Below are 72089 nucleotides of genomic sequence, written 5' to 3'. Positions count from 1 at the left end.
TGCCTCCCTCTGAGGCTAGTCCTCCCCAGCTGGCTAGGGCCTCATCCGCAACTGCCAGCTGGGGGGCAACTGGGCTCCTTGGGACTATGCAGCTTGCCCACGGCTGCACAGGAGGCAGGGCACATAACCCCTGAGCTACTCACTGTGGGGGTGATCTTTAGCTGCCCTTGACACCCAGGAGACAGGAGCGGGAATTTGAACTCACAGACTCTGGACTCCCAAGCCAAGTATATCCTTCTTTTAAGCAGGTGAGGAATGGAGTGGTCTGTCCTTCTGTAGCTTGATTTCCATGCTAGCTGTGGAAGTAGGCAGCCTGGTCACTTGCCTTTATGCAATTGCTAGTCACCTATGACTACCAGACAAATTGTTAATTCAAACTGTGTTAACCTCTCCAGCAGGGTTGCTGTGTTTATTTGTTTATTTTATTCCATTTCATTTATATCCTACCTTTCTTCCATCATGGAACACAAGGTGGCATATCGAGGGCTCCTCCTAGCCAGTTTTCTATTTAGGCATTGACCAGACTGAGACTGCGTACACACCACATATTTAAAGCACATTCAAAGCACACCCACCTGCCCAAGAATCCTGGGAACTGTAGTTTGTAAAGAGTGCTGTGAACTGTAGCTCTGTTGGGGGGTAAACTACAGTTCCCAGGATTTTTTTGGGGGGGGAAGTCATGTGCTTTACATGTATGGTATGTACACAGACAAAGACCTACTTAGTTTGAGGAAGGTGACTACAACATGCGGTGGCTGACCATGCCCTGAGACACAGTATGTGGCTTTTCTGAGATCATCCTTATAAAGCAGGGAAAGGCTACAGCTCAGCAAGAGAGCACATGACTTGCATAAAGAAGGCCCCAGGTCCAATCACTGACATTTCCCAGGTGGTGGGTTTTTTTTAAACCAGGTAACAAGTGATGAGGAAGACCTTTGCCCCAGACCCTGGAGAGCTGCTGGCAGTTACATAAGCCAATGCCGTGATAAATGACAAACAGGCTGAGTGAGACAGCAGCCTGTGTTCCTAAAGCCCTTCAAATGTTCTGAAATGCTGCATTTTTATGTAAACTACTTAGCGGTTTTAATGATGAAGCGGTATACAAATTCTGTTAAGAATCAAGTAAAAATGAAACATGTTCAATGACCACTCTGATGGGCAGGGAAAGGTTTGTGGTTGAGAGGTCCAGTCCTTTCTCCATCCCCACTAAATCTCCCCTGCCCCCATGCCCCTGGTGATCTCAGTGTAAGCAGTGGCAAAGAGACTCCTCCCATGTTCCACAATGTAGTCCATTCAATGGAATCCCATTGAGGATCAAGCTCCACCCCGTCTTTATAGCTCCACCCCACATGGCAATGTGATGGTATCTTGGGAAGACTGGGAAGAGTGTTTGCAACTAGTAGTAAGTAGATGGATAGAGGGACTAGCTAGACAGATAGGTAGATAGACAGATAGATAACTTTAACCCTCTGTGCTTTAGTTTATTTAGTTTATAGTTTATTTATACACCACTTTTTGGCCAAAAGGCCCCCAAAGTAGTGAACAACATATTAAAACAGATTACAAAAAAAAAATTACATAAGAAATAACCAGTAAAAAATATACAGTAAAAATACAATGAAACAAGAACAATGCAAATACAAGAACAATGCAACGAGAACAAAGTAAGAAATTTTTGCAACAAAAACAATGTTTTCTGTAGAAGACACTTCCTACCCTCTGCCCTGCTGAAAATGAATGAAAAGGCCCTCTGGGGTATTTCACCCACAGGTGAGGTCCAGAGACCCTCTACCCTCCCCTGCTTCCGCATCGGGGGTCCCTTCAATATCCAAGCCCTCCCCCCGAGTGTGCATAATAGTGGAAGGCATTTTGCTAGTTAATACATAAACTTCAGCTTCTTCCCTCTTTCATTCAGATGTTAGTTGTTTTGCTGGAGGGGAGTGCGCAGCTGGCGTTATCACAGCTCTCTTAAATCTCAGAAGGGAGCCAGTTCAAATGTGAAACTTTTATTGAGGGTGCATGTGGCAACGGTCAGGTAAATCCAGCTAGTCTGATGTCAGTGGATCTATTAGGATTTCACCCACGTGGGCTGCCTGACTGCAGAACTCTCTTTCCTTTCCCTGAACAGCAGGGGAGGTCTAGACAGGAGCTGCTGGCTTTATTTATTGTCTTGCCAGCTCCGCATAGAACAGCAGAGCAAGCTGTAGCCTTCCTTTTTCAGCTTGGGAGGCTGGTCGCTTTCCTCTGCATTGCAGAATGCTTTCCAACTCTGGCACTTTGGCTTTACTATGCAGAAAATATGAATGGTTTTATGCGCCTCATGTTGGGGAGAAAGGGATATATTACTGTAGAAAGAGTAGGCAAAGAGGAGGGGATCCTATGAAGCACTTTCTAGCTCCGTGGCAGAGCATCTGCTTGGCATGTAGAAGGTCCCAGGTTCAGTCTCCAGTATCTCCAGGTAGGGCTGGGAATGTTGCCTGTCTGAAACCCTGAAGAGCTGCTGCCAGTAGATAGTACTGAGTTAGATAGATGAAGGATCTGACTTGGGCTGCATTCAGACATGGGGTTTATTGTGGCATTTTTCCTGATTATACTTCTGTCCCCATTTCTAACGTTCCTTTCACGTTGCAGTACCTGTTGTTATGGAACTGTGCTTAAAAAAAAAAGCAGGTAACAGGTGATGGGAAAGAACTCTGGAACTGTGGCTTTTTGACCGCCATGCCATGCTAAATTTCATTCACATCTGTGGGTGTGGTATGACACAGCAGTGGATGTCATGGGACATGTTGGCCTTTCACCGTTTATACACATGCACTTCTCTATGCCAGAATACCGCCCCACCTTTCGTAATGTGAGCGATGGTGGCATGATCCCAAGAAAACTATTGGAAAAATAAAATGCTACACTTCGACACTTTTCTAGGTTAACAGGGCTGCAAACAGATTTTTTCTCTCGAAGCATTTGACATCAAAATGAGCACTAAACTTCCATTTGATTTCGCTAGATTTCCAGAAGTGGCTTTTACATCATGTGAAGGCTCACAGAAAACACAAAAAAACTAATAGGTAAGGAAACACCAGGAAAAACAAATAAAGCACTGTCTGAATGCAGCCTCAGTATAAAGCAGCCTCCTAGGTTCCTATGCTTAGTTTTAAGGAACAGGAAAGGAGCTATATTTTATTTTACTCGGACTTATTTTTAATAATAGAGCTAAGTGGAAAACCATATTTCTTCAGTATCTACGTATAGGTGTTTCTGTAGTTTGCTTTTTCAATGAACAGGTTTGCTTCTGTTAATAGATTAAAGACTGGCAAATGGCTTAGTCATCTATGTTTGATGGCAGCAAATTTTGGACAAATTTAAAGACAAAAATGAGTCCATACTATGTCATTCCTGAGGCCCTAACCTCACTGCCTCTTGCCAGAGAATGGGGGGGGGCACCTCTAGGACAGCATATTGCATGCACGCTTTCTATAAATGGGAAATGGACTGCCTTCAAGTCTATCCTGAGTGAGGGTGAGGGTGCTACCCCCTTCCATTTTTTTTAGACCAATCGAGAGGAGATTGGTAGTGGGGAGGGCATATGGTGCATGTATAGTTCCTATGCAGGGTGAGACCCTGTGCAGTGAACTGAATGATAGAAGAAAGTTGCCAGATGCCTTCAGAGTGAGAGTCTGCAACTGGCAGAAGGCTGGCCCTCCCTGGGTGTGAGACAGAGGGGGAGTAGATGTGCCCTGTGTGAAATATATTGATTGGTTCTGACTGTTCTCAATTTTCTCAGAGGCCTACTGAGATAACTGGTTCAGGCAGGTTTTGTTGGTGGGCTCTTGTTGGGTCCATATCAGGTATTTAGGAGAAGTCTTAGTAAGGAGGGACATGGGTGATGCCACCCCAATTTCAGTGATCACAGATAGAGGGAAGTATAGCCATGGGGGGTGAAATACCATAGAAGACAAGGGCAAGGCTATCTACGCGTTGTTCCTCCCTCCCACTCCTCTCATGGATGGGTTCCTCATTGCTCATCTGCTGTGCCCACTGGCCTGTGTGTGTTGTTGTTTAACACAATAAGACCACACTCATCCATTATTTGATCATGGATGAAAATGATGATTTGGTGTGCATTACCTGGTGTCAAGCCAATGAGATAGTAAACTAGGGTTGCTGCTGGTGTACCGTCCACACTGCTGCCTGGCAGCTTCTCTGACCGAGCTGGTGGAGGCCATCTCAGCTGTGGTATTGGAGGAGCCCAGAATGATAGTCCTGGGTGATTTCAATGTCTATGTTGAGGCTGCCTCTAGTGTTCTGGCTTGGGACCTCATGGCCTCCATGACGACCATGGGGATGTGTCAAGTTGTCACCAGCCTGACGCATAGGGCAGGACACACCCTTGACTTGGTTTTTGCTCCAGATGGAGGAAGGGGTAGTCTGGAGATGGGGTGGTGGTGGATGTTACCCCATTGTCATGGTCAGACCACTTCCTGGTGAACTTTAGACTTATGGCTCTGAACCTTGCCTGCAGGGGTGGTGGACAGATTAAGATGGTCCACCTCCAGAGACTAATGGAATCCACAGGATTCCTGAATGCTCTGGGGGATTTCCAGTAGATAGAACAGGTGACCCTGTTGAAGCTCTTGTCACGCTGTGGAACAGTGAGACGCATTGGGCTCTTGACATGGTTGCCCCCGATTGCGCTCCCTGGCACTGTGCAGCCTGGTTTGCATCTTGGTACACCAGTGAACTAAGGGCAATGAAACAGGCTGGATGACGGCTAGAGCGCAAGTGGCGAAAGATGTGCTGTGAGGCTGATTGGGCATGAGTAAAACATCATAACTGTGCCTACTGTGTGGCGCTGAAGGCAGCGAAGGAGGCCCACTTCTCTGCCACTGTCGCATCCTCAAGTAAAGTGGAGCTTTTCCATATTGGCAGGGATCTGTTGACATCAACTCCAGAATATGAAATTTTAGACGTTTTGGAAGCCCACTGTGAATTGTTTGCAAGTTACTCGCCTCTTAACAATCTTGAAGCTCCATCCACATCTACTGTAGTCCCCAGTTAGGGTTGCCATATTGCCCGGTTAGCCGGGTTTTACCCAGATTCTTTGTATTCCACCCGGCGCCCGGTTAGCCCCCCCCCCTTTTTTTTACAATAATTTTTATTCAAATTTTCATAAAACATACAAAACAAAATCATAAAACATTCAAAGACAAAAAACAAAACAAAACAAAAATGATTAAACAAAAAAATAAAATGTTGACTTCCCATTTGTCGCAGATCAAATCAGTTGTAGGTCTACAATATATAACAATCCTGTCTCTTAAATTATATTATAAAATCACTTTCCTCCAGTAGTTATCTTAATTAATCATCAAATCTCATAAACATTACTTTATTCTTTCCACAAAAAGTCAGAGAGGTTTCAATTCTTTAAGAAATATATCTATCAATTTTTCTCCAAATAAACATGTCGATTAATCCATCTCGTTAATAATAATAATAATCTTATTGTCATAACCATAGTCCAAATAAACATTTCGATTAATCCATCTCATCAAAATCTGTTAGGTCCAATAATTTCAATAGCCATTATTCCATTATCCATATTAATTCCATCTTCCATCTTCAATAGTCCTGTTAAGTCCAGTAATTTCAGTGTCCAATCTTCCATTATCAGTATTCCATAATAATCTTGCTGTCATAGCCATAGTCATATAATAAGAGTCTGATGGGAATTTCCTCTATCCCAAATATTTTCTTGCCATCAATTCTGAATAAGTTGCTGAAATATTGTTGTAAAGTCATATCTCTGTTCTTCTTTTTTACAAAATGCACTGGCTCATCTCTTGAGAGTTTTTCCATTGTCACATGGCTGCAGTTAATTCCATAGATTTTCTCTATATCAAGCTCCATCACGTCATTCCAGTCCAGAAGATTATCCAAGCCATTGATAACTTTATCTCTAATATCTTCATTAATTTCTTCAGAGATAACGTTAAATTCCAAACAGTAGATTTTATTTCTAATATCCATAAACTCCAGATCTTTTTCCAATTCCACATTTGTTCCAATCTCCAGGGCTTGTATCTTCCCTTTATTTTTTCTTTTCTCATCTCTGATCTCATTCTCCTCTCTCACAGGATCCCCTGTTTCTTTAAGCTCCTGCGTCATTTTGCTCAGTTCAATTTTCAGCTCCTTACTGCCCTGTCGCAGGGTTTGTTTCGTTATATCAATCTCATCCATTATTTTCTGAAACATAATTACTTCCAGATTCTCAGCCACTTTTTTGATTGCCATTTTTAAAACCACGAAAACAAAACAAAACAAAAATAAAGAACCACTTCTTATTTCAGCAACAATTGGGTTAATATTCCAGGCTTGATGACATCACAGTATAAACAGAGCAGCCTGCCTTATCTCTCTATGTTCAAGAACACAAAACAAATTTAGTTCCCAGCATCAAAACAGTTAGTGGCGTCGTGAAGAAGCAGATTCGTCAAAATAAAATAGACCAAAAAGAGAATAGTCCCAGACAATATAATGTTCCTCGGAATAGAAATCCCTCTTCTGTTTATATCTTTAGAATGCACTTCCAGGACAGCTTTTTGCAATAGAAACAGAGATAAGCTGTTAATTTCGTGAATAACAGAGAAGAGTTATAGCTCACCCAGAAGTTCTTTAAAGCTGATTCATTTGACAAATCTCTTTTTGCTGCAACAATTTAAACCAAGTAAAAAAAATAATAGAAAGAAGGGTGCTTGCCTGTTAGTCCGTTTTCTCTTTGAAGAAAAGATAAACGTATCGCATTAATCAGATAGAGCTTGTTCGGAAGTCCGTCCGGCATTGCTGGCTGGACCTTTTCTCATAAATTAATGAAATCCAGTCCTCCCAACAAAAACAGGCTTTTGAGGTTGATCTCTACGTTTCTCCCTGCCCGGGAGAAATTTCATCAGTCAAAAAAAAAATGTTCTGACTGATTTATATCTGAATAAGCTTCTTTTGAGGCGGGAGCCCGTCTCAAAAGCAGGCACAAGCGAAGTCACCCTTCCCGGAAGTCCGCGCCCGGTTAGCCCCTTAGGTGGCCCGGATTGCCAGCTTTAATTAAAAAAAAAAAAGTTTCTAGGTGGACCAGTTCTCGAGATATACATAAAAACGTCACCCACCCCCCGACTATTAAATCTTTCTTTAAACAGTACTGTATAGCACTTTGTAGCTTTAACCCCGCCCGTTCAGGATTGCAGCCAAACAGTGAAGCCAGGGTTGTGTTTCAGTTTGATTGACCTGAGGCAGTGTCTAGAAAATGTCATTGCAATGCCAGAAAATGGTGGTTCCCCCCCCCCGTTTATCTGAAAAGCTCATAAATTGGGTAAGTATATACATTTCAGTTTTTTTTCCTCTTGTGTGCAGGAGTCAGATCCTGGGCAGTGTTTTGAAAACCTTCCCAATACTTGCTTTTGTAAAAGCGATGTTAATCCCATATGCCCAGAGTAAATCCCATTGAATTCAACAGGACTTACTTTTGAGTAGACATGGTTATGAATGTGCTGAAAATCAATGGGACTTTGGAGTGAATGTAAAAAAGAATTGTGTTTATGTTCTAACTTTTTCTGTCCCCCCCTCCAGTCCTATTTTAAAGCAAGTAGGCAGGGCTTACTTAGGTATTACAATTTTTATTCTGTAGGAAACTAATACTGATTTTTTAAAAACTAATACTGATTTTTCTGCAATGACCAACTGGTTTGACAATAAACTATTATATGGGCTGTATGTATTTATACATCTGCAGTGTGTGCGTGTGCGTGTATGGAGTGTTTCCAACAACCCTGTGAGGTAGGGTTGGAAACCAAAGCAGCTCACAATAAAGCCATTTAAAATCCAGTAACCATAAAAACAAGTATAAACAGTTGCAAAACAACGTAAAGTGGCATGATTCGGAATTTTGGGTTGTGTGAATGAAGTTGCTTATCACTCGAGGTTGCATTTCTGTCCCTGTTTGAGTAAGCCCCACTGAACACACTGGGACTTGCTTCTGAATAAATAAACCTAGGATTGCACCATAAATATCTTTAAAGTTTGTGTAAATAATAAATATATTTGATAGTCATGCTTATATAAATATTTCTTCATTTATCATATCTTTGGTTTTTTGTTAGGAATCCTGACTGGTTGTGAGATGCTTAGTTTTCTGCCTTACTCATAGGAATCTTCTTGTGGTTGGTATGGTATTGCATTTAAGAAATCATGGGACGAAATGGCCTGAATCAGTATAAGGCAGATTCCTTTGTTCCTAAAAGTGGGAAGAGAGTCAAGGGCCACAGTGACTCCAACATTTATTTATGTATTTTTATTTACAACATTTATATACCGCTTTATTGTAAAAAATCGCAAAGCAGTTTACAGAAAGAATTAAAACAATAAAATTATTGGCAAAAGCGTTAAGGACAGATGCTTAAGAACATTCAAAGTAATAAAACCAACAATGAGTTAAAAACAGATTTAAAAACACAATAGCTTCCACATGCCTGGAGAGGCTTGCCTCAAGAAAACTGATTTTAGCAGGTGCTGAAAAGAGGCGTCTGCCTAATGTCAATAGGCAAGGAGTTCCAAAGCACAGGCATTCTGCATTAACTGCAGTCCCCAGGTCAGGTTGTGCTGCATGGGGATTTCTGTGACCTTGGCTGACTGGCTGCTAGGATTTTTTTAGTTTGGGTTTTTGGTTATGAATCCTGACTGGTTGTGGGATGCTGAGTTTTCTGCCTTACTCATAGGAATCTTGTTGTGGTTGATATTGTATTACATTTAGGAAAGTGTTACTGCCTTTTGTTTTGTTTTTTTCCTGTTTGCATTTCACTTATCTTTAACCTCACTCCGTTACAGCCATAGAAGCAACAACAGCATATGCAAGATAATTAACTCCCATTAGCGATAAGAGCAAGAATTTATAATTATTATTTTAATTAAAACAAGAGGCTTATCAGTACTTTGAAGAGGACCAGATATTTATTTTTTGTTTCTGAGCCCAGGACTGGGTCTTTCATGATGCCCGGTGGGAGGAGGGAGCAGGAGAGTAGTTGATAAGACAGACACCTTGGCATTGGTAATCTAATTAGCAAGGTATGTGTGGGGTTGTTGCACACTTCCAGGCCCAGTGGAACCTGTGTAGATGTGGTTGATCAAAGGGAGAAGAAATTTTGAGTTAAGCAAAGCTCTGCTTTTATAAAACCTAAGAAACATACAGATACTTTGAATGTCTGAGTGCCTGCACCAGTGGAATACTGGAGGAACTTGTAAAACTTGCTGCAACAGTATTTAGAACTGAGCATGTGGTGTGAAAGACTCCTTTTCCTAACATTTTGACTTCTTGTTTTTCTCCACCCACCACATCTCTGAAATATATAGTATATGTAATGGTTAACCGTACTGCTGCCCTGACTTTGTTTGTTGCTATTTTATGTTTTTATTTTGATTGTGTATTTTTATTGTTTTTATTATATTTGTAAGCTGTGCTGAGCTCTGTTTTTAACAGCAGAAGGGCAGGATATAAATCCTCTTAATCAATCAATAAATATTCCATAGTGGAAACTAGTCTAAGCATTTAAGGCTGAAAATGTTGCTTTTTTAAAAAAAGATTTCTCACATCTTTCCCAAGTTTTTTGGTGGTAATTCCTAGGCACAAAAGGAAAACAACTGGACAATCCAAATATTAATATGCAAATAATTTGCATAATATGCAAATAATATGCAAATTAGCCTGCCCAGATTTGTGGAACTGGAATATGGCAACCCTATCCCCAGTGAAGTGTCCAGTGCAACGTGTGCTGCATTTTATTGGGATCAGTTTCAGTTGATGCAGCCTGATGACATGGAAAAGGTGCTTGCAATGATACTACTAGTAAATGTGTCCTCTTGACCCTTGCCCTTTGTGGCTTATTAAAGCTTGCTGAGGGAGTTTGACCAAGTGGATCCACTCCCGGGAGGAAGTGGTTCCAGCTGCACTGAAAGAAACGGTGATCCTACTGCTCCTGAAAAAGCCCACCCTGGACCCATTGGTTTGCAAAATCTACTGACTGGTCGCAAATATCCCCTTCTTAGGGAAGGTGATTGAGAGGGGCAACAATTGCAAGTACTCTTGGATGAAACAGATTATCTTGACCCATTCCAGTCTGGGTTCAGGCCTGGTTATGGGACTGAATCGGCCTTGGTCACCCTGATGGATAACCTTTATTGGGAGAAGGACAGGGGGAGTGCAACCCTGTTATTCTTACTTGATCTCTTGGTGGCTTTTGATACAATTGACCATGGTATCCTTCTGAGCCAACTTGGTGAGATGTTTTACAGTTGTTCCGATCCTAGTATCTCCAGGGTCATTTTCAGAGAATAGCATTGGGTGATTGTCTTTCACCCCCCTGGCAGTTGTGCTGTGGGGAGCCACAGGGTACTATCTTGTCCCCTATGCTGTTTAACATCTATATGAAGCCCTTGGGAGCAGTCATCAGGAGATTTGGGGTGAGGTATCAGCAGTACGCTGATGATACCCAGCTCTATTTCTCTGTAACATCTGAATCGGGAGGGGCTGTGGTAAGCCCTGGACCGCTGCCTGGACTCGATGGTGGGCTTAATAAAGGCCAGTAAACTGAATCCTAGTATGATGGAGACACTGTGGGTTGGTGGTTCCTGAGTTTGGATGACTGGTCAGTTGCCTGCTTTGGATGGGATCGTACTCCCTCTGAAAGAGCAGGTCTGTAGTCTGGGGGTGCTCCTGGATCCATCTTTGTCACTAGAGGCCCAGGTGACCTCATTGACTAGGAGTGCCTTTTACCAGCTTTGGCTGGTAAGACAGCTGCAGCTGGACTGGGATAGCCTGCCCACTGTTATCCATGCACTGGTAACCTCCAGGCTGGATTACTGTAATGTGCTCTATGTGAGGCTACACTTGAAGTTGGTCTGGAAGTTGCAGCTGGTGCAAAATGAGAAATGGAGAAAAACTAGAATTGAACATTCGTCCATCCCCAACTGACCCCACTGAAAGTTCAGGCTGTAGTGTCAGGTTTAAAGTGGCCTTCTTGCCCATTGAAAGTCATTGTGTGATTATGCAGTCATTGACCAAAGAGCATGTAAAGAGATTGGAGGATTCTAAAAATTTTAAGCAGCTTTCAATCTAATTTAAATAAACAGAGAAGAACCAGCCAAGAGAGTTTTTAGTTACACACACAGACATGGGGTTTGTTTGGTAAATTCCCTATTAACAGGTTCCTAGATTCAGCAGTGGTACGGCAGGGAATTTTTTTGAGGGGTGGAAGGGGAGATTGGAGAGAATGTAGAGACAACATCACAAGACAGGGATGCCTTTGCAGGGACAACTTTTGTAAGATACTTTGTACTGAAATGGCCCTGATTTTTTCCCCCCGCATAAGTAACAACAATGCTGTCTGACAATATTCCATGTTTTATCATGCTTGATATAACTGCTGAAAATAACAAAATATGTTCTTTTCTTCTTTTTCTTCTTCATCTTATTCTTCATCTTTTTTTCCCTAAGAACAGCCTCAGAAGAAGGTAACAGCTCCCTTGTGGGAGTGCTGCACATCACAAATACATAGCTGTTATGTTCAGTTTTATTTTCAGCTTTTCTTTGAAAATAAGAAAAGAGTGGGGAGAGAATAATGGGGTGAGGTGAAGTGAGAGGAATGCACTAGAAATCAAAGCTAAAAAAAATGACAGGGAACAACACCTTTGCTAATCCTGGTCTTTCAGAATCTATGAATCAAGATGTATCCCAGTTTATTTGCCTTACAAAGAAACTGGGAAGGTAAAGAAGCCACAGAAGAACTTCTTTTACTATTAATTTCATTATTATTTATTATTTTATTTTATACTGCACATATGTATTAAGTCTAGATTATTTCTTTCTAATACTGAATTTATCCTATGTTTGTTTAATTGTTGATTTTGTCCTATTTGAATGTATGAACTGGGTCATTCCCCCCACCTCCATGTTTTGCATTTTGACAATAAGTGAATGTTTGCTGTAAGGAGCCTTGGGCACAGCTGACTGGAAAGATGGCCTAGAAACAAACTCAACTAGAATGGAATGATATCCTGATGTGGCAGTGTACGTGCACAACAGACTTCTGCTTCCACAAATGGGATTCCCCCTTCCTGTTCTTTCCTCTGCAATCCACCCTGTTCCCAAAAAATCTGCTCTGGAGGGCCCTTTCCCACTTCAGATGTTACAGAGAAATAGAGCTGGGTACAGGACCTTATACTAGTCTGTGTCTATGTTGAAAACGCTTTTTAATATGTTTTTAAGCTTTTTTAAAAAAGATGTTTTGTTTTAATATGTTTTTAATGATGTTTTGTTGTAATATATTTTAAGGTCTGTTTTTATGATGTTTTGGAGTAGAGTTGTCAGGTCTCCAGTTTTCACCTGGAGACTCCGGTTTTCACCTGGAGACTCTGGTTTTCGGGGGTCCTCTCTAGGTGAGTCACCTTAATCTCTGGATTCTTAGCTTTCATTTTCTAAAGATTATTTATAATAATGTGTGTAATGTACTGCCTTCAAGTCAATTCCGACTTATGGCGACCCTTTGAACAGGGTTTTCATGAGGCTGAGAGGCAGTGACTGGCCCAAGGTCACCCAGTGAGCTTCATGGCTGTGTGGGGATTCGAACCCTGGTCTCCCAGGTCATAGTCCAACACCTTAACCACTACACCGCACTGGCTCTCAAAGACTATTTATAAGCACGACTTATAGGAGATTTGTAGGGTTGCCAGGTCTCTGGTTTTGGCCCAGAAACTCCCATTTTTGGGGGTCGTCTCCAGGTGAGTCACCTTACATGGACACAATGCCATAGCTTTGATCTAAATGGGTGACTTGCAGGGTTGCCAGGTCTCTGGTTTTGGTCGTCTCCAGGTGTCCGGGTGAGTCACTTTAATCTCCAGACTCTTAGCTTTCATTTTTTTTGAAAAAAAGTAGGTTTCTAGGTGGTCTGGTTTAAAATATATAACCAAAAAGTCAACCGCCGCCCCTTCACAACTTCTGTTAGTACTGGCTACTCTAATCCCTGCCCTTTCAGGTTTTTAGCCAATAAGCGAAGTCAGGGTTGTGATTGACAAGATTTATTGAAACACCACCACCCCAGGCAATACCTAAGCCCCATTTCAAGTTCTGCAGAGACTTTCCTTTTTCTGCTTATCCCACATCAGGAATTCAGTAAATATTCACTAATACGTCAAAACCCTTGTGGTTTATGAACGTACCTATAGCCCACACATATTTTTTATCAAACTTTAAAAAGCAGGGAAATTGGGCAGTGACTATCTCAACTATATCAACTGTTTTAATAATGTTGCTTCCTCCCTGCTAAAACAAGATCAGCACAGCACATGTCTTCTTTCTATTATTTGGGCCGATTGCAGGTGTTGCCACCACTCACCATATGCTCAGAGGCACATGTTACCAAATTCTTCCAAGCTACACAGGAAGTGGACTGTGAAAGACCAACCTAAATTGTGTTTGCTTTTTGACCAATTTGTAGGGCAGTCCAATATCTCAAAGAGGAGGTCAGGTCTCCTGCTCCCCTGGTACATTCACTATAGCTGCCCAATTTCCCTGCTTTTTAAAGTTTGATAGAAATATCTGTGGGTTATAGGTATGTTCTTAAACCTCAAGGTTTTCTTTGTATTAGTTAATTTCTCTGCTTTTTAATCCGGGAGGTAAGAAATGAGATCTGTGCAAGCTTGCTGAGAATGGATTGATCATTTGCATGCTGATTGAGTTCAGTGGGATTGACTCCCCTGCAATCATGCTTAGAATAGGTGAAACTGACCACAGGGGAGGGGGGAGGGGGAGAGAAGGAGGATGAAGGGAGGGCAGAGGGAAGGAGGGGGAGGAGAGGAGGACAGGTTTGATTGTTTGCATGTTTATTGAGTTCAGTGGGATTTAGTCCTGTGTAATCGTGCTTCGGATAGGTAAAACTGACCGGCAGAGGGAGGGAGGGATGGTTGGAGTGGGCAAGGAAGGAGGAAGAATGAAGAGGGGAGGAGGAAGGGAGAGTAGAGGGGAAGGAGGGGAAAGCCAGGTCTGATTATTTGCATGCTTATTGACTTCATGAGTCCTATGTAATCATGGCTAGGATAGGTAAAACTGACCATGGGGGAGGAGCAGGGGGAAGGGAGAGGAGAGGGAAAGAGAAAGGGAGGGTAGAGGGCAGCAGAAGGAGGGGGAGGGGAAAGGAGATTGGAGGGGGAGGGGGAAAGGAAGGGGCAAGGGAGGACAGGTTTGATCATTTGCATGCTTATTTAGTTCAACGGTATTTACTCCCATGCAATCATGCTTAAGATAGGTAAAACTGACCATGGGGAGGGGAAAGGGGAGGGGGAGGGGAGGGAAGGAGCAAGAGGAAGGGGATAGGAGGGAGGAGAAGGGAGGGTGTGTTTGATCAGTTGCATACTTTTTGAGTTCAGTGGGATTTATTTCTGTGCAATCATGTTTGAAAATGGAAACGGACTGCCATCAAGTCGATCCCAACTTATGGCAACCCTATGAGTGGGGTTTTCATGGTAAACAATATACAGAAGTGGTTTTACCAATGCCTTCCTCTGAGGCTGAGAGGCAGTGACTGGCCCAGGGTCACCCAGTGAGCTTCATGGCTGTGTGGGGATTTGAACCGTGGTCTCCCAGGTCATAGTCCAACACTGTCCCAGGGGAGGGGGAGGGGAGGAGATTGGGTGGGTGGGCACTGGGCAGAGGGGAAGCCGCTTTCCTTTCCAAAAGGAAAACACTGTGAAGAGTATCACTGCTTTTCGGCATTTCTCCCACCTTTTTATTCTACAGCAGGCACATGTAGCCTACCACCCAAATTTAAACCAAAGCTGTCCCTGGTCACATCCACACTGTCGGAAGGCAGAGCTGGGGTCCCAATCCCGGGGAGCTGGATCCCGGAGAGTTGGGAGAAGAGTATTCGGATGGATGGCAGAGGGAAGGGGGAGGAACTTCCCCCCTTTGGAGCGAAGACGAAACAGAGGAACTGCCAGTGATAAGGTCGCTTAGCAACGGGGAGCCTGAGCCCTCCCTGGACATTCTCACGCCTCCCCCTCTTTCAGGCTCAGAGCAAGAGGGGAAAGAGGGAGGGCTGCTCACAGCCAAAAAGCGGGGAGGCAGTTTACCATCAGCCCCTCCCCTATCCCCCATCCTGGAATCGGAAACTTCAGAAGAGGAGGGGGTGATGCTTCCCCCCTCACCACGCACACGCAGACAGCTGAAAAGACAGGACAGAAGGGGGGAAGGCGGGCAGTACCTGAGGGGCAGTTAAGGAGGAGCGAAAGATTGCGCGCCCGTTTGGCCCCTTCTTAAAGAACAGGCGGGAAGAAGTCCCTTGCTCTGTCAACTTTCTCCCAATGCCGCAGGACCTGTATTGATTCATGAGAAAACGCAGTCTTTGTTTGGACATTACCCTAATAAAACACGAATTAACTACAATCATTGGTCTGGTTCCTGAGTCACATCCTGGGCCTGACACACACTAGGCCTTTATATCACTTTAGACAGTTATGGCTTCTCTCAAAGAATCCTGGGAAGTGTAGTTAGTGAAGGGTGCTGAGAGTTGCTAGGAGATGCCCTGTTCCCCTCACAGAGCTTCAATCAGAGTGGCTGCCTGTTAAACCACTCTGGCCACTGGACCTCTGTCAGGAGAAAAGCATTCTCTCAGCACACTTCAGGAACTACACTTCCCAGGATTCTCTGAGGGAAGCCTTGACTGTCTCACATGAAATCAAAGTCTGATGTGGGTGTGGCCCCCTGATTAAGCAAGCCAAGCAGCTTTGAGTCTGCCTTTTAGAACACTGACAGTTGGTTCTTACTGAGCATGCCCGACATTGTCATTGAGTTCCAGCCAAAATTTTGTAAATTAATTAAAAATCAGCCAGGCATTTTTTAAACTTTTAAACTGCAGAAGATGAAGGTCACAGTATGCGGCAAGGTCAGTATTAGGATTACAGTTACTCTGTGAACATGGCTGATATTTAATGAATTTCAACAGATTATGAGAACTCTGACAGAAAAAAGTCCAAAAGGGCTCTGGGTTTCTTTCTTCTCTTTTTACACTTTGAACTCTTGATTCTCTCTGACTGTTTTGTGTATCACCATGAAAATTTACAGGGTTGTTAAGCAAGCGTTTCTGAGTTCAGGACTATAAGTTTTGTAAGGTTTTGTTTTGAAATAAGTTTATGGGAAGCATCAGAATGGCATGAGGGGTATTTTCAATTTAACACTGTGGAATGTGAAAAATCTATGCTGGCTATAGTATACAGCCACTCTTGTGGCTGTATAATATAGCTTTCAGCGGCATAAAGAGTACTTTCTCTATACAGGATTGGGACTTGATTCTGCGCTAACATGCATAGGGTTGCACTACAACAGAAGATCATAGGAGGATCTTGATGGGCATACACAGTAAACAATTTTAGTTATAATTATAATAAAAGTGTGCATGTAGGTTTTTTTAATTTCTTCCCAAAGTGGCATATTATACATTTTATCTTTCAATTAATTTTTGAACAGAAGTTTTAAAAAGTGTACATGCTGCAGTGTTATACTTTTCTAATTAAGGTGTCAAGCAAGTTTAAATTTTACTGGACTTCAACAGTAGTTGAAGAGGGCAGCTTATTTGTCTTATTCATAACCTGTTTTGAAACCCTTCCTAATATGAAGCTTTTCTGGGAGTAAAGCTGCAATGCTAATTCCACATATCTTGGAGCTAACCCCATTGAATTCAGTAGGACTTACTTTTGAGTAGACATGGTTAGGACTGTGCAGACCATCAATGAGACTTTTGAGGGAACATAGAAAAGGTTTGTGTTGTAATTCTTTCTCTCCCCCTCCCATCCTTTTTTTTAAGCAGTTAGGCAGGGTTTACTTAGGTGTCCTTGCTTTTATTTGGCAGGAGACTAATACTTGCATTTAGGAAATCATCACTGTCTTGTTTTTCTTTTCCTGTTTGCATTTCATATACCTCTGACCTTACTGCCTTACATCCATAGAAGCAACAACATGTTTCCATGTGGTCAGCTCAACCCCCTTATACTCACCGATGACTCACCAAGTTATTTGCTTGATGGTTTGTTTCTTGCTCTATAGTGGTAAAGGTGAATTCACATACTGGGAAATATGGCTTCAATTGCTATTGTTCCCAAGCTACTGCCTGTGAAGGTGGACCAAACCATGTATGTTTTCTCTCTGTCAATTATTACCCACTGGAATTGGGTTAGCTGTCAAAGTGAGTTTATAGCAGCCCACTGAGTAGGCAGGAAAGAGTAGAAAATATTCTTAACTCTTACTCATTTTCAAACCTCTTCTGCAGTGAAGGTTTAAATGTGTAAAGACCTTTGGAGCAGCCACGTTAAAAGGCAGGCAGGTGGTTGCCAACCCTGCTTTAATATCGATATCTAAAACAGTGGGATGCTGAGGTATTTTTCTGTTCCACAGGTCCTTCCATATGGGTGTTTTTTGTGGGATGGTGCTCCTCATGCATAAAGAATTTTGGATTCTACCATCCCCAGATTTGCCTGCCTGCATTTCAGTTGTTTTACATTTTTTTCTTTTTATATATATATATATATATATATACTCACATTCTAAAAATATTCTGTTAAGGAAAGCTACTCAGAATAATACCTTTTCTTTCTTTTTCTTTCTTTCTTTCTTTCTTTCTTTCTTTCTTTCTTTCTTTCTTTCTTTCTTTCTTTCTTTCTTTCTTTCTTTCTTTCTTTCTTTCTTTCTTTCTTTCTTTCTATCTTTCTTTCTTTCTTTCTTTCTTAAGTTATGCCTTCTCCATGACATTTAGACTATTTGAGTCAGAAGTTACTGTGCTAGAAGCAGCTGCTATTGTGCTGATGAATCTTTGCCTTTCTATTTGGAGAGTGTATCAAAGTCCAACTTTCATAATGATGTGTGGAAACACATTCAGTGATAGAAGATACAGAAGTAAATATAGTAATTCCTTCACCACGCTGCTTCATAATGCAAAGAAAGACGTTCTTTCTTCCTCTTCCCCAATTGGTTTGTCTTTTCTTCACTCTGTGATTCACACCTTACAAAAAGCTGAAAACCTGAAGTCTAGGTGAATTTCCCCCACCCGATCTTCTGGATGTCACTGCAGTTTTTCTTGTCATGCTCTATATGGGAAGGTCATGAGTGAAGTGTGCAGGTTCAGCATGCATGGGGGATGTGGGGGTAGCATATGTGCTCCTTCTAGGAGGAAGGGCAGGATATAAATCTAATGAATAAATAAATATGTGGCCCGGGAACCCCCTGCAAACATTCCACATGGTTGGAAATAATGCCTGTACAAGGCCAATTTCTTATATTTTTCTTTACATTAAATTGGAGTCATTAGGTTGCATACAACTACACTTTTCTCATAGTAGAACCATTGTGATTGGCTAAGAGAGTACTGTTAATTTATTTCAGTTAGGAATGTTAGAAGGCAACAATTTTCTGTTCTGACAATCAACGCTGTTTCCATTCCGCTGCAGTTTAGTTTCTGCTAAATACTATGTTGTTTGTCTCACCTTCTACTATTTAATATAGTAATGGAGTCCCGCAGGGATCGGTACTGTCCCCCATGCTTTTCAACATCTACATGAAGCCGCTGGGTGCGGTCATCAGGAGTTTTGGGGTGCGTTGCCATCAGTACGCTGATGACACGCAGCTCTATTTCTCCTTTTCATCCTCTTCAGGTGAGGCTGTTAACGTGCTAAACTGCTGCCTGGCCGCGATAATGGACTGGATGGGAGCTAACAGACTGAGGCTCAATCCAGACAAGACCGAGACGCTGTTGGTGAGTGCCTTCTCTGCCCAGATGGAGGATGTTCATCCTGTTCTTGATGGGGTTACACTCCCCTTGAAGGAACAGGTGCGTAGTTTGGGGGTTCTTTTTGATCCTTCCTTGTCACTTGAGGCCCAGGTGGCCTCGGTGGCACGGAATGCTTTCTACCATCTTCGCCTGGTAGCCCAGCTACGTCCCTATCTGGACAGTGACGACCTCGCCTCAGTTGTTCATGCTCTGGTAACTTCTAGACTGGACTACTGCAATGCGCTCTACGTTGGGCTGCCCTTGAAGACTGTTCGGAAACTACAACTAGTCCAGAATGCAGCGGCCAGATTGCTGACGTGGACCAGAAGGTCCGCTCATATAACACCTGTTCTGGCCCATCTGCACTGGCTTCCTGTTTGTTTCCGGGCTAGATTCAAAGTGCTGGTTTTGACCTATAAAGCCCTACACGGCATGGGACCGCAATACCTGGTGGACCGCCTCTCCCAATATGAACCTACCCGGACACTGCGCTCAACATCTAAGGCCCTCCTCCGAGTGCCATCCCATCGAGAAGCTCGGAGGGTGGTGACTAGAACCAGGGCCTTTTCTGTGGTGGCCCCCGAACTGTGGAACAGCCTTCCCGATGAGGTGCGCCTGGCGCCGACACTACTATCTTTTCGGCACCAGGTGAAAACCTTTTTATACTCCCAGGCATTTTAAAGTGTGCTTTAATAGCATTTTCATCATTATTTGTATTATTGTTTGTTTGTTTTGTTTTCTTGATTTATTGTATTTATACATTGCTTGTTTTTTATCTTTTTGTACACCGCCCAGAGAGCCTTCGGGCTTAGGGCGGTATATAAATTAAATTAAATAAATAAATAATAAATAAATAAATAATATTATTTAGACAATTAAAAGACCATGATGCTCGGAAAAACAGAAGGGAGTAGAAAAAGAGGAAGGCCAAACAAGAGATGGATTGATTCCATAAAGGAAGCCACAGACCTGAACTTACAAGATCTGAACAGGGTGGCTCATGTCAGATGCTCTTGGAGGTCACTGATTCATAGGGTCGCCATAAGTCATAATCAACTTGAAGGCACATAACAACAACAAAGTAATTCACACAACTTACAAATTTAGTTTAATTAATGATGTAATTATTTTCATACCATTCATTGCAATGTAAAGGATATGTCCAATAATATATATAATAGATAGATAGATAGATAGATAGATAAAGTCATTAATTATGTATTGGTTGCAGGCTGTTGTTGTTTTTTTGTTAAGAAAAGAACATTTTGAGAATATTAGTTGTATTCATTGGACTGGTACTGATCATATTTGCTGGATTGATTTCCATTCTGGACCTGGGATGAAAAAGTGAGCAGCAGCAATTTCTGTTTCTGGCAGAATCTTCCAACGTCCCTGATTTCAATGGGTCTGACTATGAGTAACATTTGATAGAACCCATTGCTACATCCATGTGTGTGTTTGTTTAAATTATAACTTAATTCAGGTCTACTTATCCCCAATATCAGATTATTGAAATGCTTCTTACAAGCACCGAAGAATTAAAATGCAAAATCATTGCTCAGCCTCCAAATACATAGAAAGTATTGCCTTGAGATATTAATTATGCACAAACATTGCTATATTTTGAGCTGAAAACTTTTAGGAAGGGACAAACTCGTTTGAAATGTATGTTTGTCCTTTGCTTTGCAGTCATGAATCTGGAATAAGTACACAGCAGTGCACAGAGCTAGCTGGGAATTTAATGGGTTTAAGCAGTATCATGGAGTCTCTAGAATGTACTTTTTTACATTAGGAATTGGACACAGTTCCCTGTTGATTTACATCTGCAACTCTAATAAAACCATGAAATTTAACAGCTTGTCATGTCTGGTTGATATATGGAAAACACTCTTAAAAAGGGAGAAGAAAAGAGGAACCAAAAAGGGGGGTAGTGGAAGAGAGAAGTGGTTAAAAATGTGTTTTGCTCGGCTCTGAAATGCATGGCCGGCAAGAAACAGCTTTCACTTCAGCAGTGGCTTTTGAAATATGTACTGGCTCTTGTGTTTAACATAATCTTTCTTGTATAAACTATAGAAACAGACATAGCATCCAAAATTGCAATCTACTGTGAGGATGGAATGAAATTTTAATATGATTGTATTCAGATCACAGAAAAAGGAATGTACCTAAGCTAGGCTGAGGCTGTGGACGCAGCTTTTAAGAAAGTTTAAACGGGAATACTAGAGTCATTGCTTTTCATGGCATATATACAGAGATTCTTTTTGTTCCACTGCTTATTCTAGTGTCAGTTGTGGAAAGGGCATCACTCAATTAAAGGGGTAGAGAGGTTATTATGCTGCTGGTTCCACTTCCAATGTCTGCAGGGGGAAAGCCAGGGATGTAGTTGTGCAGGCTCTTAGACCGTTGACTTTTTTAGGAGCAGGGTCCCAGCAGGGTCCCAATGTCTCCAGCATGCTGCGAGCCAATCAGCATGAAAGGGGAGTCTGTTGGCCACCTAGAAGAGTCTTCTAACATGCTTCCTTGTCCTTTCCTGTGGATTGCAGCCAATCAGAGTGAGTCAGCCACTGAGAAGACTCTTCTCAGTAGCTAACACTCTCCCCTTCCATGCTTATTGGCTCCTAGGGATGTATGTTGTGGGAGAAGGCATTAACAAGAATCTCATTCTCAACTCAGCAGCAAAAAAGGGTGGTGGTGGCTGTGAGTGACACAAAGAGACCCTGCACTTCTGAACTTGCCACTACACTACTGGAAAAAGCCCACACGCAATTCTCACTCCCAAGGAAGCCTACATGCCTGCATACTTTTACATTTTCCTTTGCAGTCATTCGTGCCTAATGTGAGGACTCAGGATCCCGGCTGTCCCCTTAATTAATACCCCATCATATATATAATGCATAAAGGGGGCTTTAAACACCCCAAAAAGTGGGGTAAGCACCAATTTCTCTTTAGTTGAATGCACCTTCAGCTCTCTGAAGGGGGAAAAACAGTCTTGAATTAGTTTAACAGGCAATACCTGGTTCTTACCAAGGAACCTGTGAAGAGTCTGTTGGGGATTTCTTGGAAAGAATTCCAGGCATCCTCATCAAACTACAGTTCTTAGGATTTGTTGTGACGAGGGTGGGGAGAACACTGAAAAACTGATATGTTTGTATTATAGGTATGTCCTCAGTTATCTGTATTAAATTTATATCCCACCCTTCCTCCTAGAAGGAGCCCAGGGTGGCAAACTAAAACACTAAAAGCACTCTAAAACATATTAAAACAAAACATTAAAAAAAACATATTTTTTAAAAAAAGCTTTAAAAACATCTTAAAAAGCAGTCCAACACAGATGCAGACTGGGACAAGGTCTTTACTTAAAAGGCTTGTTGAAAGAGGAAGATCTTCAGTAGGCACCGAAAAGATAGCAGAGATGGCACCTGTCTAATATTTAAGGAGAGGGAATTCCAAAGGGTAGGGGCCACTACACTAAAGGTTCGCTTCCTATGTTGTGCAGAATGGACCTCTTGATAAGATGGTATCTGCAGGAGGCCCTCACGTGCAGAGCACAGTGATCGACTGGGTATATAAGGGGTAGTTACAAGGGCTGCTTCCAGACAGGTAGATCCTAATGGTAACAAACCAGTTCTCATCCTCAGGAATTGTAATGGACTTTCCCCACTATAAGGGATATTACACTTTTTCTATACATTCCATCCGCATCAGTGTGTGTGACATAACTACTGTGGGCAGGGAAAGGGAAGATCCAGCCCACCTGGATAGCCATTCTGAGTGGTCCTTAAAATATAAAATAAAAATCAATTATTTATTTAGTGCTAAGTGCTTATTTATTTACGTCCGATTGCTCATTACTCATGAAATGTTCTAGATTGGAAGTACAGGTTGGAAGTGTTTAATTAGGGGTGGGAGGGATCACATTGATAAAATGGTGGTGACGAGAAAGGTTCCCCCCCTTTACAGTATAATAACACTGTAACACTTTCACTAAAGCAGTATTTTGCTAATATTTTCTTATTTTTTTTAAAAAAAAGATGGCTGGAAAAGCATTTAGTGCTAATTAAAAAGTGATTAAAAAAATTAACAGGGTTATAAAATGGCATCCACTGCAAAATTGCAGTGAATGGGTGAACTCCAACCCTGCGCACAAGGATGTATGCTTGTGCAATGGGACTTCCCCTTCTCCTCCTTCCCTACAGCCCCCTGTATGCTCCCCAAATCTTTTCCAGAGCCCCCCCAGCCTCAGAGCAAATTTTAGTGGTGCGCAAAGGCTTGGAGGAGGGAGGAAGGTGAAATCTTGTTGCATTACCAGAAGTCTGTTCCACTTGTGCATGGACAGCCTCGGGCTGCTTTCACACAGCCTGCTATGTCACCGCCTATGTCAAAAACTTGCCTCTTAAAAAGATGAAAAGTAATGCTAAGGGGAGACTGCACAACTCTCCTAACCTGCCCCCTTTAAAAAAAAGACTTTCTGTGGTGAGAAAAAAGATGGAAAAAGAACTGTGAAAATATGGGAGGATTACAAATGGATGATGACGACATGTAGAATCCCCATAAAATTTGAATGAATGAGGCATGGGGATTCCACACTAAACACCTGCGATGGCTAGTGCCCATTGGGACTGGTAGGGCGGAAGGCAGAGAGGCCAATCATAAGTGGAGCCTGAGCCAATGATAGGCGGAGCCAACCAATTCTAGTTTTGTCCCCATCCTTGTCCTCCTTTGTGCCAAGTTTTACAAGAGCAGCACTGGGACTAAGGAGAAGGACCCTGGAAGGCAGTTCCACTCTCTGGAGTGGATGTAAGTGAGAAGGCAGGCAGGTGATGGCTGGCTGCTTGAGGGCAGATTGAGGTTGGTGAGGCGGGGCCCCATTTGCCCTGGTAGACTAGCCGCCACTGACTATAGCCTTAAATAGTATACTCCCACCAGTTGATTAGACTTCAGTTCTGCCAGGCAAGTGCAATTTCTCTCTCTCTTCAGTCATACTGTATATTCTCCCTTGTCCTGCCTGCCTACCTTATATAGACTGTACTACAGTTGAGCATCTCTGGCACAGAGTTTGCATTCTGTTAAAGCAAACATTTGCAGCACAAATATCATTACCTTACTCTTGGACGGTGTTTGTGCTCCAAAGAATTCCTCCCCACTCCTCTTGCAAAGTCATCGGGAAGTGCCGGACTGAATGCTCATTCCTCTTTAAGGGCCTTAGCTCAGTGGTGGAGTGTCTGCTTTGCACGCAGAAGGCCCCAGATTCAATCCCTGGCATCTCCAGTTAGGGCTGGGAGAGACTCCCTGCCTGAAACCCGAGAGAGCTGCTGCCAGTCAGTGCAGACAATACTGAACTGGAAGGAACGGTGGGTCTGACTCAGCATAAGGCAGCTCCCTATGCTCCTCATTTTAAGATTAGCAAAATGCCAGCCGTTGATCGACAGGTGAGGGGGAGGCAAAAACTATTCCTATATTCAGCCCACTCTCTACCTTCCCATCCGTCATTCTCCTCCAAACTGAACACAGCCCACAGACACTGAAGAATGGGTCAGGGGAAAAATAAACAAACCACAGCATTGCTAATCGTGTGAATAGCATCGCTTGGAGTTTGGACGAAAGAAAAGCGCATGGAGTAGGCACTGGGTTGAGTTTGGTTTGGTTGGCTGATGACTCAGTCTGGACTTGTCATTTCTTCTCGGTGCATTTGTATGTGTGTGCCAAACCAGATGAAACACGAAATTACTTTAATGTAAAATGTTTTTATACTGTCTTTAAAAGTAAAACAACAACCACCCTCTCAAAGCAGTTCACAAAATTAAAACATGAGAAATGGGGTGTGTGTGTGTTAGGGTTGTGCACAGCCCCCTCGATCTACCCCGTAGCCCTGATCCAGGCCCCCCAAATCAGGTTGATCTGTCCTGGGCCGACCTGTAGACTACCTACCCCACCCCAGATTTGGTCCCACATTAGTTCATGGGGTGGGACTAACGCTTAATTAGGGATTTAGAAATAAAATCTTTATTAAATATATGGCCAGGAAGGAGGTGGGGGAAGGAGATGTTGCATCTCCCCCTCCCACACACACACAGAATGAGAGTAGTAGTTCTGTGGGGTGTTCCTTCTCTATTTGAAGGGTTGCCCAGTCCAAGTCCAGTTGAACTATAGAGGACCACAAGAAAGAAGAGCATCAAGGGCCTTGAAGTTGCCCATCAGCAGCTAACATCTATACGTGGTGTGCAGACTGAGCAGGCACATAGAATCATAGAATAGTAGAGTTGGAAGGGGCCTATAAGGCCATCAAGTCCAACCCCCTGCTCAATGCAGGAATCCAAATCAAAGCATTCCCGACAGATGGCTGTCCAGCCACCTCTTGAATGCCTCCAGTGTCGGAGAGCCCACTACCTCTCTAGGTAATTGGTTCCATTGTCGTATGGCTCTAACAGGAAGTTTTTCCTGATGTCCAGTCGAAATCTGGCTTCCTGCAACTTGAGCCCATTATTCCGTGTCCTGCGCTCTGGGACGATCGAGAAGAGATCCTGGCCCTCCTCTATGTGACAACCTTTCATGTACTTGAAGAGTGCTATCATATCTCCCCTCAGTCTTCTCTTCTCCAGGATAAACATGCCCAGTTCTTTCAGTCTCTCCTCACAGGGCTTTGTTTCCAGTCCCCTGATCATCTTTGTTGCCCTCCTCTGAACCTGTTCCAGTTTGTCTGCATCTTTCTTGAAGTGCGGAGACCAGAACTGGACGCAGTATTCAAGATGAGGCCTAACCAGTGCTGAATAGAGGGGAACTAGTATTTCACGGGATTTGGAAACTATACTTCTGTTAATGCAGCCTAATATATCATTTGCCTTTTTTGCAGCCACCTCACACTGTTGGCTCATATTCAGCTTGTGATCAACGACAATTCCAAGATCCTTCTCACATGTCGTATTGCTGAGCCAAGTATCCCCCATCTTATAACTGTGCATTTGGTTTCTTTTTCCTAGGTGTAGAACTTTGCATTTATCCCTGTTGAATTTCATTCTGTTGTTTTCAGCCCAATGCTCCAGCCTATCAAGGTCCTTTTGAATTTTCTTTCTGTCTTCCACGGTATTAGCTATGCCCCCCAACTTTGTATCATCTGCAAATTTGATAAGCATGCTTTGTACCTCCTCATCCAAGTCGTTAATAGAAATGTTAAAGAGCACTGGGCCCAGGACCGAGCCCTATGGTACCCCACTCATTACTTCCACCCAGTTTGAGAAGGAACCATTGATAAGCACTTTGAGTACGATTCTGAAGCCAACTGTGGATCCATCTGATAGTTGTTTCATGCAGCCCACATTTAGCTAGTTTCCTAATCAGAATATCATGGGACACTTTGTCAAAAGCTTTGCTGAAGTCGAAATATATTATGTCCACAGCATTCCCACAGTCTACAAGGGAGGTTACCCTATCAAAAAATGAGATGAGATTAGTTTGGCAGGATTTGTTGTTCGTAAATCCATGTTGGCTCCTAGTAATCACTGCATTGCTTTCAAGGTGCTTACAGATTGTCTGCTTTATAATCTGCTCCAGAATTTTTCCAGGGATTGATGTTAGGCTGACTGGTCTGTAGTTCCCCAGTTCCTCCTTCTTGCCCTTTTTGAAGATAGGGACAACATTAGCTCTCCTCCAGTCATCTGGCACTTCACCAGTCCTCCATGATTGCGCAAAGATAATAGACAGCAGTTCTGAGAGTTCTTCAGCCAGTTCCTTCAATAGTCCAGGATGCAGTTTATCGAGCACTGGAGATTTGAACTCGTTCAAAGTGATTAGGTATTCCTTGACCATTTGTCTATCAATCTCAAGCTCCAATCCTGCCCCTTCTACTTCATGTTTCCCGGGAGGGTCATAGACCCTTTTTTGGGAGAAGACTGAGCCAAAGTAGGAATTGAGCACTTCTGCCTTTTCTTTGTCATCTGTTATTTTTTTGCCATCCTCATTGAGTAGCTGTGCCACCATTACTTTTCTCTGTCTTTTACTATGGACATACTTGGAGAAAGCTTTTTTGTTGCTTTTAGCATCCCTTGCTAGTCTCGGCTAGTTCTCAGCTTTAGCCTTCCTGACATCATCCCGGCAATTCTGTGATACTTGCCTGTACTCTTCCTTTGTGGCCTGGCCTTCTTTCCACTTCCTGTATGTGTCCTTTTTTGTTTTCAGGTCATCTCTAAGCTTTTTGTGAAGCCACATTGGCTTCTTCTGTTGTTTCCCCCCTTTTTTCCTTGTTGGAATTGCTTGCCATTGCGCTTTTAGAATTTCCTTTTTTATTTTTTTTTTTTCAATAATTTTTATTCAGATTTTCATAAAACATACAAGACAAAATCATAAAACATTCAAAGACAAAAAACAAAATCAAAAAACACTATTGCTTCAGTGTACACCATGTTTCCAAGTGCAATGTCATATCTCACGAACATGAAGCCAGACACTTCCCAGATATTTGCACATAGGTGAATAAAGTTGCACATACCCAAATGCATAACAACTACATTTGATTGTAGAAACTATGGCATACATCATCCTTATCCATGCAAATGCATCTAGAATAAATTCAACTGTTTCATGGATATATGTTAAAATATTCAGAATAGGACATCTCATTTGAAAAGCAGGTACTGATATTGCTGATTTGCCAAACAAGCCATAATGAGGATTTCTTACCACTGACCTAATTTTCAGAGGTTCCAAAATTAAACACCCGCTAGCCCTACAAACAAAATTGGAAACACTGAGATACTCATTACAACTGAAATCATGTAGGCTTAAAAGTATGCATCCAAAATCTAAACTTTTCCAAAACTCCTCAACAGCATACCTGACTAATACCTATGAATTAGTCTGAGCAATTATCTGAATTGCACCATTGAGTCCTTGGAGGACTCATGGATAGCTGATGAAGATTTTGACCCAGTGTGTGGCAGCTGTGAAAAAGGCAAACTCCACTTCCGGGAAGGGTGACTTAGCCTGTGCCTGCTTTTGAGACGGGCTCCTGCCTCAAAAGAAGCTTATTCAGATATATCAGTCAGTTTTTTCTTTTTTTTTTGACTGATTAAACTTCTCCCGGGTAGGGAGAAACGAAGAGATTAACCTCAAAGCCTATTTTTGTTGGGACGACCAGATCTCATTAATTTATGGGACGAGGTCCAGCCGACGAAGGTGGGACGGATTTTCAACAGCAAGCTCTATCTGTTAAAGCGAACGTTCATCTTATCTTCTAAGAGAGAACGCACTAACAGGCAAGCACCCTTCTTTCTATATTTTTCTTTTACTTGACTTAAATTGTTGCTGTTTAAAAGAGATTTGCCAGATTGATCGGTTTTTGACATCTCACTGGGGAGCCGTAACTTCTCTCTGCTACGCACTAATTAATAGCTTATCTCTGTTTTTGTTGCAAAAAGCTGTCCTGGATTTGCATTCTAAAGATACACACAGAAGAGGGATTTCTATTCCAGATTTTTATTTTGAAAAATATTATACTGTTTTGAGACTACTCTCTTTTTGGTCTATTTTATTTTGACGAATCTGTTTCTTGACGATTGCCATTAATTGTTTCGATCCTGGGAACTGCATTTTGTTTACTTAACTATTGGAGAGATAAGGCTGTCTGCTCTGTTTATACTGTGATGTCACCAAGTTTGGAGTATTAACCCAATTGTTGCTGAAATAAGAAGTGGTTTTCCTATATTTTTCTTTTAAAATGGCAATTAAGAAAGTGGCTGAGAATCTGGAAATAACTATGTTTCAGAAAATAATGGATGAGATTGAGATAACGAAAATTGAATTGAGTAAAATGAAGCAGGAGATTAAAGATATAAGGGTCCCTGTGAGAGAGGTGACCCTGGAAGGGGTCCCTGTGAGAGAGGAGACCCCGGAGATTGGAACAGGGGTCCCTGTGAGAGAGGAGACCCTGGAGACTGGAATAGGGGTCCCTGTGAGAGAGGAGATCCCGGAGATTGGAACAAACGTGGAACAGGAACAAGATTTGGAGTCTATGGACTTTAGAAATAAAATCTATTGTTTGGAACTCAATGTTATCTCTGAAGAAATTAATGAAGATTCTAGAGATAAAGTTATCAATGGCATGGATTATCTTCTGGACTGGAATGATGTGATGGAGCCCAATATAGAGAAAATCTATGGAATTAACTGCAGCCATGTGACAATGGAAAAACTTTTAAGAGATGACCCAGTGTATTTTGAAAAAAAGAACAGAGATATGATTTTACAGCAGTATTTCAGCAACCTATTCAGAATGGATGGCAAGAAAATATTTGGGATAGAGGTAATTCCCATCAGACTCTTACTATATGACTATGGCTTTGACAGCAAGATTATTATGGAATACTGATAATGGAAGATTGGATATTGAAATTACTGGACTTAATAAGACTACTGAAGATGGAAGATGGAAAATGGAACTAATAGAGATAATAGAACAATGGCTACTGAAATTACTGAACCTAACAGATTCTGATGTGATGGATTAATTGAAATGTTTATTTTGACTATGGTTATGACAATAAGATTATCATAATTAGTAATGAGATGGATTAATCGATATGCTTATCTGGAAAAAAAAAATTGATAGATATATTTCTTAAAGAATTGAAACCTCTCTTTGACTTTTTGTGGAAAGAATAAAGTAATGTTTATGAGATTTGATGATTAAGTAAGATAACTACTGGAGGAAAGTGATTTTATAATATGACTTAAGAGACAGGATTGCTATATATTATAGACTTATAACTGATTTGATCTTTGACAAATGGGAAGTCAATATTTTACTCTTTATTTTTTATTTTTGTTTTTTTTTCTTTTTTTCTTTTTGTTTAACTATTTTTGATTTTGTTTTTTGTCTTTGAATGTTTTATGATTTTGTCTTGTATGTTTTATGAAAATCTAGAATTTCCTTTTTTAGAAACTCCCACCCATCTTGGACTCCTTTTCTCATTAGGGTGGCTTGTCATGGAACTGTACTTACAATTGTTCTGAGTTTATTAAAATCACCTTTCCTGAAGTCCAGGGTGCGTGTATGGCTACTCTCAGCTTTTGCTTCTGTTAAAATCAAGAATTCAAGTATGGTGTGGTCACTTTCCCCCAGAGTTCCCATAACTGCCACTTCATCCACCAAATCATCTCTCTTGGTTAGAATCAAGTCCAGGATAGCTGATCCTCTGGTTGCTTCCTCCACTTTCTGTAGGAGGAAGTTATCTCCAACACAAGTCAGAAATTTCTTGGAGGGGCCGGGTTTGGCAGAATTTGTCTCCCAACAGATATCGAGATAATTGAAATCCCCCATTACTACTACATCATTCCTTCTTGAGACATTGGCAATTTGCTTTTCAAAAGTTACATGCTCATCTTCTCCAAAAACCACATTCCTTTTATTACTTGCCCCATTAATTTTAATCCAGATACTCTCGGTGGAGCTAACAAGCTCATCTTCCTGTATTTTTGTGCAGGGATATATATTTTTAACATATAGCACAACTCCACCTCCCTTTTTATTCCTTCTGTTCTTCTTGAACAAGTTGTATCCTTCAATTGCTGTATTCCAATCATGGGAGTCATCCCACCAAGTTTCAGTTATACCTATCAAGTCGTAATTGCCCTCCTGTATTAAGAGTTCAAGTTCGTCCTGCTTGTTTCCTATGCTCTGCGCATTAGTATACAGACATCAAAGACCATGTGATTTATGGCTTGACTTCTTTACTACATTTTTCTGAGGACTGTTACTGGGCCCTATTAGAGCCGATCTCTCTGGTCCTGCTACTGTGCATAAGCCTTCATCAGTCGTTACCACCAAGTTTACGTCTCCCTCCCCTTTAGGATTCAGTTTAAAGCTCTCCTGATGAACTTCTCCATGCTGTGGCCAAACACATTCTTCCCAGTCCTTGTGAGATGCAACCTATCACTTGCCAGCAGTCCATCTTCCAGGAACCATAGCCCATGGTCCCAGAATCCAAATCTCTCACGTCGGCACCACCTTCGTAGCCATTAATTCACACAGAGTATTTTTCTTTCCCTTTCTACTCCTCTTCTAAGTACTGGAAGGATGGATGAAAAAACTATCTGGGCCCCAAAGTCCTTGAGTTTCCTTCCCAGAGCTTCAAAGTCTGATGTGATTTCTTCATAGCTTCATTTGGCAGTATCATTTGTTCCCACATGGATGAGGAGAAAGGGATACCTGTCAGTGGGCTTGATGAGTGATGGCAACCTTTCCGTCACATCTCTAATCCGTCCTCCTGGTAGACAGCATACCTGGCGAGTCCATGGATCTTCTCGGCATACTTGGGTTTCGATCCCTTGCAGTAGGGAGTCTCCCACTACTAGTACTCTTCTCTTCTTGTTGTGGGGAGTGGTTTCATTGTCCCTGCTTGATTGAGCTTCAGCCTCTTGCTCGTTGTCGCACAGGGTCTCCTGTAATTCTTCCACCACAGGCTGTCCTCCAGTCTCCTCCTCAAGTGGTTGAAAGTGGTTCCATAGCTCCACTGGTGAAGGGTGTCTTCTAGCTCTTCTGCTCCTAACTGTCACCCTTTCCCATGGAGTTTCCTCCACTTCATTATTCCTCTCTAAAGCAGTCTCCTCTTCTGCTACCACATGCTGTTGCTCTTCCACCTCTGCGTCTCTTTGCTGCTGTTGTTCCAGCGTTCTGTCTAAGTTCATCTTCTCTTATTGTCCTTAATGTGGCCACCCGCCGTTCCAGGCTTCTCACTTTTTCTCCCAACAGTGCCACGAGCTTGCACTTGTTGCACGTGTACGCCATGTTGTTCTCAGGCAAGAAAACAAACATAGCACACACCTTGCACGTCACAACCACTGGAGTATCCTTCCCATTCATACTCTCTTCTGCCTTTTGTTTCTGACTACTTGTTTTGGAGTGGCCTGTGCTTTGTCCTGTCCTACTTCAGGGCTTCAGGGTAAACTTGAGAGTCCCACTGGTATGCGGTGTGCTGTACAAGGAGAATTAATTTTTTTTAGGGACCCCCCTTGACCTCCCCTGTCAAACTCCTTTGTCAAACTCCTGTTCACTCACTCTGTTCGCTCACTCTCTGAAAGCTGGCTTGCTTATATTTCCTCACCTGTGGACCAACTGAGACAGTTCCCTCTGCTCTACTCAGTCAGGAAACAGAATGAGAGTCCCAGCACACACAACTGCTGCTTGTTGCCCTCAGTAGCTCTCAGGCCACACCCTTAACCTAATAGCTATCAGGCCACACCTGATATCAGGTTACCTTGTCCAACTGCCTGCCAAAAGCAAGATCTGAAATAAGAGGGTACAATTACAGCAGGGATAGCTAATGTGGTGCCCTGCAGATGTTGTTGGACTACAACTCCCATTACCTCTGAACATTGGCCATGCTGGCTGAGGCTGATGGGCGTTGGGGTCCAACAACCTCTGCAGGCACCATGTTTGCTGCCCTTGAACTACATCATCCATGGCAGATCAACGTCCATCCTCTGCTTAAAAACCTCCAGTGAAGGAGATCCAACTGCCTCCCAAGGCAGTCAGTCCCATTGGGGAACTTGTGGCTCTCCAGACGTGTTCGGACTCCAACTCCCATCAGCCCCAGCCTGCATGGCCAATGGTCAGGGATGATGGGGTTTGTAGTTCAACAACATCTGGAGGGACTCAGATTCCTCACCCTTGGTCTAACAGGTAGGAAGTTTCTCCTAACAGATGTGTAATCTCTTTGGCCCTCTTGTAGTCTGCAAAGTGGTGTGCAGATTGATGGCGATAATCTTCTCCCATGCCGATGTATGCCATATGGGGGCTGCTAGGGGGCTGTGATGAATCAATCAGTGCCAATAATGCCAAGATCCTGTGAACTCCAAACAGCAAGCCCTTGCACCTTTGCCCCTGCCTCCTTATAACGAGCCTTTGCTTGGGGTAGGTAATTTTGCCATGGCTATGTTCTACCTTTAGTGTCAGGAGCAGGATGCTTCTGAATACTAGTTGCTGGGAACCACAGAAGGGGAGAGTGCTCTTGTGTGCAGGTCCTGTTTGTGGGCTTCCCATAAGCATCTGGTTGTCCACTGTGAGAACACCATGCTGGACTGGATGGGCCTTTGGCATGATCCAGTAGAGCTTTTCTTACATTTTTATGGCATGAGCATAAGAAAGTCCATCTAGTCCAGCATCCCCCAGCATTCCCACAGTGCCCAACCAGATGTCTCTGGGAGGCCCATAAGGAGAGCATGAAGGCAACAGCCCTCTCTCATCATTGCTCCCTGGCAGCTGGTACTCATTGACTGCCTCTGAACCTGGAGGTTTTGTATAGCTATCTTGAAGATTAGCAGTCAGTGATTGCCCAAATCGCGTGAAGTATTCATTCCCCTCTATTCAGCACTGGTTAGGCCTCATCTTGAATACTGCGTCCAGTTCTGGTCTCCGCACTTCAAGAAGGATGCAGACAAACTGGAACAGGTACAGAAGAGGGCAACAAGGATGATCAGGGGACTGGAAACAAAGCCCTATGAGGAGAGACTGAAAGAACTGGGCATGTCTAGCCTGGAGAAGAGAAGACTGAGGGGAGATATGATAGCACTCTTCAAGTACATGGAAGGCTGTCACATAGAGGAGGGCCAGGATCTCTTCTCGATTGTCCCAGAGCGCAGGACACGGAATAATGGGCTCAAGTTGCAGGAAGCCAGATTTCGACTGGACATCAGGAAAAACTTCCTAACTGTTAGAGCCATACGACAATGGAACCAATTACCTAGAGAGGTAGTGGGCTCTCCAACACTGGAAGCATTCAAGAGGTGGCTGGACAGCCATCTGTCGGGAATGCTTTGATTTGGATTCCTGCATTGAGCAGGGTGTTGGACTCGATGGCCTTATAGGCCCCTTCCAACTCTACTATTCTATGATTCTATGCCCTACCGTCCATGAACAAACTAGTGGACATCACTACATCTTGTGGCAATGAGTTCCACAAATTCATTAAGCACAAGGGGAGTGGTAATTCACACTCTTGCACGCCTTTTGTACTTTTTCACACCTTGAAAGCAAGATTTTTGGGTATTAAGAGTGAAGTATGCTTCTAATTTCAATTCAGAAGATGTGTCCTCGGTTCCTAGACATTTGGGAAATGCTGCTTCGATGTAGTCCAGGCGATCCCTGGGTTGTTAAGATCCTCACTCCTTGCTCTCTGTCTAGTCCCACTTTCCCTTCTCACCTCCCTTTTTACCTGCCTGTTTTATTTAGTCAGTAATTCCACAGGGTAGTTGTTCTTTCTGGTTAGGTAGTCTATAAAATATTTCTATTACTAGTCTCGAGTCTCTGAAAAATCTCCAGCTGCAGCCCATAATGACACAGTACTGCCAGGCTCAACTTCCTTGGATCCCTATGTTCAGATTGAGACTAACACATCCTCCTGCTCCTCTCTGCCCCCACTTTCTCCACTTCTCTAGGCAGCTAAACAAATGTCTGTCCTTGCATATTAGATGCTTCAAAACCTTGCAAGGAAAGTTGATCTGGACCACCTGCACATAGCTCACTGTGGCATATAATGCATACAGTTACTGCTGCAATTGTACATGCTATCTCTTACAGCTAGGGATTGAAGGATGTGTCAATTTCAGTCCGCTCAGTTTCTCATTTTTCTAGTCTTAAATTCAGTTCTCCACATTTCTGCAGCAATTTGTGTTTGCCCCCCCCAAAAAATCCTCATGAAAATTCTCCAACATTTTAGTGAATAGTTCTCCTACTAAACACATTTTTGTATGCAGTTTTGACTCATGTACACATTTTTGCAAGCATTTTTTTCTAATTTAATGCATTTTATGTTATTTTCACTAATATATTCATTTTTATGCACACTTTCCCCTAACATATGCATTTTTGCAAACATTGCCCTCCAGAGCACAGAGTTGCAGAAGGAAGGGGAATTGGTAAAATGTCCTTCAGTGGAAGCCTCTCTGTTGGATCCAAATCCCTTCTGTGAATGGAAGGAGCCCTTCCATTTGTGGAAGGCCATAGATCCTGCTCATGGTTTTTGCAAGTACTTGTATTAAAAATATATATAAATAATCTGTTGCCAGAGCAATCAGGAGCACTTTCTTAGTCAACCAAAATAACTGTATCGACAAATATAACCAGTTAATTGACTTAACCATGGCAGTCCTGTCATTTCCCTATAAAAGACAGGATGGTCAGGGACATAAGTTCAGATGTGTTTATTTTTATACTCCTAAGCACACTCTCTGCTTTAGAGAGCCTGTCTGAAATTGTTCCAAGTAAACAAAATCTTCCTTTGAAGTTCTTTTGTTCAACAATGTCCACTTTAATGTCAACAACAGAATGTCCCAGGTGGTTGAAATGTTCTCCCACTGATTTCTCAAAATTGCCCTTTCTGCTGTCAGAGTTGTGTCCATTTTTTTGTTTGCTTAAAATGCAAATAACGAGTTAATTTCCAGGTGGAGAGTTTCTAGATTCAGATGATCACTTCTTTTAGGAAACTGTATTTGGGAATTTTAGAATTTGGCCAAACCAGTATTTGGGCTACCCACTAATTTTTATTTATTATTAGAGAATAAGAGAAGTTTTATGAAGAAAAAAAAATCTCTGTGTGTTTCTCAGCAACATTGACATATAACATGAAGACAAACAATAAAATTATTTTAAATAGTGAGAAACCCTGGGATGCAGTTAGGCCATTAGATGAAAAGGCCATGAAAGGGTTATGAAGGATGGCAGAGAAATAGCAGACAAGCTGAATAAAGCATTTCCATTTCAGGAAGGGCATTCTGAAGAACAGACTGAAATAAAGCTGACAAAAGTTGATGTTTTAAATGACAAATTAGAAAATTAAAAGTTCACAAGTCATATGATCAAATAACATAGACCCCAAGAGTCCTTAAAGAACTCAAATATGAAATTGTTGGTTGAACAAAAATATTGAGCTTACTTCACACTAAAATCAGCTTCCATGCAGGAAAACGGGAAGGCAGCCAAACATAAACCCAGTTTTGCAAAATACATCTGAACTAGGGAGGCTCCAGGAAGGCCAGTTAGCTTAACATCTGTTACAGAAAAATTGCTATAAAGCATTTGTAAAGCTAAAACATGCAGAAGAATGAAATGTATTTATTTATGTCTGTGTTTATTTTTCCGCCCTTCCTCCCGAAAGGGGAGGCCAGGGAGGCAAACAAGAAGTGATAAAAACAATAAAAACATCTTAAAAACAATTCCACTACAGATGCAGACCGGGAAATTTGATGGATAAGAATCTTCAACTGGGATGAGCCAGCAAGTCACAGGCTAGTTAGTGTAGTGTCTGTTCCAGATAAATTGATATAAAGTATTATTAAAAGTTGAACTTATAAAAGAATGGTATAGGATGAAGAATAATCAGAGTGTCTTCTACAAAGGAAAGCCCTGCTGTACAGAAACATACGAAGCTCTCTTACATTGAATCAAATAACTGGCCCATCTTCCTCAATGTTGCCTACACTGACTGGCAGCAGCTTTCCAGGATTTCAGACAGGGAACATTTCCAGCCGTTGGTCATGGTCAACTTCCAACACAAAATGAATTTGGGCATGTCTGTTTTGTAAATGATGGTTTCAAAGAGTAGTTATAACTGGAATTGTTCCATTGACAAAGGGATGTATCCAGTGGGACTTGCATTTCCCCCATGTATCCCTAAAATCTGCTCTGGAGGGTCCCCCAAAAGAGCTGATTTTGAGGGAGCATGCAGGAGGTGGAGGGAACAGGAGAGGAAGAGAGGAAATTACATTGCGTGCATGAAGTTTGTTGCACCAGTGGAGCTGCAGCGTTGGATATGGATCCATAGGTTTTACTTAGTTTCATACTTACACATGGTTAGAGTTGACTTATCAAAGAGATGTTAGCCATGACTAACTTAATTTTGGTAGGGCTGCTTTAAGCAAGACTAAGACTCATCGTTTGTATATATGTAATAAGGTAGTTGGTTAGATTGAATTTGTGTATATTATTGAGATCAGCTTTTTGTGAGTTTGGGTAACATTTTAGGGTTGTATTCAACATAGCACTAAGATGAACATTCTGTCCGTGCAAGGATATCTCCTTGCACAATGGAATATTCTCCCCCTTTCATTCCCCTGCATCACCCCCAAATCTGTGCTGGGATTTTCCCTCAACACTCTGGAGCAGATGTGAGGACGGTGCAGGACACACGCTGGGAAAAGAGGGGGGAAATCCTGTTGTGCTACCGCTAATCCTTGCCACCCCAAATTTTGTAGTGTATTTGTTTAGTATATCCAGGACACACATTGTGTACTTCTTCACACAATGCAGAATTAGTCCACAGAATTTGCTGCCACAGTATGTAGTGATGCCACTGGCTGACGATTTTATGTGGGCTAACTTTGTGGCGAGGTAACCAGTGCCTACCAGCCATCCTAGCTAAATGGAAGCACATTTATATCCACGTTTTTTTTCATTTAGAAAAGTGCCTAATATGCACTAGGTGCCATTAAAAAATAGAAAGAACAAGTCCCTGGCTGCTTCTAGATGATCTGTTTATGGAGCATTCATCCTGAGTTGTTTGCAGGGAGCTTAGACAACATCGGCTATTTAATGAGCATTTATACTGATTTGTTGGTGAAGATATTAGACGACATAGCACCAAAGCAAGCACTATCCTACACTTTCCAGTGCAATTTTCCATCATTTTTATTATTGCAAAAGGTCTGATCTTTGGGGGAAGTGGGTTTGTTGAGCAAAACTTTCCAATCAACTGCAATTGTGCAACCTGAATTTGGTGGTATGTGATTGAATCCCACATGAAAATAGTGACAGCGTGGATGCACCCTGTGTCTGCAGGCTCACAATCTAAACAAACCCAAAACTCTGAGACAAGAGGAGAGAGAGGGAAAAGTAAAAATTTTGTACCGGCTGGGAGACACTAAAAGGAAAAAGAGTTAAATGTATGCAATAACTAGCCCAGAAATAGGAAAGTTTTTAAAAAGTATCTTGCCCTTCCAATGCATTTTGCATTGCTCAGGGGGCCTAGTAACAAATGATTCAAGGTATGATCTTAAAAATAAAATAAAAGCAAGATAAAATGAAGATATGTTTTGCAGATAAAAGCTACTACAATATCTATTTGGTGCCCAAAGGACTGAAGCTCAGGGAAGGGCTGTAGCTCCATGGATAGGGATGGAAGGATCTGTCAGTTTTGGTTCTCTCAAGTTTCTCGTCTTAAATTCAGTTCTCCACATTTCTGCAGCAATTTCTTTATTTTATTTATTTGTTTATTTGTTTAAAAAAATCCTCATGAAAATTCTTCAGCATGTTAGTGTGAATTTCTCCTAATAAATACAGTTTTGCATACAGATTTGACTAATGCAAGGAATTTATGCTAATGTAATGCATTATTTTTGTATGTTATTTTCACCATTGTGTGTACACTTTCCCCTACTATATGCATTTTAGTAAACACTGATTGGTTGGAGTGTGAATTTTGAAGGATGTCTGTGTTTCAGTTTTCAGTTTGTTTCGGAAAGTGCAAATTTGATAAATCTGGCTTTGAATGTGAATGTCATCAAATTTCAACCCCATCCCTAGTGGTACAGTAGCTGCTTGCGTGCAGAAACCCCAGGTTCAATCCCCAGCATCTTCAGGTAGGGTTGGGAATGCTGGAAAGCTGCTGCTAGTCACTGTAGACTGACCCGAGCGAGACAGACCAATGGTCCAACTCTGTATAAAGGCAGCTTCCTAACTAGATCAGGAAGGAAATGTGAGGGCAAAATTATGAGTTTTAATAATAATTTCTTGAAGTGAAAGAAAGACAGCCAAGTATGTTTCAAGGCAATATACTTTTGTGGATGGGCAAACCAATCCTAGCTGTGTGGGGCAAGGAGAATCTGTGATCGAGAAACTACCACATTGCAAGCTCTGTTGACCTTCTGCTGCCAGGGTGGACAGTAGTGGAGGAAATATTTATGCTAGCTCCAGGGCTGCAATACTTCCCTCCCGCACATCCCAGAAGCCTCCTTGAACTGCCCCTGGCACACATCCTTTTGGCATTACCACCATCAGAGTGGCAAGGATGCCAGAGGTTTCCGCACCCAGAATAAGAAGACTTAAGACCTCAGGTCCTCCCAGGGACAATAGGATTGTGCCATTATTTGTTTCTAAATTGTTCCATTCTTACATTGCCTTTCCTCTATGGCTGTCAGGGTGGCATATGTGGTTTCCTTCCTTTGATTAGCAGATATTGGGGGACAAAAATGGGAGAAGGTTGATGCCTACATGCCCTCCTTGTGAGCTTCCCAGAGGCATCTGGTGCTAGAAACAGGATGATGTGCTCTCCTTGATGGCACCTTGGCCTGCTCACAGACAATAGTTTAGCATCCTTACTGCCTTATCTGAATCAGATGCAAAGATGGAGCTAGGTGCTGTCATCAGCATACTGATGAAACCCAACTCCAAAATCTTGGATGACCTTCATGTAGATGTTTAAAATCAAGGGAGACAAGATGGAACCTGCTGCTGGGACACTATGGGCCAGAACAATATAGTCCCCCAGCAGCACCTTTGGAAATCAATTCTCCATACAAGAATGAAAATATTTTAATCACCATGCTATGACAGCCTATCCAGAATGATACAATGATCAATGGTTCTGAAAGCTACCATGAGGTTCAGGATAATCAGTAGGGCTGATCTCCCCCAATTCTTCTAGCAAAGGTCACTAAGGCTGCAATCCTAAACATGCTTACTAGATTAAGCCCCTTTGGACCCAGTGAGACTAAGTTTGTTTAGGATTATGCTGTAAGGATAATCAAAACTAGGCCTGAAACAGATCCAGTTAATCAGCTTTCTCCAAGAATGCATGGAGTTCCACAGAAACCACCTGCTCAAACACTTTGCCCAAGATGGTGATTGTTGCAGCCAGCCAATAGTTGGAGTCAATGGAGGTTCCCCCCCCCCAAGAATGGCCTCATAATTGCCTCCTAAAGGGGAACTGGGACTGTCCACTCATGTAAAGAGACATTGGTCAATCCAATTCTGCCAGATGTTATAAGCTAAGATGGACACGAGTTGAGCAAACATGTTCTAGGCCTCCCCCATGTAAGTACCTTGTCCAACTTCTCAAGCTGCAACAGTTGAAATTTGTCCCATAAAAAAAAAAGACTAGAGCATGCTCTGGACATGTCCTTTGCATGAACTCCCCAATCCATAGCATCCAAACTATGGTGGATGCAAGCAATTTCATCCCCAATTTCTAAGAAATAGGGTCTACTATTTAATATTAAATGCCTGTTCTTTGTCCTTCCATTATCATCATCAATGTGTTCAGGGAGCATCGAAATCAATGAGTTGTCTTGCCACTGACTTTAGCCTTGAAAAAAATCTAAGGTTATTTTTACCTGGAAGGCTAAGAGTTACTTCGACTTCTACTGTACTTCTACTGTACTCTGGAAGGCAGCCTTCCAGATGTTTTGGACTACAACTCCAATCAGTCCCAGCCAGCCCACCTCTAGCCAGTGGAGGCTGATGGGAACTGTAGTCCAAAACATAGGGAAGGTACGATGTTAGAGGAGGCTGCTATAAGGAATCAAGAGGTTGTACAAAGTGTTGCCATACAGATCTTGCCTGTTGTTTTCTTGATTTGTGTGGAAAAAATGTACATCAGTTGGAGGAGTTGGGCTCAGGATACCACCTAACTATGCAGATATATAGTACTAGAATTTGAAAGCCGGTCTCACCTGGACTACAGTATCCTTGCTATGGCAATACATTTTTAAAGATAACACCACTGAATGGCTAATTGCACAAGGGATGTTCACACATTACATCCAACAAGGAGCTGAGTTGTATGATCTTATAGTTCTTCACATGTAATGCTCAACAAGTGTACAGCTTGTGTATATGCACACAGTGGTTCAGCTATACAAATCGACATGTGTACATCCACACAAACACTTGTACATGTGTAGAGAGTGCTTGTACCTGTGTAATGTGTGAACAGACCTAAAGTAAAAAAAATCCTCAAATGTTTATACATTTTTTTATCTAAATGTCACTTCAAACAGACTAACAATTAACTGTGAAAAATTGAGGAACTTCTTTTAAAAAATCATAATAAAACAGTAGAGCAATGGAGTAGGTGGGCAGCCACCTAAAAGCACCGATCCAAACAGTATTGGTTGGCCTACAAAGGTGAACTTTGAGGAACTCTGTTCAGTAGTGCTGTTAGGTAATCTTAGACCTTGGACTTAATGGCCTTATGGTCTTTTTATAATGTGCAGGGATGTAAGAAGGCAGTGATTTCCATTCTGACCTGGATTCATCACAATCGGTGCTGTTTCCGTTCTGCTGCAGTTCTCTTTCTTTAAGAAGACATGTCATTCATCTTGCTGTTTGCTATAGCCAAATTTAATATAATTAATGACATTATTTTTGTTGTCATTGTTGCTATGTGTTTCTACCCCGTTAATTCCAATGTAAATGAACTGGCAAATCAATGTAAACAGTAACGGCATTAATTACATATTGTTTGTGGACTTAAAAAAAAAGTTGTGAACAGATATCAACAGTATTTGCTGGATGGATTTTCGATTTCAGACCATAGATGCACATGTTAACTACAGCAATTTTCACATTCACGTCTGTTTGCAGTGAAATTCATCATCCCTAGTAATGTGTAATGAGAGCCAGTGTGGTATGAGAACCAGTGTGGTGTAGTGGTTAAGGTGTTTTTAGTACTACCTGGGAGACCAGGGTTCGAATCCCCACATAGCCATGAAGCTCACTGGGTGACCTTGGGCCAGTCACTGCCTCTCAGCCTCATGAAAACCCTATTCATAGGGTCGCCATAAGTCAGAATCGACTTGAAGGCAGTACATTTACATTTTTAGTAATGTGTATGATTTAGCTTCAAAATATGGTAAGCCAGTCTTGTGGTGTTTCAAAATATGGTCAGTGAGTCTTGGCCTGCTCCTTCTTGCTAACCTCTGCCCCAATGGACTCTTTGGGAAGGACATTCACAACTGTGGCACTTTTTGTTTGCAAGTTTTACTGTGCAAGGCAAATGTGTAAGGAGCAGCCTTTGCCTGTAGATGTCAACATTCAGAAATGTTCACATGAAAGACACTTCCTTTAGAATACAAGTTCTAAAGAGCCTCTGGCAAAGCAATTCTAACTATGGGGAGGTAGTGTAACTTAGGCTGGTGTAAATTACCCCATTCCAAACTGCATTCAGGGGCCTCTGGGAGGGGCTACTGCCAGCTGAGCCAACAAGTGAGTGTGGGACTGAGTTTTGAGGATTGGGCCCTAGGTGACTTGATCGAGCTAAACAGGGTTTGGAACAGGTGTAAGTCTCTCCATGTCTGTTCCCACCCCCTCCATGCCCCCAGAATGCCCCTTTCTGGGGATTTACACCATCATAAACTACACTGGCTTAAATTATGCCATCTTAAATTACACTGGCTGAGTTGGGGACAGGGATTTATGCCAGCATAGGCTCAGCTGATTCCTGCCTCAGCTGGGAAAGCCCAAGATCTGCCAAATGCCAATTCTCTCATCCTGGTGGATCTTGGATTTGGATTGCACTGTAAAAGTCAGTTTGGGAATGATATATAGATATCTAGATACACATACGCTCAGGTACTTAACTCTCTCTGGCTGAAAACAATGTGAGTTAAAAGTGCTGAATTTTGGCTGGATGATGTTTAATATTATCACTTTTAGATAGGGTGGCCACTTGCACGCTGCCAAAAATTGAGGGCAAAAGAGGACACAGATTTCAAAAAAATGTGCATGTGCTGATTTGTATACAAATGATAAAATTTATTTGCATGCAAAAACAAAATTGCTGGAGATCACAAGTGGAAGAGTGCTATTGCTCTCTTATCCTTCTTGTGGATTTCCTGTAAGCATCTGGTTGAAGACGCTGGGAACAGGATGCTGGACTAGACAGGGCTCTTACAATATTAACATTTGCAGTTGCTTACAGAGCAGCAGTGGCACCGTCAAACCATGGCTACCATTCTGTTGGCCTGATTCAGTGCCAATTACACTGCTTAGGAAATGTCAATTAAGATGAAACTAACCAGAGCAAATGAAACATTGGGAGAGCATTTTTCATAGTGGAGTTGAGAGATCATAATAGTAGAACAGAATAATGGAAAAGAACAGGTGGGATTAACGGGCCATCTGTAGGTATATGAATGGGATTTGGGGCTGAGAACAATTGGGAGGGAAAGCATGCTAGGATGAAAGACTCCCACCTCTTTCATCTCAGAATCTTTATCAGATGCTGCCTTCAATTGTCTTTGTAATCATAAGAACTAGAAACTTGCTTGCTCTCATTTGAAAGAGGTGGAAGTCTTAGCAATCTGAAGGATAACCCTGAGGCTTATGTGGTGATCAAGACCATGCAGATGAATGTTGTATTTTTATATAAGCAAGCACAAATTGCCACACAATCTTTACCCCAAAAAACTTGGACCTGTGTTTTAAGAAGTATTCTTTGTCCTAGAATACTATTGCAGAGTGAAAACAGAATGGATTAATCCCGCTGCTAGCAAATTCTGCAGTTCTTTAAATATAAACATCTGAAACTCATGTTTTTATAGTGTGTTTTATTTGTTTTTGTTTTAACATTGTGTAAGTTGCTTGGGGACCTTTGGATAATAATTGACTAATAAATCTAATGATTAATGATGATAATAATCTCACAGTTTCTGTTATTTTGTTTTGTTTTCAGATGTTTGGCAGTGGCAACCCTGAAAGGAAAGCTAATTATACAACTGTAAAATTAAAGGGGTTTAACTGCCACTGTAAGCACCATGCAGGCTTAGACCTACCAAAGTAAAAGCTGTCCAAAATCAGTGTGTGAACAGAAAGAAACTATAGCACTTCTAATGTTTGCGGATACTCTGCCCCTCAACACACACTGATGAAATTAAAAAAGGCAACCCTGAAATAATAAATGGCCTAGCTATATGCAAACACCTCCTCCCACATGCACACAGACAAATGAATGAAACACAAAAAATAAACAATCAACCATTTAATCTGATGTCTGCTGCAGCTCTTCATTTTCTATTTCTTTGCTTCATACTGACCTTTCAGGATGTGATTGTTAAAATTAATCCATTTTTTTCTACTGATACTATGAAACAAGGGGATTACTCTGCTTTTTTTTCTTTTTAAACAACTCTATCCAGTTTTCTTCCTTGCTTCCCTTCTGCTCACCTTGCCTGCAGCCCTCCCTCACGCTGTTGTGTGGCACCCCTCCCCTTCCCCCCTCCCCGCAAGCTCATTTGCACAAAAGAAGCCGCGCATCACACACACGCGCAGCAGCCCACCTTGAACAAAACACTCCAGGACTCCTGAAAACAGCAAAAGTGCTAATCAAGCAAGGCCCGAGCGCTCTGAGCTGCTGCAGTGTTTGCTTGGCATAGAAAATGGGGCTGTCTAGCCGCAGCTATGAGGTAACGTCTGGCTTTTCTGCCAAGCTGCAGAACTAGTCAGACACTCCCAGGGAGAGAGGGGGATGGAATAAGAAAAGTTAGGCTAGGAATAATCTTCCAGAAACTTCCTCACATCCATCTTTTGCACTCTGTGTGTGTGTGTGTGTGTGTGTGTGTGTGTGTGTGTGTGAAAAGTTACATAACCACATTACTTAGAATGCAAAGGATTATATCAGCTGCTTCCGATTTTGGAAAGCAATTTTCCGAAACTGATTTTCTTTTTAAAGTCCTTAAACAGACAAGTTGGAAATGCAATATACATATCTTTATCCTCACCACACACATAAAATGCAGTTTATGCTTCAGTTACCTATTTTTGGAAGCTAATGAAAGAAAATGATAAAAATATAAACAGGCTGAAGCAACCTGCGTCTGCACATCATTTTCTGTCTCTTTCCCCACCCCCAGGCACTAATTAGGCTAATTAGCCAGGTGGAAGAACTGTTTCTTATACCAAAGCAATCCCTTTCCTTTATCAAGAAATGAGTTATTGAATTTTTCCCTTCGGTTGCTCAGAGTGTGAGACTGTATAATCTATTCTATGGAGCGGCAGCGGCGGCGGCAGGAGTGATTTTGTCCCACTTTCTTTCTTTCTTTATATTTTGTGAATGAGGCAAAACATCGTCTGGCTTGTTTGTTTGTTTGTTCATCCATCCATTCATTCTCTGGTCAAGGTCAAGGATTAATCTGAGCTTTACATTTGGAGATTTCAGTTTCTGGAAACAAAACACAGGATCTGCCCATAAGTTAAAGGACTGTGTTTGTGTGAAGACGGTTTGTAAGAAGCAGCAACTTTACATCAAGCCATGGCAAAAAGAAACAGGGTGAGAGCGAGAGAGAACATTTGTTCTTCAGATAAGGGCAACCAATGAAAGGTTGTGTTGGTGATGTAATGGCTCTAATATGATGCTTTATCGGTTGAAAATATAGATGCCTGGTTTTATGTTAGAGCTCAGGTGGGCAGGTATAAATTGTGCTACCTGCAAAATCTCTTTTAACATTTCAAGAATCCTACTTTTTGTTTATTTCTATAAAACAGAAAAACCCTCTAGTCCTAATTAGGGTTGCCAGGTCCATGGCCTGAGACTGATCCTGTATCTTTAGGAGAAGAGAAAGTCAGCCAAGTGTAGGTGTTCTTGCAACTCTGTAATGGGAAAAATCACAAGGTGGAATTCTCCCTTCCCCCTGCACAACTTTTAAAGATACAGAAGACCTCTTGGTTGCCAGCCCCAGCCTCCAAGAGGTCTTCTGTATCTTTAAAAGTTGTGCAGGGCGAAGGGAGAATTCCACCTTGTGGTTTTATCCATTACAGAGTTGCAAAAACACCTGCACTTGGCTGACTTTCTCTTCTCCTAAAGCTACAGGATCAGTCTCAGGCCAAGAACCTGGCAACCCTAGTCCTAATGCATTCTTCAGCAGTGCATTAATTCAATTTTTTTAAAAAAAAATGTGATGGGGGTTGAGGGGTGCAGTGATTCTAAAAGGGTGACATCTAGAAGACACAGAAAATATCCTGCCCACATATAATATATAATCTCCAGTTGAAGACATATTCTGCAGAGGCTCCAATATTGTGCTCTAGGCTTATGGTTGGAGTATGTGGTCTATGAAACAATCTGGGCAGTAGCTTGGTCTTTACAGTTTGGCACGGACACAGATGTAGGGTAAGTTTATAAGTGCATAGGAGTGTATAGGTTATCTATAGGTGCATAGGGCCTCTTCTGGGAGTGAATTCCATAGTTTAACTGTGCATTGTATGAAGAAGTACTTTCTTTTGTCTGTCCTGAATCTTCCATTAAATGTTCCAGAGTTCAAGTATTTTGAGAGAGGGAAAAAACCTCTCGATCCACTTTCTCCACACTGTGCATAATTTTACACACCTCTGTTTCCAGTGAGATACACCAATTGTCCACTGAGTAGGGACTATACACATTGACTTTGAAGGCCAGAATTTTAAGTTTGGTTGAGAAGCCCTCCTCAGCTTTTTCATTTTTTCTGCTGTTGGTCTCCTCTAGAGGAGACCAGAGGGAGTCAGCTGCAAGTCACCTATCCTGGTTAGAGGGCCCTTCCCCTCTGAACCAGCTGCTAAGGCTCCTCAGAGAACACCTGGAACTCTATTGTCTGTTAGCTTGATTGCTTTCTCTTTTTGCTTTGTACTTATGTATTTAAATCTAGACCACTTCTTTTGTAATATTGAATTTATTTTGTGTGTTAAATTGTTGGGTTTTACCCTATTTGAATTCATTGCTATATTCTGTAAACTGACTTCTCTCCCCCTATTAAGGTTGCCGGGTTCTTGGCCTGAGACTGATCTTGTACCTTTAGGAGAAGAGAAAGTCAGCCAAGTGCAGGTGTTCTTGCAACACTGTAATGAGAAAAACCACAAGGTGGAATTCTTTCTTCCCCCTGCACAACTTTTAAAGATACAGAAGACCTCTTGGTTGCCAGGCCCAGCCTCCAAGGAGTCTTCTGTATCTTTAAAAGTTGTGCAGGGGGAAGGGAGAATTCCACCTTGTGGTTTTTCTCATTACAACATTGCAAGAACACCTCCACTTGGCTGACTTTCTCTTCTCCTAAAGATACAGGATCAGTCTCAGGCCAAGAACCTGGCAACCCTACCCCCTATCCTAATGCTTTCTATTTTGAATGTTTGTTGTAAGCCACTGTGGGTACAAGCTTGTGATGGAAAGGTGGCATATAAATAAATCCAATCAACCACATCTGTTTCCTTCAGCAATTAATGCATTGGGGGGTGAGATCACACCTCCTGGCCCCTCCAAATGTTGACCCAGTCATCTGCAAGGAGCCTACACGTGCACAAGCGTGCACACATGTGCCTTTGCCTGTGCACAGGGCCCAGATATTCTATACAGAGAGTCTGTGCTGTGTATCTTGTATGTATTCAGGCCCTGTGCAGATGACGCATGACGGGTGAGCACTCCAAGCTCCTGCCAGACTGTCACTTCTGGCTGGGCATCGTCTTTTCCTCCAAACAGGAAGCTGACATTGTATGCCCCTTTCCCACCAGCAGGGCTCAGGAATTCTGGGGGTAATATATTACTGGAGGGCACTTCCTGTACAACTTCAGTCTGCCATTAACCAGCCCCCACCTGCCAGTCTTCTTACTTAAAAAGAATCCAGGTGGTGGCCCTGGATGCTAGTTTCCTCCTCCGTAGTCTCAGTACTGACCTTGTAGAACTCAGCAGGGAAGAGGATGGGGACAAAACTAAAATGAGTTGGTTCTTCCGATCGTTGGCTCTGGCTTCACTTACTGACAGCCACCCTGCCTTCCACCTAGCGATGGGGGAGAAATTCAATTCAGTTCACATTACATGGCCAAACTGCCCTGAACACACCCGATCTTGTCTGATCTTGGAAGCTAAGCAGGGTCAGGCCTGGTTAGTACTTGGATGGAGACAGCCTGGGAATACCGGGTGCTGTAGGCTTAGAGGAAGGCAATGGTAAACCACCTCTGAATGCCTCTTACCATGAAAACCCTATGAACATATCCAAAACAAGATTCATAGGGTCGCCATAAGTAGTAATCAACTTGAAGGCATGTAACAACAATACAGTTCACGCTATAACCAAAGTCACATTTATCCAAATTTTGTGATGTGGTTCTCCAACCAGTCAATGCATATAAAAATGAATGTATTAGAGGAAAGTGTGCATAAAAATGAATATATTAGTAACAGTAACATAAAATCATTACATTAGGAGACATTGCTTGCAAGAATGTGCAGATTAGTCAAAACTGCCTACAAAATTGTGTTTGTTGGGAGGGATTCACACTAAAATGCTGGAGAATTTTCATGAGGATTTTTTAAAAAATTGTCAGAAATTGCTGCAGAAATATGGAGAAATGAATTTAAGATAGGAAAAATGAGAGACAGAGAGCCAAAATTGACAGATTGTTCCATCCCTACCTGCAGCTTCCTTGCACATTTTTTCAGTGTTTGTAGGGGATTGTCTAAATCCTCCATCATGTCTCAGTTACACACGTGCTCATTTTATCCAGACTGAAGTTCTCTGGTGTAGGGCTGTCTTTAAAGAGAGCTTGGTAACTTCAACGGGTACAGAATGCAGCCGCAGGATGCTTGTGACTGTGTGCTGATGATATTACAGCAATACTTTTGTCAGTTACATTGGCTTGACTGCAAGTCAAAAGTTTTATCCAACCTTCTGGAGAGCTTGTGAGAAAATTTATTAACAGTTATTTATTAGTCACTTTTCAGGACCAAGCCTTCACAAAGTGACATACAGAGAGAAGTAAAAAGAATAGAACCTCATGAGGCACTAAAAAGATACTGTTTTAGATCATAAAAACTCTCATAAGAAAAGGCAATAGTAAATAGTTTGGCACCCCAAACCCTGGAGGTAGCAGTGGATGGAGGAGACACAGAACACTTATTGTTAGAGGAGAGCCATACATAGCTCAGTGGTAGAGTATCTGTTTTGCATGCAGGTCCCAGGCTTAATTCCCAGAATGTCTAGGAAGGGCTGGGAGAATCCTGTCTGAAATATTGAAGAATGGCTACCAACCAGTGTAGACAATCAGGGGTGTAGTCCTCCAGGGTCTCAGGGGGGGCTTAGACCCTTTAGGTTTTTTGGAGCAGGGTCCCTAGGTCTCCAGCAGCCTATGAGCCAATCAGCATGAAAGGGGAGTGTCTTACCCACTGAGAACTGTCTTCTAACATCCTTCCTTGTTCTTTCCTGCTAATAGGAGCCAATCAGAGTAAAAGGAGGTGTCAGCCACTGAGAAGACTCTTTTTAGTAGCTAATACTCTCCCCTTTCATCCTTATTGGCTCCTAGGGACATCTGTTATTGTGAGAGAAGGCATTAACAAGGATCTCATTCTCAACCCCACAGCAAAAAAGGGTGTGTGTGGCTGTGACTATCATGAAGGGATCCTGCACTTCTGAATTTGCCACTACACTACTGTAGACAATATTGAGACAGATGGATCATTGCCCTGACTCAGTATAAAGCATCTTCCTAAGTACCTATAGCTACCTATTTTTTCTTTCTGGATTCAGTTTAAATTGCTGAGTTTAACCTTTAATGTCTTGAATAGTTTGGGACCAGGTTATCTGAAGTACCACCTGCATTCAAATGAATCTTCCTGAATCTTGAGACCTGCCTTGGAGGTCCTCCTCTCTGGTCACCATCAAGGTTCATCAGATGGGCACTTATTAGAGACAGCTGAATTACAGAATTGAGTTACTGAAATGATCAATACTAGCTTGAGTTACTGAAATGATTAATGTATTTTAATATCCATGTAATAAATAAGACAACTGAACATAATTTAAAACAACCAAAATATACAATAAAAATGTCATATATATAAGCTTGCATGATAAACATGATTTCTCACATATATCTGAACATGCCAACTTCACAATAGTCCTGTTGTGAGAAGTTTGCAAAAGACTATCAAGACAGTCTAATCTTAGACTACGTCTGTAGCCAAACAGGTTTTGACCATTATCAGGTCTTGTTCAGTGGACGATATGAATAATTATTGGGTCTTGGTTGTAGTGAATATGACCTATAAATACAGTGAAAATGAAGGATGACCATTTGCATATACAAATATACATATAATAAATATAAACTCTCTCTCTCTATAGGTATAAATCCTCTACATCTGCAGAAACAATAACTCACCTATACTATATTATATGTAAGTATGTATCCTACTCAGTCTATTGGTTCTGAACTGATCAACTAGAGTAGTTATAAATACAGTTAGAATAGTATTTACTATTTATTTCTTACCCACCCTTCACCACAAGGTCTCAGGGTGGGTTACAACCATATAATCACACAAAAGAATATAAGAAGAGCCTGCTGGATGAGACCAATGGCCCATCTAGTCCAGTTCTCACAGTGGCCAGGCAGATGCCTATGGGAAGCCTATATGCAGGATCTGAGTGCAAGAAAGCACTCTCCCCTACTGCTATTTCAAGCAACTGGACTTCAGAAGCATACTGCCTCTGGCAGTGAAAGGAGGCATAGCCATCATGGCTAGTAGCCATTTATAGCCTTATCCTCCATTTTTTACATTTAATCCTCTTTTAAACCATCTAAGTTGGCAGTCATCTCTGCCTCCTATGGGAACTATGTGCTGTGTGAAGAAGTGCTTTCTTTCATCTGTCCGGAACCTTCCAACACCTATCTTCATTGGATGATCACAAGTTCTTGTGTTATGAGACAGAGAAAAACTTTTCTTTATCTACATTCTCCATGCCATGCATAATATTATACACTTCTATCATGTCACCTGTTACTCACCTTTTCTCTAACCTAAATAGCCCCACATGTGACAACCTTTCCTCGCATAGAGTTGCTCCATCCCTTTGATCATTTTGGTTGTCCTTTTCTGAACCTTTTCCAACTCTACAATATCTTTTTTGAGGTGTGGCTGCCAGAACTGTGCACAGTATCCCAAACGTAGCTTGAGCCACAGATTTGTGTAACAGCATTATGATATTGGTAGTTTTATTTTCAAGTCCTTTCCTAATAGGGTTGGGGGAGAAATTCGATTCAGTTCACATTTAAAGCTGAATTTACGAAGTGTGCATGAAAATGAGTGTCTTAGTGAAAACAGCATACAGAAATGCACTCTGTTAGGATAAATTGCTAAATTGTTTCAGAAATGTAGAGAACTGAATATAAGATTAGAAAAAATGAGAAAACCGAAATTGACAGATTGTTCCATCCCTATTTCCTAATGATATCTAGGATGGAGTCTGCCTTTTTCACAGCTGCTGCACACTGGGTCGACATCTTCATTGAGATATCCACTATGACCCCCAAGTCGCCTCAGTCACCACCAGTTCAGAACCATTAACATATGTATGAGATTTTTTGCTCTGTCATTCATCACTTTACATTTGTTTACATTGAACTGCATTTTACCACCCATTCACTCAGCTTGGCGAGGTCATTTTGGAGCTCTTCACAATTCCTTTTTGTTTTAATGACCCTGAAAAAAATTAGTATCATCAGCAAACTTGACCACCTCACTGCTAATCCGTGATTCTAGATAGTTTATGAACAAGTTAAAAAGCACAGGTCCTGATACTGGTCCTTGGGGGACATCCTTCCTTTCTACATCCTTTGTACATCCTTCCATTGGGAGAACTATCAATTTATTCCTACTCTCTGCATCCTGTTACTTAACAAGGTCCTGATCTGCAAGAGGACCTCTCCTGCTCAGAAGTACCTTGTTGAAAGCTTTTTAAAAGTCCAAGTATATTAAGTCAACTGCCAGTCCCCTCATTTCTGGGAAGTTTCCTCTTTTGAAGTCAGTTGTGACCATGTTGGATTTTCTTGGCAATTGTCCATTTGCATGTATGTTTAATTTAATAGCTCTATCATCACTGCTCCCAATTGGTTTGACAACACTTACATTTTGCACCAGGTCCTAGGCACTACTTAAGGTTAAGTCCAGGGTTGCCGCCCGCTGGGTGGTTCCATGACCAAGTGTTCTAAGGCACAGTCATTTAGGGTATTTTACCTCTTTGTTGTGACTGGAACACATATATAGCCAGTCTACCTCAGGGTAGTTGAAGTCACCCATTACTACAACATTTCCTCTTTTTTTAAAAAATGCTTCCTTGATTTCATTTTTCATCTCAAGGTCTTCTCTTGGGCATTTTGATCAGGGTGATCACATGTCCCCAGTGCTAAATTATTCTTGGGGCCTGGTATCACCACCCACAATGTTTCTGTGGAGGATTCTGCCCCGTTTGGGATTTCTGTTTATTTATTTACAAAATTTATATACCGCTTGATTGTAGATTGTAGTGGTCTAGCTTGCAGGGATCAGTGTCCTTTTGGATGTACCCAGTAACACCACCACCAGTATGTCCTTCTGTGTCCATCCTCCAGAGTTTGTATCCATAGATACTCATGTCCCACTGCTTGTCTCCATTCTCCCATATTTCTGTTTTGCCCATTATAACAATGTTGTCCTCTAAGACCCAGCACTCCAGTTGTCCCATCTTGGCTCGGAGGCTTCTGGCATTAGCATATAAACACTTGTATACTGTGTCTCTTCAAGTGGCTTTGGCATTTGTGTTTTGGCCTGTGGTGTTTTGGCCTGTGGTGTTTTGGCCTCTCTGAATAGCTATTCTGTGCTCCTGCACTCACAATGCTTAGTTCTACACCTCTCCCATTCACATTTTCATCAATTTTTTTCACCTTCATCCCAGGGAGATTTATTCCAAACAGGAGCCTCCTCAGCTTTTGCCAGCTTTCTCCCCGTAATCAGTTTAAAAGCTGCTCTGCCACCTTTTTGATTTTAAGCTCCAGCTGTCTGGTTCCATCCCAGTTCAAGTGGAACCTATCCCTTTCATACAGGCTTGGCTTGTCCCAAAATGTTCCCCAGTGCCTAACAAATCCAAACTCCTCCTCCCAACACCATCATCTCATCCACTCCACCTGTCTCACTGGCCCTGCGGTGGGAACTGGTAGCATTTCAGAGAAAGGTACCTTGGAGGTCCTGGGTTTCAGCAGCCTACCTAGCAACTTAAATTTTGCTTCCAGGATATCACAACTACATTTCCCAGTTTCATTGGTCCCAATGTGTACCACAGCAACTGACCCCCTCCCCAACACTATCTACCAGGCTATCTAGACTGTGGGCAACATCTTCAACCTTTGCGCGAGTCAGGCAATTAACCCTGCAACCTGTACGCCCATTACACACCCAACCATCTCTGTTACTAATGATCAAATCACCTCCTATAAGCTTTAAAATACAATATTAAAATAACACCATTTAAAACAAAAAATGTACAGCAGACAACAAAGGTGGTCCCAGTTAAAGAGGTGCATCTTCAACAAATGATGAAAATGATATAATGAAGATGCTTGAAGCTTGCCTATGGAAAGGGAACTCCAGATTTTGGAAGATGCCACAGACAATCCTCCACGCTTCTGAGGGCAGCAGTACTACCAAGAAGTCACCCTCGGCGAATCTTAACACCCAAGAGGATCTATAGGGAAGAGGTGGTCACAGTTACCTAGACGACTATACCATATGCCCTTCTGAACCTTTGAGTCAGCTTTCTTTAAATGTTTCCTTATGGCTCACGTAAGCCTAAATAAATCCACTCCACAGGACAGTAAATGTCAATTCAGGTGTTAATTATATTTTTATATTGGAATACAAATGTCTAGCTTCTAAAAAACCTGGGTGTCCTTACAAGAAGTGGTAATGAAAAATTAAAAACAGCCAGTGTTCTCAAATCAATTTTCACATTTGAGAACTATAAAGCCTCATTCTTTCCTTCCCTGCCATCTCATTTTGTCAGCTTTATGCTTGTCTTGTCAAAAAGTGTGCCGCTTAATAATTTTCAAATCAAAAGGGGTTGGGGGTTGGGGGAAAGCGGCAAGAGAAAACCAGAGCAAGCTGCATTCAGCCGTGTGGGTCTGGGGAATTGCAGAGAGCATGTATATTTTATTTCAGGAGCCATGGGGAGAATTGCAAAGAAGATTCACCCCTATAATTGTGTGGATATTATCCTTCTGTGGCTATTAATGGCGGTTGTTTGCAGAGCGTTCACTCCTTATAATTTTCACAGCTTGTTTGTGTCATAAAGGAGACGCAAATCCGGTGGCAGATGAACACCCTGGAGGTACCATATTTATCATAATGTTAGATGCTTCTCTCCAGAAATGCTAAAATAAGAGCATTTTTGTTTATTTATATATTGGTTCCAATGCAGAATTCCATACGGTCTTCTAACCAAGTTCATTAAAACTAATGGGCAAGGCTAAGTTAAAGACTTGCTGACTGCAGAGTTGGTGTCTCTCCCCCTCAATTTCTTCTAAAGCATTCATCTCTAATTCCTAAAAAAACTACTGACTTCATATTTTTAAGCTTCTCCAAACTCACTCTCAGATCCCAGGGGGGCTCAAGCTGTCTTTCCAGCCCCCTGGCAGTGCATTTACTTTCTTCTGAGTTAACTACTAGACCTAATTAAACAGTACTGTCTCATCTGAGTGGATGATATTCTTACAGCCTGAATACAAATTAAAATTCCAGTTCTGTTAACATTCAGGTCAGTTCATCAGAACCTCTTTTGAAGAAGAAGAAGAAGAAAAAAATGCTTCCAAAAGACCAAAGTAATTTCAAAGTCAGTCATACTCATAACTTGTTTCTAAGAAGGTGGGCTGTAATATCCTCTGGTGTACTAGATTTTTAAAAGAAAGATGGCAAGATGGAAAACTCTTACATACTTGCATTATCCAGGCCTATAGCTAACATTGTGGCACTGATGAAAACTGATGGGGCACTGGGGTGGTGAGTCCTGATGGAAGTCAATGAAATCCGACAAAAGATAGGCACTCTATGAGTGGTTTTAATAGGGAATGGGGGAGAAATTCAGTTCAGTTCACATTTAAAGCTGATTCTATCAAATTTTCACTTCCTGAAACAATATGAGAACCTAAGCACAGCCATCCTTTGAAATTCACACGGATCTGAATTTTGCAATGCAATGTGTACAAAAATGTTAGGCGTGTGCATAAAAATGGATATCTTGGGGAAAATACCATACAAAAATGCATTATTATTAGGAGAAACGGCTAGCAAAAATGTGTACGTTAGTCAAAACTGCATACAAAAATGTGTTTATTAGAAATTCACACTAAAATGCTGAAGGATTTTCATTAGGATTCATGAAAAATCACAAATTGCGGCTGAAATGTGGAGAAGTGAATTGAGATAGAAAAAAATGAGAAACTGAGAGAACTGAAATTGACAGATCTGTCCAGATCTGTGTTTTTAAAAAAATATTTTTAATGTTTTGTTTTAATGTATGTTGTTTTAAGGTCTGTTTTTATGATGTTTTAAAGTGTTTTTAGCATTTCTGTTTGCCACTCTGGGCTCCTGCTGGGAGGAATGGTGGGAAATAATAGTAATAATAATAATAATAATAATATATTTAACCTTACCTCCAAGGAGCTCAATGCATTATATATGGTTCTCCCACTCCCCTTTAATCCTGCTGACAACCTTGTGAGGTAGGTTAGGCTAAGACTGCCTTCAGGCAGCACTATATTCCATCTTCCCAGCGTTTCTGTCTCTTTTGCATTTGATGTGGTCTTTCACACAATGTTCAATCCACTTCTGGAAATCTAGCAGAATCTAGTGGAATTTTAGTGCTCATTTCCTGGTTAATTGTTTCCAGGAAAAAAATATCTGTTGGCAACTCTGGAAACTCAGAATATCACATAAGTTTTGTGTTGTATGTTTCCCACGGTTTTCGTGGATCATGACCCCATGGCACATATAATGAAATTCTGAGTGGTATTTTATGCAGTGAGTCATTGGGGAACAAAAGCACACCTGGGGGGAGAGGGTGGGGGAGTGGCAACATGTTCTTTACGACATTTGTTCTTGTATCACATTGCGTCTACTGATGTTAATGAAATTTAGGTTGACATGATGGTATATCGATCAAAAAACCATCATTCCATAATGCAACAGGTACTTCAGTGCAGAGCTTGGAAAAGTTACTTTTTTGAACTACAACTCCCATCAGTCCCAGCCAGCATGGCCACTGGACTGGGCTGATGGGAGTTGTAGTTCAAAAAAAGTAACTTTTCCAAGCTCTGTGTGTGAAAGGAACATTAGGAATCAGGACAGAAGTGCTAGCATCATACCAAGAAAACCTAACACAATAAACCCCATGTCTGAATGCAGCATAAGAGATCGTGATTGGCCCAAGATCAGCCCGTGAGTTTCATGAATGAATCAGGATTTATGCTTAGGTTTCCCCACTACGGGCCTGACACTCTAACTGTGACACCACCCACCCACATGGAGTTTGAATCAGTAGTCAAGTATCAACAGAAGCTCTCGGTTTCACTTACTCATAAAGATGCTTCATGAATTTGATCTATGTGAATTTCTATATGAAATATCCTGTTCCTCTCAGACTAATGCACAGATTGGAACTTAGCTATCCCACAGATTTTGCATTTCTCCAAATGTTGTGACACAGCTCTTGGCAGATTAAAGGTATCAGTGTTCTTTGGGGTGGGGGATATGCATTTAAATATTAGAGGATGGGCTGAGTGGCTAATTCTATCCTGTTTTGGTCTTGTTGGCACCTAGTCATAGGTCTGTTCCATCCCTTTGTGTGCTATTCCATCCTGTCCCATTGCACACACTTTCTGCACATGTTACAACATTAAATCCACACTTTTCAATGCATTCACTAGTAAAATTTATATTTTGGATTGTATTTGATGTTGCACTAAGGTGAATGCTCCATTAGCACAAGGATTTCTTCTTGTGCAACAGAACATTCTTCCCTTCTCTTCCCCCCTCCCCACCATCTGTATTGGACGGGGTTTCCCTGATCCTCAGGAGCAGATCTGGGGATGGTGTGGGGTGTGCATGGGTGGAGGAGAGGGGGGAAATTCCACACTCTGCCAGCACCACTCCTTGTGCTAGTGCAACCGTTTTGCTGAATACCACCCTTTGTATGCATCTTTTATATAACAAATGTATTTATAAGTTCCCCTTTTAGCACACTGAAAATGCATTGCAAAAGCTAGAGAAGAGCATAATCTGTCTGGGAATTACATGCCAATCCATAAGTAAATTCAGAAACATCAGATTTCACCAGTCTGCCGTGCAAACAAATTCCTCCCCCATCCCTTTTAAATATATATCAACATATCTGCATTTATTTTGAGAGACAATACATATTGTAAGATAACATAATAACACAAGAAGAGCCCTGCTGGAACAGACTAAAGGCCCATCTAGTACAGCATTCTCTACAACCATAGATTAATGTACAAGTCAATGTATTAGAATTATGGGTAAAATCATGCAAAAGGTTTATGCACACGTTTACGTTAAATTCATACTTCCCAATGCTTTTCAATGCATTCAACAGTAAAGTGCACATTTTATACATATCTTGTATGTATCTCCAGGAACGCCTCAACCGATATTAAATTACCCGGACCCTTAGATTTTCTTCTGAGGCCTTTGAGTGTATTTATGTGTTCCCTTTTTAGTGCACTGAAAATGCATTGCAAAATGCAGAAATAGATTTGTCCATCCCTAGGCCTTACTCACCACAAATCATACCGAAATGTGACTCCCATGTATACCGTGGCCGTGTGCAGTTTGATTGCATTATGAATCACATCAGCACTCTTCAAGTGTCCCGTTTGAATGCGCAAAGGGGCAAGTGGGAAAACACGGGGTGAGGGAGCCCCATCCCTTTAATGCGGGACACACTTCCTAGCCAGTGCCTGATCAGTGTTAAATGGAAAGGCGCTGCCTTACTCGCACATAGTTTTCAGCAAGGGAACAGGAACTTTGGTCAATCACGGTTTCCATTGTTGTGATGAAAGTGCTACAAATTTATTATTTTACTATTTATTTTGACAAAGTGTATACCACTTAATTCTCTAATTAAGTAATTCTCTAAGCAGCATACAAGAAATCCAATAATGAAAATGAAAACAAATCAGAATTCAGTTAAAATGCCTACAGGAATAAAAAGTTCTTGAGTAGACACTGGAAGTTCAACAGGGAGGGGGCCTTTCTGACCTCCACTTGAAGGGAGTCTCATAAAATACTCCTGATAAGAGCTGTTCATGCAAGCCATGGGAGACCACTAACATTGACTCTCCCACAGTGATCAGGCAGGGATGGAAAGGATCAGGTGGTCCCAGAGGCATCCTGGACCAAGTTGTTGTCTTGTGAATTAATACAAGAACCATGAATCTGGCCAGTTTATGGGCAGCCAGTCCAAGCTTTTTGGCACTGGAATTATGAGTAATGCAGCCTCCTTCAAGGAGTGCACCTGGCGCATGTAGCACCATCAAGGCGGCAAAGGTCACCCTGTGCATGCCTGCTTGCCCCTTTGCACTTTCAGACAGAATGCCTGAAGAGAGCGATAGACTTTGTAAAATGCAGACCGAAGTATTTTCACTTCATTTCATTCCCACATTGGCTGCATTCAGACAGCAGTTTATTCCGTTTTCCCGACATTTCCTTACCTGATAATTTATTTGATTGTTCAGATGATGTAAAACTCACTTCTGGAAATCTAGTGGAATCTAGCGGAAATTTAGGACTCATTTCCATGTTAGCTGCTTCCAGAAAAAAATCCATTTGCAGCCCCATTAGCCCAGAAAATCACAGGAGTAAAGTGGCGACCGTTGGGGTGGTATATAGTTCTTTCCTGCCATTTTCATAGGGGAATCACAGGGGAACAGAAGTGCATATTTGCAGAAAGGGTGGGGGAGTAACAAAATGCCCAGTGATGTTCATTGTCATATCACACCACTCCCACAGGTGTGAATGAAATTTAGTGTGACATGGCAGTATATCGGTCAAAAAGCCACAGTTCTATAACGCAGCAAGTACTGCAGTGTGAAAGGAGTGTCAGGACAGAATTGCTACCATTATAACAAGTAAAACTAATGCAATAAACGCCATGTCTGAATGCAACCACTATTATCTGAGGTGGAATCTTTATGCAAGTGGCTGTGTCTTACAGAGCTGGGCATGCTAGCACATTTTCTGTTGATGTCATTGATCTTCAAAATCTGTCCTTTGTAAGATTGTCAGAGGAGGACGGGGGTAATGCCTTGATCTCAAATACCAAATGCCCTCTTTAATGTCACAATCAATGTGTGTGTGGAACCCTCATTAATTTCTGCTAGAAAAGAACACTAAGACGCACAGCACCTAGCTTTATTCTTAATACATGGTTTCCTAGCCTTACCTTTAATAGCAAAAAGGGAAAGGCACAGACATTTGCAAGTGTTGCTAAAATTTAATTACCCAACCTTCAGGCCAGGCTGGCAGGGAAACAGCATTCTCTTATTTGTTTTTCTAAATAAACCTGGAAGATGATGGATATGCTGTCAGGAAAAATCAAATCGCAAGGGATATAACTTCAAGGAAATAACTTTTAGCCTTCCCACTGGATCCCCTTTCAGGATTCCTTCCAGAAATATAAAAAATTAAAACAGTTTGTGGGCATGGGGAAACATGATGCTAATCATTAAATTTCATGCAGTGCTTGTCATCCTCCATGATCCCCCAAAGTGTTACAAAGGCATATATATATATATGGCTGCTTCCAAATACTCCTGTGAACTTTCCCCCCCCCCCCCGTTCAATCCTTATCTGCCGCATTGGGAGATTCCATAGCTTAGCAGGAGCTCCTAGTTTGCATCTGAAGGCTCCGTGTTCACTCCCTGTCCACTAGGTTTAGTCTAGGTAAGTTCATCTTTAAATGCAAACTGAATTGAATTTCTCCCCCATCTCTACCCTTGATTAAACCTACTGATTAAGGGGGGGACAAAGCAGGCACATATGTGCCCCCTTGTTCCTTCTACCCCTTCCATTGTGCATCCCACTGATGAACAGCATACCTGGAATCCTATTCATGGAGCAGGTGTGGGTGGAAGCAGATGGGCCAGGTAGGAGTTTGAGGGTAGAAGCCACAGCTGCGGCACCTTCAGCTTCATTGGTAAACCAGAGAAGAATATCTGGGTTGCACCTCGGCAACCCTAGTTGAGACTTGATGTCAATTGTCCATTTGATTTATTTCTAGATGTTGTTTGTATACTTCTATCTGCTATAGACTATCCTGAATCTCTGGAAAGATGTGTGTTTGGGGGGGATCCCTAAAATAAATGTGTGTTTTTTTCTGATGAGAATGTCTAGCAGGTTTCTGGCATTGTGGGATGGGGTGGGGGAGGGGATCAGGGCTCCTAAACTTGTCAGAATTCAGAATAAACATGATTCAGAACGAAAAGCTGCTTTCAGAAATGTAGGCTGATGTCTTGCCACAATGTAATTAAGGTCGTTAAAGCTTTCCAGAAGAGTGGCATTTTGCTCTAAAATGATCACAGCTACAGTAGAAAATAATAACAATGAACTGTCGCTTGAGCAAAGCAACAGCAGTTTAAAAAAACTTCCCAAAGAGGGAAAGGGGATAAGATCTCCTAGACAGAATTATGTTTGCTAATACAGTAAGAGAATTAGAGACAGAGAAGCCTCTGGCAATGATTGGCTGGGCTGCCCTGATGTCATAGATGAGGCAGGAAGAAGATTCTCTGGCTGCAACTGTCTGATCTTTTAGAATCCAAGCTTTACTGGTTTTATTTTATGATTTTAATGTAAACTGTAGGTTTAATTATGACTTTTTTGTAACCCACTCTGGGACCATTTGGTGAAGGGTGAGCAATAGCTACAAATAATAATAAAATTAAAACAAAGTTACTTTCGTTGTCATTGGCTGAGACGCTCAAATCCTGCCAAGAGACAGGGCAAGAAGAATGGCCTAGGAAAGGAGATGAGAGTAAAATGGCACAAGATAAGCAACAAACAGAGACCTAACAAGGCAGCCAGCAAGCGAAGCCAATGGGCATAGAAAGCAGAGATGGAGGAAAAATTCATAATGTGAATCTACCTAATCTGCACTTTCCAAAATAACATGCAAACAAAAACCTAGCAATCCTTCCAAATTCACAATTCTCTGAACTTCATGATGTAGTTCTCCAACCAAATAATGCATACAAAATGTGCATGTTAGGGGAAAGTGTGCATAAAAACGCAAATATTCGTGAAAATAACATATAAAATGCATTATATTATGGGAACATTGCTTGCAAAAATGTGTATGTCAGGCAAAATTGCATACAAAAAAGTTATTAGGAGAAATTTGTGCTAAAATGGTGACAAATTTGCATAGGGACTTGGAAAATTTCATGGGAATTTTTTTTTTTTTTAAAAAATGCAAACTAATGCAGGAATGTGGGGAACATAAGACTGGGGAAAATCAGAAATCCCTAATAGGAAGTTAAGATTTGGATTTGGGGAGAGCCTCACGAGAATTGGGTGGCTGGAGCAGGGCGGGATTATAAAGGCAGAGAGAGAGAGAGAGAGCTCAAGTGCTTAGGTCCTGTTTGCATGCTTCCCATGGGCATCTTTGGCCACTATGAGAACAGGATGCTGGACTAGATGGACCATTGGCCTGATCCAGCAAGGTTCTTCTTATGTTCTTAGTAGGGATGGAAGGATCTGACAATTTCGGTTCCCTTTGCTTCTCATTTTCCAGTCTTAAATTCAGTTCTCTACATTTCCGCAGCAATTTGTGATTTTTTTAATCATAAAAATTCTCTAGTATTTGAGTGAGAATTTCTCTTATTAAACACATTTTTGTTTGCAGTTTTGACTATTTGTTGTTATTATGGGCCTTCAAATTGATTACGATTTATAGCGACCCTATGAATCAGTGACCTCCAAGAGCATCTGTCATGAACCACCCTGTTCAGATCTTATAAGTTCAGGTCTGTGGCTTCCTTTATGGAATCAATCCATCTCTTGTTTGGTCTTCTTCTTTTTCTACTCCCTTCTGAATTTTAAAGCATTATTGCCTTTTTTAGTGAATCACACATCTTATTGTGTGTCCAGGGTATGGTAACCTCAGTTTCATCATTTTAGCTTCTAGTGATAGTTCTGGTTTAATTTGTTCTCACACTCAATTATTTGTCTTTTTCGCAGTCCATGGGATGCGCAAAGCTCTCCTCCAACACCACATTGCAAATGAGTTGCTATTTCTCTTATCCGCTTTTTTCGCTGTCCAACTTTCACATCCATACATAGAGATCGGGAATACCATGGTCTGAATGAATGCATTTTTGTATGCTATTTTCACTAACGCATTCAGTTTTTTGTGCACGCTTTCCCCTAACATATGTGTTTTTGGAAACATTGTTTGTTTGGAGAACTGCACTGCAAAATTTGGATAAATGAGAATTTTGAAGGATGGCTGTGTTGCGGTTCTCACGTTGTTTTGCAAAGTGCAAATTTGATAAATTGAGCTTTACACGCAATCTGAATTGAATTTCTCCCCCATCCCTAATTCCTAGCACTTGGACAGGAACTTTAAAAGTGGGAAGTTAGACATGGTGTCTAGCAAAGGATAGCATTGTCTTGTCTTCCCATCCTAGACCGATATTGCACCAGGTACTTGTTGGAACGAACCATCTGGGCCAAGACTATCCCTGCAGTTTTATCCAACCAAGTTTTAAGATCCATTCCAAAGACTGCACTTCATCCTGGTAATAAACTTACAGTGCATTCAATGGGTTCAATAGGTAAGTAGGTATAGGACTGCAGCCTCAATCTTTTTAAATGGTTATTTGTGTTAATTCCTCATTCCAACATCCTGACAAAGATCAATTAAATGTTGCATGGAGAAGAACTGTCTTTTTGTTGCTTTAATTTACTGCCATTCTAGTTCACTGGCCAATCTAAAGTTTGCATTTTGAAAGCAAATGCATTTTATCCTATTCATTCTCTCCACCCATCTCATTGCAATAGGGCTCTCTATTCATGAAGACAATAAAAAACTCAGCCCTAGTTGGCACCTTGTTGTATGCATAACAACCCTTTTGGCCCATGATTCATGCACAATAATGTTATGAGTATGGGGGTTGGAATGGATGATCCCTGTGGGTCCCCTTCCCAGACTCTGATTTGGAATCCTGTGCCTTGGAATGAGGGTACTTGCTCTGCTGGTCAGATGAGTCTCTTTTGTTAAGCTAATAGAGTGGCCAGGTAGGAGAATGGGTCTATCAGTTGCCCAGCAACTGGTGAATGGGACAGGAAGACCCTTTTGTCATTGAAACTCTTGAGGAGAGCCTCCCCCCCCCATCCTGGCTGCTAGGAGAAGCTTGTGTTTTTGAGTTGTGAGCAAGAATTGCTGGGAACGGGAGGCAGGCAGATAGACTGGCTCTCTGCACCATAGCATTTGGGGTGCCTCCTGTAACACTGATGGGAAAGCTGGATATTGGACTGCTGATGCCTTGAACCCCTCCATCCTGAGCTCAGGTTGGAATATGTGTAAATAAATACACCATATTTCATAAAGACACCACAGTCTCTGCTGACCTTCTTCCCAAAGGAAACCAAACCCTGGATGAGTGCAGGAACCCTGGGAATCTCACCGCTCAGATATTGGGGAGGCATGCAACAATAATGTCCATCTTACAGTTGCATGTACTGGCATATGAGCAGCATTCAGACAAGGCAATCAAAAGCTTGCAAGTGAAGTATAAATTTAAAAAAATCAAATGAAACCAGTAAACCATGCAACTGAACAAAAAGCAAAAATCACCCAGCTCTATGTTCATACAAATTGTGTTTGCACAGACTATATTTCCAAGTCCAGGTCATGGATTTTGCAGGGCACCAGATTGCATGGAGAGAGCCTATGCATGTACAACTCAAGGTTGGCTCCATGCCTGAAAAGAGCCCTGCATCGGTGGGAGTTTTTCAGTTGTGAAGCTTGAAGACTTGAACAAGGTGCATGGATGAGCAGTGCAGCCTTCTATGTGTCCGCTTGATTCTTGTCCTTCTCTCATAACATCCAGGAGGAATGGCATGATGGAGATGATAAATACTCCTTGCAAGAGGGAATGTTTCCAGCCACCTTGAAAGTAGTGGTTGTGAGGCAACTCCCAAAGAAGATCCTAGAAGTACCCCAACAATTGGCTAGCCAGAAATGTATACCCTTTTTGGGCAAGGTGCACAAATGGATTGTTATTGTGCAACTCCTGGCATTTTTGGATGACACTGACAGCCTTCATTCACTTTAAACCGCTGCAGCTGCAATTGAAAGGATGCCCCCTCACACACACACACACACACAGAGAGAGAGAGAGAGAGAGGTTGCTGTAGGAAACACATATGTGTGTCTGTATTTTCCTCCCTGCTACAGGGGCAAATAGTTTTTTGGAGAAAAGATTTTCATTGAGAAAATGGCATGGGGGGAAGGGTTAACTCTTTCCCCCTTGTCGCACAGTACTAGTCCAGATCCTCCTGCCCACAATGGATGTTATTTGCAAAATTTTGAAAGAGGCAGAGATGTATTCATGAATCTCTGTTACCACATTTAGTTTGTCTTTTAGTCTCCTTTGTCCCACTAAGGGCACTGGCTTATACTGAGTCAGAGCATCTAGCTCAGTATTGTCAATACTGATTGGCAGCAGCTTTCCAGGGTTTAAGGTAGGAGTCTCTCCCAGCCCTACCTGGAGTTGCCAGGAATTGAAGCTGGACTTTCTTCATGCAAAGTAGAAGCTATACCACTGAGTGACAGCCCTTGTCTAATTTATGTAGATGTGGTAGTACAATCTACATTGGGCTGTAGGTCTTATGTTTGAAGGACCTGTCCTAAAAGCAACATCGAGAAATGCACATACCCAGCATAGCTCTAGACATTTTGCCACTACATTTGCAGTGTATCTCAGATGCAGATTCCACTCTATATTTCACAGATATAACTGCTCATTCTTTTAAAAGTGAGAGACAAGGCAACCTTAACATTGCCAAAAAAAGAGGAAACGCATCACCAAAAGAGTGGACAAAAGGGAGCATCAATTAGCATAAAATAATGCATACGCTAACTTAGAGTGGAAGCTGGTGCTCATTAGGACTGGTAGGGCAGAAGACAGGGAGGCCAACAGTAGGTGGAGCCATAGCAAAAAGTGGAGCGGTTGGGTTCTACTGAGGCAACACTAAGGGAGAGGAGGATGACAGTCAGTGCTACCCCATAGATTGGTTGACAGGAGATAGGCAACTAGGATCTGGCCAAGAGCAGATTGAGCTTGGTGGGACAGTGCCCCGCTTGCTCTAATGGACCAACCTCCACTGGGCAGTCTTTTAAACAGAGGATGCCTTCAAAGAAAAAACTGTAACCACCCTCTAGAGATCTTTTTGTTATGCCAGTCCAAAACTGCAGGAGTAGACAGGCCACTGGAACATGTGCACTTCACATCTGGTCGCTTGATTCATATCCACAGTTTTGTTTTAGCTTAAAAATCTTCTCCGAATGCCTTTCTGATCACTGCCTGCCCTTTAATTAAAAATAAAATCAGAAAGGTAAGCTTAACTGCTTTTCAAATCTCTCACTGGTGTGTATAGTATTTGGTGCTGAAAGCCAAGCAAACTTTATCTGTAGAGGAAGTCTGAGCCTGATAATAAAATGTTCCCATTCCAAGTGCTGTTTAATAAACCACCCAGACAGAGGGAACATTTTTCTGTAAACTCTGCTTGGCGAGTGAGGCTCCCTGCAGGAAGAGCTGAATATGCAAATCCCACGACGGGAGAGACGAGGTGGCGCTTTCTGACCCAAACAATGTCTAGACAGGCTGAAAACAGATAAATTAACAGGCCAGGAGCAGAAAGCATCACTCAGAGGCAAACTGGTAGATATTTGTCACCTCAGTGATGGTTTCTGTGAAGATTCAAGGCCGAGCACAGTCTTTCTGGAAACACAATGTCCTCCAGCTGCCTTCTGTCTCCCCCCCACTGCCCCTCCTGAGCTATTTACTATGTTAACAGTTCGCCTGAAGAAAGTTCACATTCATGGACACAGTAAACATCTCCCATCTTTTTATAGTCAGCTCAAATGAGGCTCTAGGACTGGAAGCAGGGGAAGCGGACAGTGGCTAGGCAAACCTGAAGCCAGATTTCGGAAAGCTTTGGGTGTGGTAGCGCTGATAAAGCCTGTTCTTGAGTCTTTATGTTCCAAGTGTTTCTAAGGCTGCATTCAGGCAGCAGTTTACTCCATTACCTGACGTTTCCTTACCTGATAATTTCCACTTTTTATTTGACCTTTCACATGATGTAAAAGCCACTTCTGGAAATCTGTTGGAATATCATTGACATTTAGGGCACATTTCCGTGTTATTTGCTTCCAGAAAAAAAAATCCGTTTGCAACCCTATTAACCCAGAAAATTGCAGGAATAAAATGATGAAATTTGGGGGTGGTATTCTGGCATGCCATTCTTTACTGCTGTTTTCATAGGGGAATCATGGGGGACCAGAAGTGCACATGTGCAGAGAGAGTGGAGGAGTAGCATCATGTCCCAATCATGTTCATTGTTGTGTCACACCGCAGCCTCTGGTGTGAATGAAATTTACTACAACATGATGGTATAGTGGACAAAAAGCCAGAATTCCATAAGGCAACAGGTACTGCAGTATGAAAGGAATGTTAGAAATTGGGACAGAAGTGCTATCGTTATCATCAGTAAAACTAACACAATAAACCCCATGTCTGAATATAGCCTAGGGCATCTTGGAAAGAAGCACTGGAAGGGACAGGGGGATTGTGTTGACCAACACAGAATGCCTTAAACCCTTATCCAGTGTTCTGTATGTGCTCCAATGTAATCTCTTTCACTTGTGGGCTTTGCTGCAACTGAACGAGAAGCTCTGTGCATGTGTTTCATCCCTGTATCTGCAGGAGGGCTGGGCAAGTTCAGGCCACATCAGTATCTTAACATTTAAAGCAGTATTATACATACAAACATAGGAAGAACCCTACTGGACCAGGCCAATAGTCCATCTAGTCCAGAATCCTGTTCTCACAGTGGCCACATAGAAGCCTATGGGAAGCTCGCAAGCAGGACGTGAGTGCAAGAGCACTTTCCCTTCCTGCGGTTTCCAGCAACTGGTATTCAGAAGCATATTGCCTCCAAAAGTGGAGGCAGAGCATAGCTATCATGGCTAAAAGCCATTGATTACCTTATGGTCCATGTATTTGTCTACTTTAATAATCATGGCTTCCCCCAAAGAATTCTGGATTTTTAAAATTATTATTATTATTATTATTATTATTATTATTATTATTATTATTATACCTGTTGTAGTTGTTTTACTGTTCTGTACACCGCTTAGAGATTTTTTTATATATTAAGCAGTATAGAAATTGTCCAAATTAATAAATAAATAAAATCATCAGCATCATCTTACCCTTCCTTCTGAAGGAGCTCAGGGCGACAAACATAAAAAACAATTTAACATCAACAAAAAGAAAAGCATTTTAGTTTGTTAAGCTTGTTGAGAGTTGTTAGGACACCCCTATTAACCTCACAGAGCTACAATTCTCAGAGTTCCCTAGGAAAAGGGATTGTTAAACACTCTTGGAATCCTAGCTCTGTGAGGGAAAGAGGGGTGTCCTAACAACTCTCAGTACCCTTTAAAAACTGCAGTTCCCAGGATTCTTTGGGGGAAAGCCATGACTGCTAAAGTGATATAATGCTGCTTTAAATGCAGTATGTGGCCTCAGTCTGTATTAACAGGGGAACTCATGGCTGCATTAATCCAACCCTGAATAGCAATAATAGAAAGGGGAAAAATTAATTTAAACATTACAGTAACTACTCTCTCTCTCTCTCTCTCTCTGTGTGTGTGTGTGTGTGTGTAACTCTCAGTGCTTTTTAGCAATCTCTTTGCCATTGCTTTATAAGCAACAAACCCATTCTCTTTATGTGAGATCACATCACAAACATCTTCAGCACCCTTAGGATGCATTCAGGGAACCACAAGGAAACAGCCTGCTGAACTGAAATTAGCTCACAGTCTTTTGGACTTGATGTCTGGTGAAGTAGGCAGAGTCTCCCTGTCTCCCTGTGTGACTCCTGCAAAGAGTGAACAAGCCTGTTGGCTAACAGTGTATGGAGGTACCCCCAACCCCTCTGGAGCAGCTGCTCGCTCTCTCCCTGGGCCAGGGTGAACTGTGCTGGAATCACCTAATAGTGGTCAGCCACCCTGAAATGTTACACATACTGTTATACACATGTTCCCAACAGTTAGCTCTGTGAAGGAAAGCAGGGTAATCGCCAACACCTTTGGATGAGAAAAGTAGGCATGCTGGGTTATGCTTCAATACTGCTACTAATGCAAGCAGCAGTGGCCAGTGTGTTGGGGCAGAGTCGCCCTCCTGACACCAGTGTCTCTGCAGCTTAGCTGGACGGTGCAGGGCAGGGCTGTATGGATGCACAGGCAGAACCAATCCGGTGGTTCCACTGGTGCTTCTGCAAACCCCTGACCATGTTGCTGCCCTGACCCTCAGCTTTGTCCCGGGGTGGCATGCACCGACATCAGTGACAACAGGGCGGCTCCACCTTACCATACCAGCTGCTACTGAATACAATGAATGACAATAGCATGGGCTACATGCGCATCTTTCTGTGAGCACAGAACTGCCTTCTCTGTTGAAATGAGGTGGGGATTCTCTGTGTGTGCACTGAAATGAGTTCTCTGAATTAGGGTTAGAGATAAGAGTTGGAAAGCACGGGGAAGAGTGAATCAAAGGAGCTGAGCATGAATCTGGGACCTGAAAGATATCAGGAGGGCACTCAGTCTGTATGTCATCGCCCCACTCATCCTTAAAGAGGGAGCTATAGGAAGGTCAGCCAGCACAATATGGAAGCTTCTTGGAAAGAAAAGATAATCTTATCCCTTATATACCCATTCGGTCACTGCACTCTGCAGGAGAGGGCCTCCTGCAGATACCAAGTTATCAGCAGGTCCATTCCACACAATATAGGAATTGGGCCTTCAGTGTTGTGGCACCTACCCTTTGGAATTCCCTCCCCTTAAATGTTAGACAGGTGCCGTCTCTGTTGTCTTTTCAGCACCTACTGAAGACCTTCCTCTTTCAACAAGCCTTTTAAGTAGAGACCTTATCCCAGCCTGTGTCTGTGTTGGCATTATTTTTTAAGATTTTTTCAAGATTTTTAAAAAAGATGTTTTAAGATGTTTTGTTTTTAAAATGTTTTATAGATTTTTAAAATGTTTTATCACCTGTTTGCTGCCCTGGGCTCCTTTTCTTTTGAGAGGGTGAGATATACATTTAATAAACAAACAAACAAACAAATAATGAAAACAGTAGGTTAGAGGAGGAGAGGCAATGCTAAGGGCTAGTTCCAGGTCTGAAAGGCCCTTCTGGTGGGCCTCCTCCTGTGCTGCTGGGCCCCAGAAGACTTGCTTGGCAGTGGCTAGCAGCAGCAGTGCCAGCGGGCTTGGGGCCTCCCCCTTTCCCCACAATGCCTCAATATAGCACAGCTCCAAGGCATTGTGGGAAATTTAAAATAGTGGCTACAAGCCGTCCATTGTGGAGGGCTCATGGGAAGGCATCAGCACAGCAGTGGGCCCCACCAGCTGCCCAAGGATGCAGGTTGTTGTTGTTATTATTATTATTGTTGTTGTTGTTGTTATTATTAAATTTTATTTATACCCCGCCTTTCGGCCAAAGGCCCTCAAGCCAGCTTACAAAGAAAAATACAGGTATAAAATACAATAAAAATACAATAAAAACAATATAATTTACAAAATTAAATTAAATAACAAATAACATTATCATAATATTGCTAATTAAAAGCAGGGAGAGCCCAGGGTTCCAATCTGAAGAAGTTATTACTTAAATTGAAAGTACTGGGGAGCCCCAGGTTCAAGTCCCTGCTCAGCTCCCTAGATGACCTTGGGACCATCATCTTCCCTCCAGCTAACTGACACTGCAGGGCTGCTTTCTTGCGGGGCGCTTCGTGCTGCGGAGGGTGGAGGCTTGAATGCTTGCAGGGACACCTTCTGCTGCGGCTGGGCCTTACAGGGCCAAGTACTACTGGTGGTGATGGTGGTGGTTGTAATAGTAGCGGTGGTGGTGCAGTGGCGGCGGTCACGGTGAGTGCTGCTACTGCTGCTGCAGGCCGGGCTACTCCTCCATTGAAAAGCCACGGGGCCTCTGGATGGTTGGTGGGCCTAGTGATATTCTTGGATTTCTATGAAAATTTCCAGTTTGTGCTCGCTCACTGATGTGAGCAACAAATGTGATGTGGTCATTTACTTGTTTAATACTGTATATTTTACTGTTTTTGTGATTTTATTGTATTTTATCCATGTTGTGCACCGCCCTGAGAGCCCTTGGGCTGTGGGCGGTATATAAATCAAACAAAATAAATAAAATAAATAAACAAGGTGGATTCTGCTCCCTGTCCTGGTCTGACAGTGATAAGTGAACAAGAAATAGGAATCCTTAAACTGCCTTTAATAATCCTTATCTTCATTTTGCAACCATTGCGATGGTTAGAAACTGAGAACACAATGCAAACTCCCACCCTCCGCCAGCGGGGAGCAGAGGGGCCACCACTGTATCCACAGCTCTACCATTCACTGCTGTGGAAGACGAGGGTGGGAGAACAATCAGGCCCAGTCTGGATTAGGCCCAATGCTGTTGTGAAATGTCAGTGAGACCCGCTCAGGATCCAGCCCTTGGAATGCCCTGTTTGGGGGCTTTCTGTGGTTCCCACCAATGGAGAAACCACCAGTGCACCACACCCACTTGGATGTTTGGCAGCTGGTGAGAGTCCAGCTGAGCCAGGAGAGCTGGGTGAAGGGATGCCTCCACGGAACCCACCCTCCTCCATCATCACCACCACCAGCAGCTTGGTGTAAAGGGGGCTTGGTTTGCTCTTTAACTTTATTCTTTTCTTTTAAAGGTGGATTTTGGAGATTCAGTCCAAGTTGCTGGAGTTTGTGCTAGATGCCATAAGATTACTGGCACGAAGATTTCCACAACTTCTAAACAACCTGTTTGCAACGCTAACCCTTTGAGCATTTCAGCTGGGTCTCTTCAAGCTATTGCATTCAATGGCAGTATTCAAAACCATGATTTTGCTACCTTTAGAAAACTTTGAAAAGCTTAAAAAAAACCCACCCTGAAATAAACGCAAAATAGTTTCAAATGACACCGTTGGAAAAGATTCACTGATATTTTATAGTTTGTGTTTACTGGCAATTTCCGTAGACACAAATTACCTTAATGAGATACAAGCTTTGTCAGGAGCAGTAGGTGCTGCCACACCAAAGTTCTGGAAGCTGTGAATGACAATGTATTTAAATGTATAGAAAATAAATAATTTGCCACATCAGGACTGTCAAAATGAAACAAGCCAGGCTGTGATTAAAAGCCGTTATAGCTCCAGACTTCAAAAGCTGTTGTGAAAATAGCCAAAGAAGCAATTTTCTTAAGTGCATTTTCAAGTGACTGATTAAAAAAAAGAGAAGGGAACATATCTCACAATAAGCTATAGAAAAGTCTATTTCAAGCGTCCAGAAGATGATGCTTCATAATATAGGAGTCTTGATTCAGCACAATTTTAATCAGTTCCCCCCCTGCAGAGTTGAAAGCAGCTGCATATGTATATATGTATATATTTCTACAACTTTTAAATACTTGCAGTATCCCGTGGTGTCTGCATTGGATACGATGCTTTATCCTGACTTCCACTCCTCTTCCAGGGTTTCTGCTTCCAATAAAATATTATATCACTCCTTAGTTGATAAGAGCAGACATTTTATGGACAAGTGCTGCAGCTTCTGGACTGTCTTTGAGGGCAGCTCCGTGTGGAGTGCACTTCAATAGTTCAGGCAGAAGGTCACTAGAGCATGGACAACTGAGATCAATCTATTCTGGTCCAGGAATGTCTGCAACTGGTGAAACAGCCTAAGCTGGTCATAAGCCCTCCTAGCCACATTAGACCACTCCTGGGTTAGAAACAGCAAGCATTTTATTGTAACACCTTAAATCCTAGCCATTGGTCCATAGTTGAATGCTAGGCAAAGAAGAGAGCATGGGCAATTACATTGTGTCCTGTTGGTGAGCTTCCCAGAGGTATTTGGCCAGCTGCTGGTGGAAATGGAACTAGCAAGAGAATTACTGATTTGAATTGGCAAGGGAATTATTTGTTGCTACATCCCATTCACTTTTATTAGTGATTTCTTAATTTTGGCTTGTTTGGACTTTTGTTAAATATTTGGCTGCGTGGCCGCCAAATCTGCTAATTTTCACTTGCTTTCTGGTTTGTTTGTCTTACTGACTGTGCTTGTACCCAC

General features: G+C 42.0%; 1 long non-coding RNA gene and 1 pseudogene across 1 annotated transcript; both read left to right on the top strand.

Annotated features, from left to right (window-relative positions):
• The first annotated feature begins 45738 nt into the window (after positions 1–45738).
• Positions 45739–71167, top strand: LOC133386579 (uncharacterized). Its single transcript, XR_009763198.1, has 4 exons — positions 45739–45997; positions 49971–50023; positions 62356–62502; positions 70694–71167. It is a non-coding gene; the product is annotated as an uncharacterized LOC133386579 (long non-coding RNA).
• On the top strand, positions 47662–47779 carry LOC133388122 (5S ribosomal RNA; annotated as a pseudogene).
• Positions 71168–72089: the final 922 nt, after the last annotated feature.

The sequence above is a fragment of the Rhineura floridana genome, chromosome 6 (genome assembly GCF_030035675.1).
Source record: "Rhineura floridana isolate rRhiFlo1 chromosome 6, rRhiFlo1.hap2, whole genome shotgun sequence".
Taxonomy (NCBI): Eukaryota; Metazoa; Chordata; class Lepidosauria; order Squamata; family Rhineuridae; genus Rhineura; species Rhineura floridana.
The sequence above is the reverse complement of the archived record's forward strand: the minus strand, read 5'-3'. Positions and strand labels throughout refer to the sequence as shown.